Source organism: Muntiacus reevesi, chromosome 8 (assembly GCF_963930625.1).
Source record: "Muntiacus reevesi chromosome 8, mMunRee1.1, whole genome shotgun sequence".
Lineage (NCBI taxonomy): Eukaryota > Metazoa > Chordata > Mammalia > Artiodactyla > Cervidae > Muntiacus > Muntiacus reevesi.
In genome coordinates, this window is record NC_089256.1 from 48,982,821 (window position 1) to 49,049,310 (window position 66,490).

A 66,490-nucleotide genomic window follows, 5' to 3' on the forward strand; every position below is an offset into this window, starting at 1 on the left:
TATACTCTCATCATTTTCCATGCATGGCCCATTTTCATTTGGTCAGCTAATTCTTTTAAATAGCTTATTATAATTAGTTATGGCTTCATAACTAATTAGATATTTTTGAAATTGTGTACCTACAAACCCATCATTCAAAACAAAAGCTAGAACAGACAATAACTCTATGACCTGGCAATTTCACTTCTAGGTATGTACCCAAGAGAAACCCTTACTTGTGTATAAGAGGTGACATATAAAAGAATATTCATAGCAGCACTGTTTACAATAGCAAAAACTTGGAAACTATCCAAATGCCTATCAGTGGAAGAAAACATGAATAAACCAATGCATTCACACAATGAACTATTGTATTGCAGTCAGAATCAATGAACTACAGTGACATGCACTATAAACCTATCTTATCAATGTAATATTAAGCAGAAAAAGCCCTCAAAGAATAAATACAGCTTAATATCATTTTTATAAAGTTAGAACACAAAAATTTTATGGATAGAGTCAAAGAAACTATTTAAAAAGAGAAGCAGTGGAATTATAAACAAGGAGTTCAGAATATGGCTACCTGGGGTGAGGGAAAGCAGAAGGATGGGGTTGGGGAGTGGGCGCATGGCTAAAGGTTGTCATCTTTTTTAACTGACTGCTTTAAAGAACGTAAGTGTAGGGAATTCCCCAGTGGTCCAGTGCTTGGGACTCCCCGCTATCACTTCACAGTGCCCAGGTTCAACCCCTGGTTCCTGCGAGTTGTTCAGTGTGGACCAAAAAAAAAAAAAATGCAAACCCAGTTTTGGACGTATGAGGAAATTCCTGTTTTCTATAACTTTTACCACAATTTTAGCTCTAGAATTTCCTGATAACGCTGACTTTCATGTAAATATATGTTAAAATCATGTGGCATTAATTTGGAATTATACCATATGTCAAGAAATGAAGTTCATACATTGGTAGAAATAGAAGCTTCTGAAACCCCAATGACTAACACTGCCCCTTTCTTAAAAAGTATAACCCTTTATAAGGAAGATATGAGAAAGTTTGAACAAATAGTATTTTTTATATAAATGGAAGTTGGAAATCACATTTTGCATTAAAATTCTCTTCCCCTTTTAATTCACAAAAGTTTTCTCAAGTTTGAAAATTCCTAAAAGTCATGTATTATTTTTAATAGAGTAACTAGTCTTTATGTAGTTAAATTAGATCCCTCCCTAGCAGAGTAGTGGTTGCCTTTCCATGGCTCTAATCCCAGCCTCCTTGCTTGCTACAGCTACTGCCCAAGTTCAGGCCTGGATTTGCAAACTAGTAACACAAAGGGTACATTTATCCTATGGGCTTTTTTTTTTCTTGGCTTGTGCATTATTTACATTGGTTTCCTTGGTGGCATAGAGGTAAAGACTCCACCTGCAACGCTGAAGACCCAGGTTCTATCCCTGGGTTGGAAAGATCACCTGCAGAACAAAATGGCAACCCACTCCGGTATTCTTGCCTGAGAAATCCCATGAACAGAGGGCCCTTGCAGGCTATATAGTCCATGGGGGTCACAAGAATAAGAGAAAGTTTGCAACTAACAAACAACTTTCACACTTTATTTTAAAAATTGGAAATTTTACTTAAAATGCAGATTCCAGTTTTACTAAAAACTTAGAATATTGTCAAACATTCAACTATAGCTAAGATGAGACTTTCCTTCTTGGAGGAGGTATGGACAATCCAGTTCAGAGTTTCAGCCATTCTCCTAAAACTGGCTCATTTCACTTACAGGCATTACCTGCTTGGCCTCTATAGGGACGTCCAACCTCTTCTCATATCCCTTCTTTTGCCCTTCCCGCCAACATAGTACATACCCATTACTTCTTCACATTGTCAAAAAATAACTTTCTAAGCAGGTTTGATCAAATCACTTCTTGATTTGCTCATTGTTCTCAGGATAAAATCGAAACTCAGAATGGCTTCATGATCTTGTCTGCCTGCTCACTCACACCATTCTGTTCCTCACCTCTTCCCAGCTCTGATTACTACTCAGAATCAGCTGTTCCCAAACCAGCTTCCTCATGTCTGTGCTTCCTCTCTTCACCTTCTCTTCCTTTCTCTAGGTTAAGTCATCAGTTCAGTTCAGTCACTCAGTCACGTCCGACTCTTTGCAACCCCACGAACCGCAGCACACCAGGCCTCCCTGTCCATCATCAACTCCCGGAGTTTACTCAAACTCAAGTTCATCAAGTCAGTGATGCCATCCAGCCATCGCATCCTCTGTCGTCCCCTTCTCCTCCTGCCCCCAATCCCTCCCAGCATCAGGGTCTTTTCCAGTGAGTCAACTTTTCGCATGAGGTGGCTAAAGTATTGGAGTTTCAGCTTCAGCATCATTCCTTCCACTGAACATCCAGGACTGATCTCCTTTAGAATGGACTGGTTGGATCTCCTTGCAGTCCAAGGGACTCTCAAGAGTCTTCTCCAACACCACAGTTCAAAAGCATCCATTTTTCAGCGCTCAGCTTTCTTCACAGTCCAACTCTCACATCCATACATGACCACTGGAAAAACCATAGCCTTGACTAGACGGACCTTTGTTGGCAAAGTAACAACTCTGCTTTTTAATATGCTGTCTAGGTTGGTCATAACTTTCCTTCCAAGGAGTAAGCATCTTTTAATTTCATGGCTGCAGTCACCATCTGCAGTGATTTTGGAGCCCAAAAAAATAAAGTCTGACACTGCTTCCACTGTTTCCCCATCTATTTCCCATGAAGTGATGGGACTGGATGTCATGATCTTAGTCTTCTGAATGTTGAGCTTTAAACCAACTTTTTCACTCTCCTCTTTCACTTTCATCAAGAGGCTTTTTAGTTCCTCTTTTTGGCCATAAGGGTGGTGTCATCTGCATATATGAGGTTATTGATATTTCTCCCGGCAATCTTGATTCCAGCTTGTGCTTCTTCCAGCCCAGCATTTCTCATGACGTACTCTGCATATAAGTTAAATAAGCAGGATGACAATATACAGCCTTGACGGACTCCTTTTCCAATTTGGAGCCAGTCTGTTGGTCCATGTTCAGTTCTAACTGTTGCTTCCTGACCTGCATACAGGTTTCTCAAGAGATGGGTCTGATGGTCTGGTATTCCCATCTCTTTCAGAATTTTCCACAGTTTATTGTGATCCACACAGTCAAAGGCTTTGGCGTAGTCAATAAAGCAGAAATATATGTTTTTCTGGAACTCTCTTGTTTTTTCGATGATCCAGCGGATGTTGGCAATTTGATCTCTGGTTCCTCTGCCTTTTCTAAAACCAGCTTGAACATCTGGAAGTTCAGGGTTCACGTGTTGCTGAAGCCTGGCTTGGAGAATTTTAAGCATTACTTTACTAGCGTGGGAGATGAGTGCAATTATGTAATAGTTTGAGCATTCTTTGGGATTGCCTTTTTTTGGGATTGGAATGAAAACTGACCTTTTCCAGTCTTGTGGCCACTGCTGAGTTTTCCAAATTTGCTGGCATATTGAGTGTGGCACTTTCACAGCATCATCTTTCAGGATTTGAAATGGTTCAACTGGAATTCCATCACCTCCACTAGCTTTGTTTCTAGTGATGCTCTCTAAGGCCCACCTGACTTCACATTCCATGATGTCTGGCTCTAGGTGAGTGATCACACCATCGTGATTATCTGGGTCCTGAAGATCTTTTTTGTACAGGTCTTCTGTACATACTCATCCTTAAAAACTGCTCTGACATCAGTCCTCCATGAAATCTTTCCCCAAAGCCTTTCCCTCCTGCTCTTCCTTTGTGACACCAAAGCAACCTGAGCTCTTGAGTTTGTGAGTTCTTTATTAAAATTGTTGAGGACCCCAAACACCACCAACAGATGTTAAACCTGCGTAGGCTGAAGTGGGGTTAACCCTTCGTGGATTAAGTCCAGCGTTATTTTCAAGTCTAGACCTCCGACCGAGTTTGGCCCCAAGGGTTAAGTGTAACAGGCGTATTTAAGAGTCCACTCCAGTAGGAACTCTGGAGACTAATGCAGCTTTACGTTTCAGGCCCCTACTGCCCGTTAGTTGCACTAGGGAAAGCTAGGAGCCAGGGTCTGAAGTCCGCGGCGAGCGCAGCTTCGGATTGGATAGGGCGGTGCATGCCGGTAGCGGCTGGGCCTTCGAAGTGCTTGCTGGGAGTTGTAGTTCACAGAGCCGGAAGTAGTGGGTGGCAGGTCTAGAAACCGCAGCTGAGGCAGCAATCAATGCTGCTGCCGTCACCCGGCCGTAGTGCATCACTCTGAGCCCACCCGCCGTGGGTGCCTCCTTAATTCCCGAGGACCTCTGGGAGCCCTGAGGGGCGAAGCGACCGGGACGCCTCTCTTAAGAGGCGACGTCGCAGCCCCGGATGCGGGCAGAGGGCGCGGGAATGGAGCTTGGCCGCTGCGAGGAGGGCTTGCCGGAGGAGAGCAGGTGGGCTGGGGATGGTCGCGCGCGGACGGATGCGCTGAAGCCGGGAGAGGCTTGGGAAGGCTCAGAGGGCACGAGGAAACAGACAGGAGGACTACTGTTGTGGGCGACCTGTTTGGGAAGAAATTCTGAAAGGAGAGACGGGGAGGTTAGATAGGGCGGACGAGGAAACAGGCTTAGTGAGAGAGAAGGAGGGAGGATAGGGTATGTTGAGGGCGGGGGGCGGTGGAGGGCGTACAGTAGTGGGTGGAATTCAGACCCAAGGCTGCTGCTGGGGAGGAGGTGGACATTGAGAGGTGCTGCGGTGAGATTTCATAGGCCAGAGTCTGTAGATAGCAGTAGGGGACAGGTGGGTGCCCCGACTGAAACTTGCGGTGACAGCAGTTCAGGTCAGTATTAAGAAGGCTGAAGTAAGAATTTCTGGGAGCAAAGGTTAGGCATTTTGAGTGGTCTAGAGAGAAGCTTAGGCAAAATGAGTGCGAGGAAGAAGGCGTGAAGGAGGGCCTGTGGATGAAAGTGGGCGATTGTAAAGGCAGTGGAATGGGAGTGAGGGCTTGCTAATGAGACTAGCAATTGCGTGTGTGCCTTTTGTCAATGCTGGATCCCTGTCAGACAGTGACAGGACCTCCCTGTATTTAAACGCGTCACTCCTTACCCACATGGCAGCTGAGCGATTTCCCGTTTATTTATATGAAACTGCTATCGAGTTCATACCTATAGAAGTTAGAAAAGCTGAATGTTGGCTTGGACTGCAGCCGTACTTCTGTGTAGGTGTTGCTTCATTAATAGCTCTGGTCTTAACTTCTTAAGAATCTGAAATGGACAGGATAGAGCAGGAATGTGGCTTAAAGAAGTCCTTCTTGACTTTTAAAAACATTCAGATGTAGAGTCTCCGGAGCAGCTAGAATCCAAATACCGGAATATTTACCTCTGAAAAAATATCAACAGGGGAAAATTAATGAGATTTCCTACATGGGTGAAGACCTGGCTGTTTTAAAGAGTGACTCCTCTTCTACGTGCACAGTTAGCCTGTGGCCTGCTGTACAAAACATAGGATGACAGAACTTGGGGTTACTGCGAGATCTGTGAATGATGTGTTCAGTGAAACTGAAGAGCCTACTTCCCTTTTCCATGTTTCAGTTTCTGCTTATGTATATTGGGCTCTTTATTCTTCCTCCAGATGTCTGTGAAATGCTTCTTGTAAAAAGTCCTATATACTTTCTAGACAAATTTTAGGATTATTTTTATTTTCCTCTACCAGTTCATGTGGGAGAGGCTAGGTTTGAAATTCAGATTTCCTCCCAGCTGAGTTATTTATTTATTTAATGTATTTAACAAATACTTATTTACTATATGCAAGGCATTGCTTAAGAGCCTTACAAGGGTTATTAAATCCTCATAACAGCTGGGTGAGATAAGTACTATATTATCACCATTTGACAGGTGAGGAAGCTAAGACAGACGGGATAAATAATTTGCCAAGGTCATACAGTAGATCCTTGGTGGAACTGGGATTCAGGCAGGCTCTACTTCTAATATCTATGCTATGCTACCTCTCGCTGTGCTAATATGCTGGGACAAAGAAATGTATAAGGTAATAAATTTTATAGCATTCTTTGCCTGTCGTTAACGTTCCTAAGGCTTCTCCTTTGCAGGTATCTTTTTATATTATTCTTTCCATACTTGCTTCTTTACCAAGGAACTTTAGTCAAAACTTAATTTCAGCAGTGGGATTATCCCCACGAAATCACTCTTAATGTTAACATAGCCTACTCACTGTTGGTGACGAGTTAACTTAGAATAATATATTTAACGGGACTTTGTGGCGCCGATGGCCTCTTTAGTTCTGCGTAGTCAAATGGTAAGTAAAATACATGATTTGTGCCTGAGAATTGAGGCACTGTGGCTGGGTCACTGCAAACCTGACCTTTCTTTGGCCAATAAAACACCCAATTCAGAAGACATCTTCTTGATGAGATGGCATCATTTTTGTTTTAGTATATGAAAGATAAAATAAAATTATATTCTGAAAGCAGTTGATGGAGTGAAATGTGCATAAGCTTTATAGCCAGGTAGAGCTGCATTTGAATTCTAGCTCTACTGCTTAACTTGACTTATCCAGCCTGAATGGGAAGAATGATGCCTTCCTGACTGGTGAGGATTCAGTAAGGTAATGTGCCAAAAGCTCCTCAGAGAGCACTGATATATACTGAATGCAGAAAATGTCTACTTCCTTCCCCTCCCCAGTTTTCTTGAAATAAGATGAGTGTGTGCTCTTCCAGTTGCTGTTTGCAATGATATTATTGCTTGTGCTTACTCCTTCTATGGTTTCTCTATCCAAATTGAACAAACCCGGGACTGGGGTGTTGGCCCAGAATTTTTTTTTTTTAATATTTATTTATTTGACTGCATCCGATCTTAGTTGTGGCATGTGGGATCTTTCCTTGTGATGCACAGGCTCTCTAGTTGTGGCATCTGGACTCAGCAGTTGCAGCGCACAAGCTTAGTTGCTTGGTGGCATGTGGGATCTTAGTTCCCCAACCAGGAACAGAACTCAAGTCCCCTGCATTGCAAGGCAAATTCTTAACCGCTGGACCACCAGGGAAGTCACTTGGCCCAGCTTTTAACTTCATCCTTGGAGTGGAATGTCATAGATTCCCCTATTGCTTTCCATCTAACTAGTAATCACTAGAAAAATGCTTTAGTGCTTAGAGATGACACTTCACTTTTCCTAGACTTTCCTAAATACCAGTTGTTTGGAGGGTGTCTGGTGAAACTACTGAACCGTAATAGGAATGGTTCTTCTATCATTGTTGTGTTACCCTCAGCTGACTTGGACTATACCATCTCCTTCTGATCTTGGAATGCAACTACTTACAACGTTTTCCCAGTTTAGTGATTCAGATAGTCAGAATTCAAGTAGTAAGATACTTTTTAATATCTCCAGACTGAGCTCATTTCATTGACCAAAACCTGTTCCTTCTCTGTCCTCTGTCTCAGTTAATAGGGTTTTCCATTCAGTCAGCCAAGCCAGAAACCTAAGTGAAATTTGATGCTTCCCTCTCCTTCATTTGCCGTATCCAAGTAGTCCCTAGGTTCAGTGAGTTCTGTTTCTGATTTTTCTCCTGAAGCTTTTTTCCCCTCCATTTCCAAATATATTGGCTTATATTGTTTTAGGAATGGCCAAATGTAGGTGCTTAAACAAAAATTTGTCCCTGTCTGTGTGCTTTTTTCTGATGTGTCGGCTTCATTCTCAGCAGTTTTTTCTACAGGATAACCCTTGGCAACCTCAAGTTTAACAGTCCATCCAAAAAGAAGGAAAAGAGCAATGCCAGTAGGTATAGCAAAAGTGAAAATTTTTGGACTGACTTGTGTTACTGTTTTTTTGTTTTTGTTTTTGTTTTAGTGTTACTGTTCTTGTAATCAGGGTATGAAATATATTGCTCCATCAGGCCTAAGTTTTATGCTTAACCTTGGATCCTGGCATAGGGTGATCCTTTTGTGGTACTTCATGGACCGGGTCAAGTGCCAGAGGAATGATTTCCCTGTGAAAAATCAGTATTCTGATACCAAAAGAAAGAGGCATGAATTCTGGGCAGATGTAAACAAAATAAGACCTTTATTATTTCTCATTGTGGATTCTCCCAGTAGCCTCCTGACTAAGCTCCCAATCTGAACCCAGTCCCTCAATTCCGGATGGCCTCCACATTGCTACCAACATAATTTTTCCAGAAGCAAAGTTACTATAGTATTTTGCTCAGAAATGTTAAGTGATTCCTCACTGAAAATAGAAAGTCAAAATTTTTTCTGGTATTCAATATGAAGTTTCCAGTTACAAAACTATGATATTCACTCACTCTTGCATCTCCTTCCTCACCATTCTGATTCCTGCTCCTCTACATCCCTGCATTATCTCCTCCTTTGCCTGGAGAGCTCTTAGTCATCCTTTAAATAATGCTCCTTTACAAGGCATCGTTGACCTGACCTGTTCCATTTCTCTTATTACAGTGCTTCTCACTACATAGCATTTTTTTTTTTTTAATGAGTGCCTCTTTCCCCAATTGCACTCTGAATACCCTGAGAGCTGAGGGCTCTCCTTCTTTAACTATCATAAGCCTGGTGCCTAGCACAGTGCCTGGCATATAATTGGTATTCATTGAATATTTGCACAAGGAATGAAAACAGTAACAATTCGGTCATGCTTCTTATGGTCGGGCAGGTGTTATTGGTATTGTTGCTATTGAAAGGGCCTCTTTTTTTTTCCCCTTCCTCTTTATTCATTTTTCATGTTTTCACGTTAATTTTCATTTTCTATTTCTTCCCTTTCTTTCCATTTTTCCTTTGACCATGCTCTGAAAGTTTATATAGCACTGATGGTAAAGCAAGTGGATCACATGATTTTCGGGCAGTCCACACTGCTAGTCCAATTATTTGTACACACCTCCGCCCCACAGAAACATAACTCTGAAGCTTTGGGGGAAAATTCTATTGTCAGAACCCAGGAGCAGGAGATGTATCAGCTGACATCAGGGACCATAAGCTGAAGCTTTTCTCAGTATCTACTATCCCCACAGCTGTTTCTGCTTTTTATAGCTACTTTATCACTTCTTCCATAAATGGAGTTTTTTTCTGTTTTTTATTTTGTTTTGTAATCTTTCCTTCATATACAACCTACCTTGATGTTTATAGACCAGCTGTGTCCAACATGACAGTCACTGAGGTGATTTATGTCCAAATTAGTTAAAATTAAATAAACATTTAAAATTTTGGTTTTTTAGTCACACTGCACAGACTTCAAGTGCTTAATGGCCACAGTGGCTAGTGGCTGCCATACGGGACAGCGTAGATACAGAACATTTTCAGCAACATAGACAGTTCAGCTGAACAATGCTGCTGTGGATTTAAATCTGCATTTTTTCAGGAATGAACTGCAGCATGCTTACATGTTTTTAGTTCCTCTGGATCAGGATCACTTGTAGTATAACCTACAGTTGATTTGTAGGAGAGAAACTTTTTATCATAAGATCCTTTTGAGAAAAAGCAGTAAGAGTCATAATGCCATCCCTGTTCACCACCTTCACCTCTTCAATCACTTCAAGATTATGATTTTATTTTTGCCTCCTAACCTCCTAGAGAGTCCTTTGAGAGTTTTAAATTTTCCGAGGGTTCCCCTCCCAATTTATTCTACTTTCGTTATTTGTTCAATGTTTTATTATTTTCTAATCAGAGAATATATTTATACTACGTCTTGAGAATCTGTTGACTTTTTGTGTGTGTGCCTTAGTACAAGGCCAGTTTCTGTGACTGTTCTGTATGTCCTTTAAAAAAGTGTTCCTCAGGATGTAGTTTTCCAGATGTAAGAGAACAACTTTATTAATCATAGATTATTCAGCTCTTCTAATCACTTTTTTACTTTTTGTTTTCATGATCTCCCATTGGCATTGTTTTTTCTTTTCTATTTCCATGTTTCTTTTTCTTTTCTGCAGTTTTTGTTTTGTGTGTGTGTTGTTTTGCTTGATATGTTTTGAGGCCATGTTATTAGATACATAAGAACTGATGAGAGCTGTATCTTTGTTATTCCTTCTTTGTCTTTTCAAATATTCTTGCCTTGAATTCAACCTAGATATTAATATAGTTTCCTCCTACTTTTTTGTTTGATTGGCTGTTTTATTTGAAATAGTTGAGTTTATTCCATTGATACTTATTTTTATCTCATCTCGAGTCTTAATTGTCATTTTTCAAAACTGATTTTTATAATGTTCTCCTGCTGTTTTCTTTCCTTAGCAATTTTTGAAATAGTTTAGTTTTAGTTCTCATGCTCATGCTCAGTTGTGTTTACTCTTTGCAACCCCATGAACTTTGGCCCACCAGGCTCCTCTGTCCATGGAATTTTCTTGGTAAGAATACTGGAGTAAAGTGCCATTTCCTACTCCAGGGGATCTTCCTGATCCAGGGGTCAAGACTCTTTCGTCTCTCGCGTTGGCAGGTGGGTTCTTTACCACTAATGCCTCCTTGGAAGCACCAGTTTTAGTTCTAATGATGGTTATCTTTTACTTTAAAACTCCCTAAAACTGAGGTGACTGAGGCAGTATCTTTCCTCCTTTGCTTTTGCTATTGGAGTGCTGGTGTATGCACTGGTGTATCTTACTTGTAAAGTACTCTTCTCCTCAGACAACCTAAGATGTAACTGTAAGGTAATGAGTTTGGCTTTCTTATGTGACTCACAAAATGAACTCTGTTGTCTTTCATTCTATTCAGTAAGCAGATCTGAGTCTCCTGTATACAAGATCATCCAATATTGAGGAAGTCTTTCTGGCTATCTTGCTTCAGTGAGAGCACCATGAACATAAAAAGGGCTTTGGAATCTGTGCTAAGAAGCGATTTGACCCTGGTTTAAATGCAGTTAAGATGTTCTTTGGACATTGAGCACTGTAACTAGTTCTAATTATGTCACAAACTGTCTAATCCCAGAATTTTCTCTGAAGCAGAATGGGTAAGAAAGGTTTATACTAGGTACCCCTTCTGATTTAAAAAATTGGGTTTATTAGATTTATGCTAAGAACGCGTATTGTGGCAAATAGATGGAGGAACAATGGAAACAGTGAGAGGCTTTATTTTGGAGGGCTCCAAAATCACTGCAGATGGTGACTGCAGCCATGAAATTAAAAGATGCTTGCTCCTTGGAAGAAAAACTATGACCAACCTAGACAGCATATTAAAAAGCAGAGACATTACCTTGCCAACAAAGGTCCATCTAGTCAAAGCTATGGTTTTTTCCAGTAGTCACGTATGAATGTGAGAGTTGGACTATAAGGAAAGCTGAGCACCAAAGAATTGATGCTTTTGAACTGTGGTGTTAGAGAAGACTCTTGAGAGTCCCTTGGACTGCGAGGAGATCCAACCAGTCCATCCTAAAGGAAATCAGTCCTGAATATTCATTGGAAGGACTGATGCTGAAGCAGAAACTCCAGTACTTTGGCCACCTGATGTGAAGAACTGACTCATTTGAAAAGACCCTGATGCTGGGAAAGACTGAAGGCAGGAGGAGAATGGGAAGACAGAGGATGAGATGGTTGGATGGCATCACCGACTCAATGGACATGAGTTTGAGCAAAGTCCGGGCGATAGTGAGGGACAGGGAAGCCTGGCATGCTGCAGCCCATGGGGGTCGCAGAAAGTTGGACACCACTTAGCAGCTGAACATTCACATTGGATTTTTATGCAATGGAAGCTCAAAGGAAAAGGAAAGAAATACTACTATTACCTGTTTGACGGTGGCACTCTTTGTAGATTATCCTGTATTAATCAGCTGTTCTATCTGTTTTACAGATAAGGGAACTGAAACTTAAGGAGTTTAGTGACTTGCACAGCTGGTTTGTGCAGAGCTAGGATTCACATTCAGGCTGGCCTGACTATGAAGCTTATTCTCTTTCCACTGAAGACATTTTCTGTCTGCGTATTAAAATAGAAAAGAAATAGAAAAAAACATGGTCCTTTTCCTTAAGGAAATCAACCATATACCTGTAGATAATTTTTTTAAGGATTAATATGAGGAGGAATGATATAGGGACAGCGTGTATTGTGGAGTTTCTAACAAAAAATTTGTAACAGGTCAGATTATTTAGAACTTCTTGGGGAAAGACTGAACTAGAGCTGAACCTTAATCCCTGATTGGGACAAGAAGAGAATCATTCCAAGTGGAAAGGTCTCCATGAATAAAGTCATGGGAGTAGGCATGAGGTTAGCATGTTTGCAATAGAGTGTGGTAGAGACTGTCTTCAAACTGAGAAGTACTGAGCAGGATGGAGAATTTTTGAACTAAGGAGCTTGCATATCATTGGTGGTTAGGTTTCTGACATAAGGGATTTTCCTTCCTTTTGTTAAATCTACTCATTGTTAAAGAAATTTGATGTCATTAAAATGTAGTATGATTAGTAAAGCATTTGTTGAGTAGGTATAAAGTTACACAGCTTGCCTTCTAGACATTAGGATTCCTAGACATTGAAGTTCCCGCCTAGACTTTGAGGTTCTGCTATCAGCCACTAAAAGGATGGGACTACCAGTGGTTAGATTCTTCTAAGTGCCTTAGAGCTGAGAGCTGTATAATAAAGTCAAGTGTGTTTTTTCTATAAGCATATTATTTATTTAAAAAGCATCATATAAATATTTAACTACATACTCTACAAGTTAAATACTATATAATTAAAAACAAAAAATATAGAGCCAGATAAGAAGAAAGTTAAATGCAAATTAAACATTGTAGTTTCTTGCTATGTCAGTGTTATAATACTTATTTCCCTAATTATGTTTTTCTCTGCTTTAAGAATGAATCCATTACTTCTTTCCAGGAAATGCTTTCTGGCATTCATTAAAAGTCCTAGGTGCTTGCCTGACCACTGTCTGTCAGCATAAGATACCTTTGATACTTGAGTATTTAAAAAATCTTTTATGGTACTTTCCAGCTTCTTGTTTGCAAATTTGATATATATTATTGACCTTTCATTAATTGCTAGCCTGATGGAAGGCGGAAATAGCTCCTCTCTTATCTACATTGCCCTTATGTAACCAAAAGTAAACACTCTTAGCATATCACTATTTCTTTTAGTATATGTATGTTAAGATCACAAATATAATTTTACATTCTGCTTTTTATACTTTTACATACTTTCATTAGCTTTGGAAACTCTTCCTAATAATATATTTTACTGGTTTCATGGTGTTCCACACGTGGATGTCACATACCTCTCCTCAAATTTCAGGGATCACATCATTATCTGACTTGGGACAGCCTAACCTTCAACTCTGGTCTCAGGTAGATACCACATTCCAATCCAGATGACTGGCATGCTGTAGATGGGATATGCTAATAAGTTGGAGCTGTTTCTTTTTACCACTAAAAAGAGCACTGAATGTAGAAGATATACCAATATATATTTCTTGCATTGAATCTCATTTTACAGTTGCACAGTACTCACTATTTACTATAGATTTCACTTATTTTTAGTGATTAGTTTTATATTGGTTTTATGGTATAAGACTTCTTAAAAAAATAGCATTTATTTATAATTTACTGTTTTAACCTGAGTGTCACTTTTAATTGTGATTTGGCATGCTTAAGACTAAGTTGGTATTTAGGGAAACTGTTTTTCTCGGGTATCCTTATTTGAGTTGCTTAAGTAATTCCTGTTACTTTTCAAAGAATGTAGTCAAAATCCTCCAAAAAGAAAATAGATAGAACTTTATTCTGCAGTTGGCTTTGGTGTTTGTTGATAAAAATAATTCAAGTAGAGATGGATTATACTGTCCCTTGCCGCTTGGGCCTAGTTCTTCCTTGACATAGGGTGAGATGCTTAGAAAGACTTGCTTTTAATTTATGATTAAAGAAGAACACTCTGTGGGACTTTCCTGGTGGTCCAGTGGTTAAGAATCCCCCTTGCAATGCAGGAGACTCAGGGAACTAAGATCCCTCATGTCTTGGGGCAACTAAGCCCTGCACACTGCAACTAAGACCCGATGCAGCCAAATAAATAAATAAATATTAAAAAAAAAAAAAAAGAGCACTCTGTATACTTGCAGAAGTGGCTCTACAAAGGACTGCTTTGAGGCTCATCTAGTCCTTGCCTGTGCCTAGAGGAGGTTACATGTGAATGTATGATACCATTCAAATAATTATTACCAAACAGGTTTAGCTTAGGAAAGACTGACCTCAGTTGCTAACAATCTGGGTCAACGATGAGGAGGAATATTTTACTTCCCATGGTGATCTGTTGACATCTAAGATTCAAATATGAATGGATTAATCCAGCCACTATGTATGGGCTTCAGTTGAATTTAGTATTTTAACTCTGAAAATGAAAACAATATATTTACGAAAAAGGATGCTAAAAAAGGCAAAGACACTAAAGAGACTGATTATGTAAATAAAAAATTTTTTTAAAGTTTACTTTTTCCTCTACATGAGCATGTACCAAATATAGATGATTTGGTACATCTTAGAGTAAGAGCCACATTCTTCTGTAGCTTTGGTATCTCAGGGACACTTCATGGTGGGGAAGAAAAGTTTTTCAGTTCATCCAGAAGTTGTTAATAAATCTGAATGCTCAAGGTTTCTAGAGTTTCAGTGCTCTTTGTTAAAATTTTGGGATCAAAGCCCTAGGATTTAGGGTACTTAGTGTCTACATGCAGGATTTATGATGATGTTCTTTGATGGTTAAACTAGTAAGATCAATACAGAATGAATCAGAACACAGATATGCAGAGTCACTAGAGGAATCAGACTGGCTCTCAGGCCTGCACAACTTGACTGTAACCTGTTGGAATTGTGTCAGTCAGAACAGGCCAGATTAACCCTGAGGAAGCATAGGAGATGGAGAATCACTGAAGCAAAAGTTGGCAGTCAGTTGGCCTCCGTGATGGCAGTTTCTTACAGTACAACAATAAATGGCCTTTTAATGACTACCTCAGTCCTGTGTGCATCTTGGTTACCTTGAAATATCTTTCAGAACTGGTTTAGAAATAGAACAGGGGAATGGCCAACAGGTACATGAGAAAGTGCTCCACAAGACCAGTCATGAGGGAAATGCAAATCAAAACCAGAGTGTCATCTCACACCTGTTAGAAGGGCTAACATTTAAAAGTCAAGAGACAACAAGTATTGATGAGAATATGGAGCTAAAGGGACCCTAGGGCATTGTTGGTGGGATTATAGACTGGGGCAACCACTCTGAAAAACTGTGTGGAGATCCCTCAGGATATTAAAGATAGAATTGGCATATGATCCAGCAATTCTCCTTCTGAGTATATATATCCCAAGGAAACAAAATCACTATTTCTTAAAGATATCTGCATCCCCATTTTCATTGCAGTATTATTTAAAATGGCCAGGACATGGAAACAACCTACTAACATGTTTCCTAACATGGAAACAAACACTGACAGATGAATTGATAAAGAAAATGCCACACACACACAGACACACACACGGGAATATTATTCAGAAGGAAATCTAGCCATTTTTAACAGCATGAGTGGTGGGCATTATGCTAAGTGAAATAAATCAGACAGAGAATGATAAATAAGTATTATCTCACTTATATGTGAAATCCCCAAAACCCAAAGCTCATAGAAACAGAGAACAGATTGATTACTAGAGGCAGAGGATGAGGGGGTAGGGGAAATGGGTGAAATGGTCCAAAGGTACAAAGTTATAAGTCAGTTTTAGGGGCATAATATACAGCATGGTGACTATAGTTAACAGTTCTGTATTGCGGTAATATATTTGAAAGTTGCTAAAAGAGTAGATCTTAAAAGTTCTCATCACAAGGAACAAAAGTTATAACCATGAGGCGATAGATGTTCACTGAACTTATTGTGGTAATCCTTTCACAGTATATACATATATCAAATCGTTATGTTGTATGCCTTAAACTAATATAATGTTATATGTCAGTTATATCTTAGTAAAACTCAGTGGGGGGAGAAATAGATCAGAGGAGCCTGGTGACTCAAGTGTTTAATGACATAAGGTTAAAAAAACCTGGTGTCTCCCCATTTGAATAAATTCTTGATCTTAAGGGCTCTAGAGTAGAAGATCAGAGTGAGATCCATCTGACTTTTCCTTTTTAGATAATACTTCTGTACCAGACCTAGCTTCATTCATTTTATTTTGTCTGCCATTACTCTATTCATCCATTTTTCAAAAATGGCTTAGGAAGTATACAAAATGTATGAGAAGTTAGTTTTGAGCACTGATCGAGTTAAAACGGATTTCAATTCAGAACCCTCCTACCCTTGTAGCTATTTAAATGATACTAAAATGGTTATGGTAAAAGTCCCTTGAAGAAATTATAACCATCCCCAGGACTGTCCTTGAAGGGGAAAGAGTAGTGTTCTAACAAGATATGAAAAAACTAGGTAAAGTGTATAGTGTATCGGTTGGAGGCCCAAGAGGAGGAGTTTGATACCTCATCTCCTCATGTTTTCCTTATCCATTTGATTCTGTGCATCCAATTCTTTTTATTCAGTTGCAGCTGGTTTTGAATTTTTATTGGGTAAGAAGCTGTATTGAGAAAATGCTGGGAATCTGGGAGGGACCTTGAATACCATCTAGGGCAGCAATTTTTAGACTTTTCCAGTGAAGTACTTCAGATGATCCAGGAGAATAAGCCAATAGTTGATTGACTGGGGGACGAGTCATGGCTTAGTGCGAGCTTAGGACATTCTTGCCTCAATTTTAGCTTAAAAAATCATGGGAGAAAATCATTGGCAATTTTTATTCTTATCTATAATATTTGTGTACAAATATATATACTTAGTACTGGAAATACAGTTAATAAAAAGTTGTTTTTTGACTTTTTTGTTCAGCCAAAGGTTTCTGGTTTTCAGCAAATGCCCTTCATCTCTTTATACAGTGCTCACATAATGTCATTGCCCAACTGAGCCACTGGGGAAGCCCAGAAATGGATCTTAATGGCTCACGAGCCAAGAAACACAGGGTATGGGCTACTTGTGTGAGGATAACATGATAGTAGATGAAGATCACCTAACAGAGCACAATATGCTATGTAAATATGAGGGCTTTTTTTTTTTTTTTTAATTTTAAAATCTTAGTGTTCTTTACAGCTTCAGTCCTCTCAGAATTGGGTCTTACACCCAAGTAAAAAATTAATAGGGGAGAGAATGTTAGGATGTGGGACAGGAGGCTTCTTATCTTAGACTTTCTGTGACATGGTATGATCGAGTACAACAAAGAAACTAACCATTGGTATAATTGATGGCCTTGCAGGAGGGAGCACTGGCAGTTGCTGGGTAATTTGAAGACTACTGTGGAGGGTTTAGTGTCAGCCAACAGCCCCAATGTCTGGTCCAAGTATGGTGGCCTGGAGCGGCTTTGCAGAGACATGCAGAGCATCCTCTATCATGGGCTCATCCATGACCAGGTATGTATACTGCTTCTTTTCTTTTTTTTTTTGCCAGATTGGCCAGATCCCTTGTTGAAAAGAAACATTTGCATTAAGTTGTTGGCAGAGAGAAGATGAAGGCAACTACCTGTGTGAGCCCTCGAGAACAGGACTGTGATATGATGATAATGAGGAGGAGAAGGACAATGTGGTGATAAATCATTAATGTTTTCCTCTTAAGAGTGTCCTAGGATATAGCTGAGAAGTATTTACAGGATATTGTCATTTTTAGACTATCCTTTGAGCATCATTTTGCAGATAACTGGTTGATGCTTATGAAGGATAGTTTTTAGTTATAGCTTATGTTTTTTTCTATATAAACTTTGTTGATGTTGAGCTTCTTTTCCTTATATCCTCAAACACTCCAATAAGCTTTGAGTATTAAAAATGAGTTAAATCTCAGTGGTTTCTGCTTCAGTTCTCAATAGCAGTTACTCCATTTGCAGTTTTTAAATAAGGTTTGGTTCTGGGCAGAACTGTCAAGTGGGTCATTGGATCTGATCCTCCACTTTTTAAAAATCAGGCCTCATGTATATGTGCATAATTTGTGTTCCCAAACACTCATGCTCTTCCCTAGTCAGGGCCTAGTCTTCTTTCCTGAAAGCTTTTTCTGATCCCGGCTTGTCTTTCTTATTTAATCAGAGTTTATTCTCAACTAGCAGTCACACTGGGAAAATGTTGAGTTTTAAGGCAACTTTTTCACTCTCCTCTTTCACTTTCATTAGGAGGCTCTTTAGTTCTTTGCTTTCTGCCCATAAGGGTGGTGTCATCTGCATATCTGAGGTTGTTGATATTTCTCCCAACAATCATGATTCCAGCTTTGCTTCATCCACCCCAGCATTTCTCGAGATGCACTCTGCATAGAAGTTAAATAAGCAGGGTGACAATATACAGCCTTGACGTACTCCTTTCCCGATTTGGAACCAGTCTGTTGTTCCATGTCCAGTTCTAACTGTTGCTTCTTGACCTACATACAGATTTTTTAGGAGGTAGGTCAGGTGGTCTGGTATTCCTATCTCTTTAAGAATTTTCACAGTTTATTGTGATCCACACAGTCAAAGGCTTTGGCGTAGTTAATACAGTGGAAGTAGATGTTTTTGTGGAACTCTCTTGCTTTTTTGATGATCCAGTGGATGTTGGCAATTTGATCTCTGGTTTCTCTGCCTTTTCTAAAACCAGCTTGAATATCTGGAAGTTCACGGTTCACGTACTGTTGAAGCCTGGCTTGGAGAATTTTGAGCGTTACTTTAGTTTTTAATAGAGTCCAGTCCGACGTCCTTATCTCCTCTTGCTTTGTACATTTTTCTGAAACAGTCTCATTCACTTGCATTGTTTTAACTATCACCTGTACACTAACAGTCCCCAGCTCAGACCTCTCTGCTGAATTTTAGATCCACAAGACTACCTATCTGCTGTACATTATCATCTGGCTGGCTGTCCTACAGGCCAAGCACAGCATGACCCAAAACAAACTTATCTTCTCTCATAAGATTGCCCTTCCTCCTGATATTTGAAATACTAGTCGGTGACATTGCCACCTCCTCAGTCTCCCAAAGCCAGAGTTGGGAACTGCACCAACAGGTTTTATAGAAACCCAATACAGATTTCCCAGACTGAGGACCTACCAGATTAGAGGCACCATCATTTAGTCGTTCACATACTTGCATCTTGATAGTAAAAAAGTTCTTTTCTTGGGTCTGTTACTAATTTTGCATCATCATCTGGAGTGATCATTTTACTGTAATCACAAGACAGTTTTACCATCTGTGCCAGAAAGAGAAAATGTGTCATGATGAAATAGTGAAGTGAAATTCCTGAGTGAAAGATGCTTGGTAAATGCAACACAATGTTATTGTTATGAATAAGTAATAAGATCTGTGAAGGCACTTGGTCACCAGAATGAACACTATTATAGTGTATGGTCACCTACAAAATAGCAATAGTGTTAGTCAGTGGAAGCAGGGCAAACCAGACAGCTCTATCATACACATACATTCAGCAACTACAGGCTCAAGTGAGAAGAATTAAATACAAAAGAGCCTTACCACCTTCACCGCTGCATTGTTCTGCCTTGTAAAGATCTAAAAATTAAAGTCTGTGTCAAGGACTTGTTTTTTCCCTCTCATTTCCTCCCTAAAGATTAAGGCTTTCAAAGACTTCTAGCTGCTGTGTCATCAGGAAGCTATTCTGGGTGTTGTGCCCTTGGAGGGGGAAGGGATACAATGATTCACGCTGGGCATATCTCTTTTGGGCTTTCCTAGGGATGTGTTATGGAATGTGAACTGTGTTTTTTTTTAATCACTCAGGGCCTTAGGAAGCTATAACATCATAACCCTATTCTTAAAGGGATCTCATTTTCCTTGACATCTGCATCTGGACTACCTTTTAGTCTTTCCACAAGGCACAGTGTATTTGATAACCCCTTTTCTGCTGCTTGGAAATGTGGTGATGCTTAACCCCCGAGATTTCTGAGCTGACTATAAGTGCAAAGATCCCCCCTTTTCCACCACTAAGAAGAAACCTGTAGTTGGCGATATAGATGTCCCAATTTAAAAATAACAACAATAACAAAAAAGACCTCTTGTGTATGTGTATGTATGTATTTGGCTGTACTCTGCGGCATGTGGGGTCTTAGTTCTCTGACCGGGGATCAAACCTGTGCCCCCTGCTTTGGGATCATGGAGTCTTAACCATTGGAAGAAGTCACTGTTTATTTCTTTTCTGAATATGTAAATAACATATGTGTTTTTATTTGCTGAAAATTTTAAAATTATCGAAGAGTTTAGAAAAAAATAAGTTATTACCCTGTAGATAAGGGCAGTCCTGATTGTAAATCTGACTGTATTTGCGCAGAACAGAGGAGTAATCCTGTCCCTTTCTGTCTTAAATCCTCATGCTTGCTTTTCTTCCTTACCAGTAACTGTCCTCTGTGTCATTTCCTCCCTTCTCCCCAGAATAGGGTACTTTCATCTTCATTAAAAACCTGTGGCAGATATCTTTTCTCCTCAATTCTTTTATTTATTTATTTTTTTCTTTCCTCCTCAATTATTTTCTTAACAGCGTCTATGAATTTGTCTGCTGCCTCTTGGTCAGCAGCAGCTGCTTCTCCGAACCTCTTTCTAAAAATTTTAAACCATCCTTTGTTGGCATAAAATTCTCTAGCTTTAGATCCTCCACCATTTTTGCTTTCAGTTGTCACATGACGACTTTGCTTTTTCTTGAATCATATTAGAGTCTTTAGGTATGTCTTCCCTATAGCAATCCTGTACCATCATAAAAGCTGAGCTTTCAATATGTGATTAAAGTTATTTCTAAAAAGTACAAGATTTTTGTGCCTGCTGGAGTAGCTATAGCAACAGCTTCACAAATTTCCTTTTCTTTTTTTACCATAGTCCTTATACTGGATTCATTTATCTTGAAATCGTGGTTAACTGCACCTGTAGGCCTCAATCTGTGGTGTAGATTCGACTTTTTCTTATAATGCCATGACTTTGCTTCTTGGAAGCACTCCCAACATTGCTAGTGGCACTTTGTCTGGGTCCCAGAGTGTTATTCAGAGTCTTTGCTATTACATTAAACACAATGGAAAATACATGAGAACTGGGAGAGGTCACTTTTTACTGCAGTATATATTTTACTGAAGAGCCGAATAGCACATACAGATATGATTAGTGTCACATGGCATTTTGAGTGAACACTTGCAACATTTGAGCTCACAACAATAACAGGAGGTGGCTGCAAAATTATTATAGTAGTATATAATTGCATAAAATTAACTGTGCAATTATGATTTGATGTTTTTCTATATGTTTGTTTACATTTCTCTTGCCTGCAAACGGCACCATGTATGGCCCGTAAGTGTGTGTATAAGTTTTCATAAACATTAACTTTTCGTAATAGGTATGTATATATTTTATGATAGTAAATTATAAAGTAGGCTAGCATTTACATATGTTTTATGGATTCATGAGATATCTAACTTTCCTTATTTTTTTCAATATTTCCAAGCTATGCAGTTCATCTATGAGTTGTTTTCAAATTGTTACAAACCTTCAAAATTTTTTTCCAATATATTTATTGAAAAAATTCCACATAGAAGAGGACCCACACAGTTCAAACCTGTGTTGTTCAAGGCTCGACTGTATAACCTTCTTTATCATATGCATATATTACCTTCTTAAAAGAACAATTAGAATAGTTTTTAACAATTGACCTTTAAAAGGGTGACTATCTGTATGTGTTCCTTTGATTGCTGTTGAGAACCTTTATTGTGGCAAGGGAAGGTTAGGCTTTTCTTTTTCCTCTCTTTGAATAAGAACTGGATGTGGTCCAAAATGGTAATGATTTGTTTACCTTATGTATTCCTGAAACAGGTGTGTTGCCGCCAGACTGATTACTGGCAGTTTGTGAAAGACATTCGCTGGCTCAGTCCCCACTCAGCCCTTCATGTGGAGAAGGTAAGAAGTAAAGACAACCGCAAGGCTTTGTTGTTTGATGTTCTGTATGCAGAGTCTCCTAGGCTAGAGGGATGGCATATGCCAAGTTTCCTATTAACCAAGGAGAGGAAATTATCCCTGTCGGACTGATTTGGAGAGGAGGATGCTTTAAAAAATAAGCCTTGCACACTCCTTGCTCTCGGCCACTTTCCCTCCTCTAGGGAAGGGGTATAAAGTTTTGTTATTTTCAAAAGATTTGCGAATATGGGACCAGAATGACGCTTTTCAGAATCCAGAGCAAATGGCAAGAAGTTTTCTGAATGGGTAGGGGTAAGTAGGACTGATATGTGGTAACTGTTTAAGAAGAGGAGGATACACCAAATACAAAAAAATGTGAGGTTCCTGGAGACCAGTGTCAAGTGGAACCTAACACATTCCCAACAACTTTAGCTTCTGTTGTAGCCCTCTACTCTCCTGTTCTCTCAGCTCAGTTTAGTAGCCCTGGTTCCCAGCCAGGGACAGAGCTCCGGGAGGTTAGGTAACTTGGCCAGAGTTACAAAACTAGTTCCAGAGCAATCACTGCCAAATATATATGTTTATTTATCTAACCCTTGGTTGTGGAAATTTTCAAGCATAGTCAATATTAGATTAGTGAAATGAACCCAAAGTATCCATCACCCATCTCCAGTACTTACTGATTCATGACCAGTCTTATTTCATGTGTATCACACTTACTGCCTCATTGCTGAGGCGATGTCTGGAAAAGTACCTTATTTTTAAATTATCAGGGAACCAAATTATAGGGTGGTCACTCTGGCCATTTTTTTCTGAGAAAAGACCAGAGCACAGTGATTTTCTTACATGGATTTTTTTTTTTTTTTTTTTTTTTTTGGTTCGTATCACTTTATTTTTCTCACCAAACCCCGCTCTCTAACTTTCTTTTCTTAAATGTGTTTCTATAATCATTTCCTCTTAGAAGCTACCTGAAAGTGCCATTCTTACTTTTTTTTTTTTTTTTTTTTTTGCTCTGATTGTGGGCTATGAAACCTTGCTTTTAGAAATAGCCAATAGGAGTATGTTTCAGATAGAGAATGCTCTGGTGAGAGCCAGAAAGAGGTGCTCAGGTGGCTTCTCTTTGGTAAAGAATCTTTGGGGGCATTTTTCCTAGATTTCTTACCCCAGGTTTTTCTTGCCTTCTTTTCTGGTTGCTGTTGTTCAGTCACTAAGTCGTGTCCAACTCTTTGTGACCGTATGGACTAGAGCACACAGGCTTCCCTGTCCTTCACCATCTCCTGGAGCTTGTCAAACTCATGTCATGTCAGTGATGCCATCCAACCATCTCATCCTCTCTCGTCCCCTTCTCCTCCTGCCTTCAATCTTTCCCAGCATCAGGGTCTTTTCCAATGAGTCAGTTCTTCCTATCAGATGGCCAAAGTATTGGCGCTTCAGCTTCAGCATCAGTCCTTTCAAAGAATATTCAGGACTGATTTCCTTTAGGATTCACTGGTTGGATCTCCTTGCAGTCCAAGAGACTCTCAAGAGTCTTCTCCAACACCACAGTTCAAAAGCATCAATTCTTCGGCACTCAGCTTTCTTTATTGTCCAACTCTCACATCCGTACATGACTACTGGAAAAACTATAGCTTTGACTAGACAGACCTTTGTTGGCAAAGTAATGTCTCTGCTTTTTAATATGACGTCTAGGTTGGTCATAACTTTTCTTCCAAGGAGCAAGCATCTTTTAATTTCATGGCTGCAGTCACCATCTACAGTGATTTTGGAGCCCAAGAAAATAAAGTCTGTTACTGTTTTCATTGTTTCCCCCATCTATTTGCCATTAAGTGATGGGACTGGATGCCATGATATTCATTTTTTGAATGTTGAGTTTTAAGTCAGCTTTCTTCCTCTCCTCTCTCACCTTCATCAAGAGGCTCTTTAGTTCTTCTTCACTTTCTGCCGTAAGGGTGGTGTCATCTGCTTATCTGAGGTTATTGATATTTTTCCCAGCCATCTTGATTCTAGCTTGTGCTTCATCCAGCCTGGCATCATACTCTGCATAGAAGTTAAATAAGCAGGGTGACAGTGTGCAGCCTTAATGTACTCCTTTCCTAATTTGGAACCAGTCCATTGTTCCATGTCCAGTTCTAACTGTTGCTTCTTGACCTGCATACCTGAAATAGAAGACTCTATGAAAGAACCTAGGGTGTCAAGTTCATTTTTCCTCTGAATATCCCAGAATAGATGCCTCTTTGGAGTTAGAACATAAAGAGACAGATGTAGCAGCTTTGTCCTCTCCTGGAGCTGCATATTATGTCTTAACTGCTTAGTCCCTTTCCAGTGGTCCACACCAGCAGCAGGGCCGTTAATCTCTTCCCACCTTCTCATTCCTCTACAACATCTAGATGCTAGCTGGAGGGCAAATACCTCTGATTAACTCCTCTGACCTTGCTCAGTTTAGTTTTCCTGTCATTAGGCCTCAACCTCACTGGATTGATCAGGATGTATGTTTTGACTCATGCTTCTTTGCTCCCAGTTTATCAACTTGCATGAGAACGGCCAGAGCAGCACGGATGGCGTGAGTGAGCGTGCCGTGGCTGAGCTGTGGCTGCAGCACAGCCTGCAGTGCCACTGCCTCTCAGCCCAGCTCCGACCTCTGCTGGGGGACAGACAGTACATCAGAAAATTCTACACAGGTAGGTAGAGGTCACCTCTCCAGGCTTGCTGCATGGACTTCCTCATTCTCCTCCACTTTACTCTTCTTTATAGACCCACTCTTACCCTGGGGTCACATACGTTTACTTGATATCACAGAGATTCTAATCAGAAACATGTATCCAGTCTTCTCTCTAACATCTTGTGTAAAACACAGTCACGCTTTATGCTAAGGTATTTCCCCACTCTTATATGCACAGATCAATAAGAATAACTACTATGGGGGGGTAGGAAGGGAGAATGGGGACTTAGAGTGTCTTAATGTGGACAGAGTTTCAGTTTAGGAAAGTGATGGGGAGAGAGATGATGGTGAGAGTTGCACAACAGTATGAATGTACTTAGTGTCACTGGCCTGTATAGCTAAACATGGTTAAATAGTAAGTTTTATATTATGTGGCTTTTACCACAATAGAGAGTGTTAATAAAAGAATTTATACTATTTACTGAGAGTTTTCTATGTTCTAGTCAGTGTTATCTATATTTTATACATACATACCTAACAGTAACTCTGAGAGTTGGGTATTAATACCCCTATTTTCTAATCAGAAAAGCAGAGCTCAAAGGAGATCAGGTGATTGGCCAGAGTCTCCCAAAGTCAGAGATCACATCTGGGTCTTTCTGATTTTGTAGCCTCTTGTCATAGCCTCCTTGCTATCCTGCACATGACTTAGCCTCTTCTGTACTTTATTTGTCCCTGGTTTCCCTCTATCTGCAGTGATATGATTCTCCTTATCTTTGCCTTTTCCCTCTCTCCTTCCCTGACCTTCTCCCAGGGCCATATAGGGAGGCTGAAGTTCTCCCTAAGGGGCTCCATCACTGCAGTAGTTTTCTCTCCCCAGATACTGCTTTCCTGCTAAGCGACGCCCATGTCACGGCCATGCTTCAGTGCCTGGAAGCAGTGGAACAGAACAATCCTCGCCTGCTGGCTCAGATTGATGCTTCTATGGTAAAGGGGAAAAGGAATTATCTGTGTCTGTTTTCTGGCCTCCTAGACCTCAACATGATGCAACCCTGTGTAGCAAACTACTTCACTTAGGCAGTTATGAGCTGAAAGGCTCTTATTAAGAACAAACAGAAAACTTAGAAAAAGGAGAGGAGGTACCATTAAGTATCTGTTGAAGTAAAAAGCCTATTTGTAAGCAAGCTTAAGTCTATTTGAGGAGGCAGTTGTCTGTTTTCTTTTTTTTTATCCTTAAAAAAATCTTTAGTTTGAGTAAGCACCTCCTGAAGGGCAGGCTTGATAAAATGGCAGAGGGATGATTGTGAATCAAGCTGACTGTAGATAGAGCATCAGATATAGTGTGGCCTAATGTTACATAGGATCATTTCTTCCAAGGAAATTTTGTTATTTTGTGTTGCTTATTTTTCACTCTCCAGGTCACTCATTCCATCACTAATATCAGTGCCTCAGCTAGAATGGAATCACAAGCCCTCTTTCTTTTGTGGAGGGATCCCCTATCTCTCCTGGTTTTAAAATTTTGATTCTTGCTTGCCACCTATTGAATATTCTCTACACACCAGTCATGGTGCTATGCACAATGCATGTATCATCTCATTTAATCCTCACAACTCTGTAAAGTAGATATTAATCTCATTTTATAAAGGAGGCAAAAAAATAAAAAATAAAATAAAGGAGGCCACTGAGGGACAGAGTAGATAAGTCATTTGCCCAGAGTTTGGACCAAATAACTTGTGATAGGGCCTGGCTTTGAGCCCCAGTGTATCTGACTTCTAACTCCTCATGCATAGACTTAAGCCCTTTGCTGTATTGCCTTCACGATAAAGCACTCCTGGTCTAATCACCGAGGATTCCAGCTGCAGAAGCCATGATGTTTGCCAGGACTTTGAGCTTTCAAAGTTGTGTGCTGTGGTAGAGGGTACCTGTGCTGTCTCTACAGGCCCTGGCTGCAGTTCAGTTTCTGCCAGTGTTTCTATAATACTGTGCCCTTCCTCTGAGGGCCACTATCCTTGATTCTGACACTTTTTTTTTTTTTTTATAGTTTGCCAGAAAGCATGAGAGCCCACTCCTGGTGACAAAGAGCCAGAGCCTGACAGCTCTGCCTGGTTCCGCATACACCCCTTCAACCAACAGTGCTCAGCATTCCTACTTCGGGTCCTTCTCCAGTCTCCACCACCTCCCCCCCCACAGCTTAGGTATGGGAGCAGTGAGGGATTGTGAAGACATGTATCTCCAGCCTTGGAAAACAGAGGACATAGTGGTTGCTCACCCACTGGCTATGATAGAGCCTCTGGTCAGTGCAGTTTGTCACACTTCATGTCTCAGTATGGAAGTCTTAAAAGAGGAGTATAGCAACTAGCCTAAGATAATTCAGTAGAATCATTAAAGTAACAGAGGAAAGAGATGTTTTTAGTTTCCCCTGGGTTTCTAATCCACATCACCAAGAAGGCATTTCAATAATAATAGCTCACATTTCCTCAGTGCCTGCCACATGTCAGGCTCTGTTGTCGTCAATTTGTTTATATTATCTCATTTAATCCTCAAAACAGTCCTACGAGGTAGGTGTTATTATTATTACTCATTGAGCATTATTATTGCTCATGGGGAATGCATACTGGTAAGCAAAAAAGCCACTGTCTCAAGAGCTCATGCTTTTGGCCTAGCTGCTTCTCAGTAAATTTTACTTACTTTGAATGACTTAACCTTTTCTGAGGTGACATCATATGTCCTAGGCATCCCCATTTAGGGAGTTCAGTCCTTAGCTTTGGAGTTCATACATACCAGCTCAAAAGCTCCCAGCTCACCTTTCCTTCTCTTTCTTTTCATATCCTAGAAAGAAGATCTACTTCCTTTTCACTCTCTGGCCCACCCCGAAAACCTCAAGAAACCAGAGGGCATGTCTCAGCAGCAGAGGATCAAACTGTCCTAGACCCTCTGCTTCCAATCACTGCATTAGCCAAGGACTCCCCCGCGACCCCCAATGAGATGAGCTCCAGCACTCTGACCAGCCCCTTGGAAGCATCCTGGGTCAGCAGCCAGAATGACTCCCCAAGTGATGCCAGCGAGGGGCCTGAGTACCTGGCCATCGGCAACCAGGACCCCCGGGGCCGGACCGCCAGCTGTCAGAGTCACAGCAGCAATACCGACAGCAGCAGCTCCAATTTGTTCTCCTCCAGCAGCTCCCAGAAGCCAGAGTCTGCTGCTACTTCTCTAGGGGACCAGGAGGGAGGTGGGCAGAGCCATTTGTCCAGTATCCTTCGCAGATCTAGCTTCTCAGAGGGGCAAACGCTCACTGTCACCGGAGGAACAAAGAAGAGCCATACTCGCTCCCATTCAGACACCAACATTGCCTCTAGAGGAGCCCCAGGTAATGATAACCACCAACCGCGTGTCAGTAAGGTGGCCTCTGAAATTTCTAGTGGAAGGGAGATTTCTTCTTAAGGGTCTTCAAGTGGCAGGAAGAGAAGTTATTTTTCTGAAGATTATAAAGAGTATCCTGCTTGTAGTGGAAAAGAGAAGTTTGTAATTTAATGTGGATACCTAAATCCAAAATCTCTCTGAGGATACTTACGTTTGTTCCTTAATACATTGCTAAATAGTAAGTGTTTTCTTGGATTCTTTCATAATTCTTTAGCATCAAAGGATAGTGTGACTAATCACAGTCTAAGTTTTAAATGTGTCTCTCAGACAGAGGGGAAGTACTAATGAGCTTTAAAAATAATCCTGTTAAATTCTTTCCCTGAGAAGTTTGGTCAGAATATAATAACAATAAGAGAGAGGCAAACTGATACTAGGATTCCCTGATTAACACTAGAGATGCAGTGAGTGTCGGGTGACGGGACCTAGTAAACAAGTAGGTGGGCTGACCGCTGCATCAGTAATTCAGACTGAAAGGCAGTCAGGTAAGGAGGCCTTGGCTACTGGGACCACCCTCACACAAACACCAGCTGGTAGCAGAGAGCATCCCAGGCACGGCCAAGGTGGGTGTCGCTGCTTTTGCTGTTTCCCTGCCATCATCTTTCCTAGGTTGTTGGTGTCTGGCAGTCTTTGGTTGGGTTTCATTTGTAAGAACATCTCCATAAATGCAAGTGTAACATGGACCTTTGTGCTCAAATCCAGTTCTGGGTGGAAAAGCTTTGGAAATAAAATATCAAAATAAAGCAGGAAAATTAAGAGCATAAAAGGAAGATATTCTTTACAACTAGAGCTGCTGTTGATTTCTGTTTATAATTTCTAAAAGGTGAGAGCTAAGACCCTCATCTGAAACTTTCTGAATTTTGTCTCTGTTTTCCCCTCAAGAATGTGGGTTGGCTTATTGGAACTGGTTCAGAAACCAAGAAACCTCCAATTCAAAATCCATCTTCCCATGAGCCTTCTTAGATGTGAAGAGTGCACAGGTTAGACCCTTACTTTGCATCTCCTGGAGCAGATGTGGTGTCTGCTGTACTCCAGGTTGCTGACCTTTGAGTAGGTAAAACTCCCCTCTCCCCATTCTTGAATCTATGTGGATTCCAGAAACCACAGTAACCTGCATTGGAAAAGGGAGCCAGAGAAAACCTAAGCTGGAGGGTCTGAGGGAGTTTGGGTCCTGTGCAGCTTCTCATACGTGTCATCCCTCCATCTGTACTAGGGTTCCCTTGCAGGAGTTACACCTCCACATTTGCTGGATAAAAAGACACTCTTTTTCTCACTCTCTGTTCTCGTTTTCTGGACTCTCCTCTGCACCTGTCTGTCTACATACAGGAGGCCCCAGGAATATCACCATTATAGTTGAAGATCCCATTGCAGGTTTGGGAGTCAGTCCTCCTCCTTTCTGTCCACCACCCCCTGCCTCCTTTTGCTCCTCTGTGACCATCTTGCTTAGTGCAGAACTTCCTTTTCCATTCTGGTGTCAATCAAGCCTGGCTAGTCTGGTCCTGTTGTGATGCTTGGACCTGGTTGTAAAATGATACCAATATTTTATGTGATATGTTTTCTGCTTATGACTTCCAAATGCCTCATTCCTTCTCTCAGCAGCTTTTGGGAGGTAGAATTCATACTAGTCAATCCTGTATTGCCTAGAGGTGAAACTGAGGCCTGCTATTTGTTAAGACATCATGATGAATCAATGGCAGAATTTTTCTTATAACTGAGTACTTATTATGATTTACTTTATTTTCCTTGAATTAACACCAGAATATGTTTTCTCCTCTTTCTGTGGTCTTGGATGTGAGTGCATGTTTTTGCCTCGCCTGGACTCCCCTGTTTCCTTTTTCTTTTATTTGTCTTCCTTCTCCTGTAAATTCCACCTCCTCCAGCCCTACCCCTTCATTCCAGCCATCGCAATAGATTTTTCTAGTGACTTAAGTCTGTGTCTTTGGTTTTCACAGTGGTGTTCAAACTGCATGTGTGTTCCATTCTGGGTACATAATGCATGGAGATACTGATGCTGGAATGTGTCTACAAGGCAGAGTGGTGAGGGTGAACTGAAAATGATGAATGGCTGAAGACACTGGGTATGTTAGCATGGCAAAGAGGTTAAAGAGAGACAAGCCTGCAAGACTTTTGTTTAGAAGAGCATTGCCCTTAAGGAGATGAGAAACTGAGATGACAGATTTCAAGTCAGTGTGAGGAAGTTCTGAGAATTAGAGCTGATCAGTTGAATGGCAGCATCAGGAGGTAGTGAGGTCAGTGAGCAAAGCTGGACAGCCTTTTCATATGCATCTTCTCGCACGTGTCATCCTTCCCTCTGACTAGGGTTTTCCTGGTGAGTGAACAGGATGCTGGTATTGGAGTGTGTGTTGTGCCCTGAGTTTGACTCGGGACCTCCGAGGTTGTCTCTGAGTCATGACTTCTCACCATCACATCACAGTGACTGCTGGTGTGTAGTGAGGAGCAGAGCCCACTGCCAAGGCCACCAGGGGACACAGAGTTATTGCTTACTATGTAGGAGCATTTTTTGTGAGAGGAGCAGTTGACAAATTGGCACCATCTGTCAGGGAAATGGGTTGGATGCTGCTCATTCATTCATTCTCCCAGCGCGTCCTGCTCTTTTCCCAGGCACCCACGGGCTTTTCTGCCTGCTAGTCCTTCTGTGGTGCTGGGAAATTTTGTGTTTCCCTTTGGAGAAGATCAGTTTCCATTTCCTGCGAACTGTGCCTGCTGATGTTCCTCCCTTTTCAGTTCTCAACATTCCTTGAAAACTTCTACCCAGACACTTCTACCTTGCAACCTTCTTTTGAAACCCCTCCCTTCCTTCTCCAGGAAGGCTGAGTCCACAGCCCTGGGGCTGAGCCCCTTGGTTATAGGGTCATCAACCTTGGCTTCTCTAGCATTGTTTTGATGCTTCTTCTAAGGGTATTGCTGGGTGTTGTTTTGTTATTCTGCCAGTTCAAAAATAGGTTAAATTTGTAAGTATGACAAATTTATATTTCAGGTTCAAGAGAAGCCATATCCTAGTATTTTTTTAGTGACTTTAATCCTTCTGATATTGTTCTAAAGTCTAGTGTCAAGGATCAGAAAAGCTGCAATGTGTTTGTGAGGACTGTTTTCTAAACTGGTTTATCAAGAGGGCAGAAATTGGCTGATATTCCTGAAACACTTGGTAAGAAGATGGAAGAGGAGAGAACCGATCATGAACCCATGTTGATTTCTTTTTTGCCTTTGTGTTGCTGCCTTTCAGGTCTCGTTTGCTCTCTTTTCTCCTTAGAATACACTGACTTCCCACCTCCCTCCCTCCGTGTGGTCCTGCATTCTTGGATTGTGTCCTGTTGGTGTGCCACCTCTCTCCTGTCCGGGAGGGCGTGGGGAATGGGAGCAGTTAGATATTGAAACTCCAAGGTTGGGAATATATGTGTTGCTCACCTCGTATGTGTGTTTTTACTCCCTGGTGGCCACTGACACTAGAATCCTGCAGTGATAAGTCGAAGTTGAGAGGCCCCTTGTCCTACTCTGGTCAAAGCAGTGAAGTCAGCACACGCAGCTCTCTGTACATGGAGTATGGTAAGTGAGCACTAGGAAGGCCAGGCTGCAGTCATGTCTTTGCTCTGCTCCCCCCGTGCCTGCCACTCTCTGAGCTGTGGCTCATCTTAGCTCTGTGGAGGGCGCACACCATACAGTCTCACCCTCCCCTTCATCATTTTCAACCACCGTGCTAGAAATCACATGGCCCCACCATTTTTTCTTGCTCCTCTCTGCTGTAGGAGTCCCACCGTCTCATGCTGTGGGTGTTACCACCGTGAATGTCTGGTGAGCCAGCTACAGTGGCTCTCTGAGTGGGTGAGACCTTGAAAAGAGGCCTTTGAGTGTCTGAGCCTAATGACCAGAAGATCAACTCCACATTGAAATTATCCATAGGAAGAAGACATTTGTTTCCTTGTCTGACTCGCAGCACAGGTTTTTTTGTATTTTTTTTGTGGGTAGGAGGATCCGTAAGTCATCTTTAAATTTAGGTGGTCAAAAGGTGGTCCAGGCTCTCTCCATTTATTCCACCGTTCTCTAACCTAGGCGCTTAGTGCTTTGGGATTCTGAGATTCAGAGAAACTCGTTTAGAAGGTAGACATCTTTCTAACCTATTATTGGGAAAGACTTGTGAGCATCTTTAGCGTTAAAATCATCAGATCTCTCAAAGAAGCTTGGCTGTAAATAACATTTGCTTTTCAAAGCCAGGGCTTTTGACATCCACATTCCATTTTCCCACAGAGGGCAGTCAGTACCTGTGTTCAGGAGAAGGCATGTTCCGAAGACCATCAGAAGGACAGTCGCTTATCAGCTACCTATCTGAGCAAGACTTTGGCAGCTGTGCAGACCTGGAAAAGGTGAGGACACTAAGGAGCCACTGAAAAGCCCATGAAGGCAATGGCACCCCACTTCAGTACTCTTGCCTGAAAAATCCCATGGGCGGAGGAGCCTGGTGGGCTGCAGTACATGGGGTTGCTAAGAGTCAGACATGACTGAGCGACTTCACTTTCACTTTTCACTTTCCTGCATTGGAGAAGGAAATGGCAACCCACTCCAGTGCTCTTGCCTGGAGAATCCCAGGGACGGGGGAGCCTGGTGGGCCGCCGTCTATGGGGTCGCACAGAGTCAGACACGACTGAAGCAACTTAGCAGAAGCAGCAGGGAGATCCAGCCAGAGGGGTATGGTGCCATTTGTCCTAAACAGGTTTTGAGTGCACAGCTATAACATGTGTGTAGACTACAATACAGAGAAGTCACCATAAAGATAAGCTCAACAACTTCTATCCTTGGATAACTCTTCAGGGAGCTTATGCTCCTCACTGAGTCCAAAAATATTACTGATCTTGCCTTAAAAGCTCCCTTGGGCAGAGAAACATTGAATTTTAGTCACATGACCTTGACCCTGGAACCTTAGATAAAGACTTTCCCTGAAATCGGCTTCTCTATTTTGTTCTAAGGCTCAGATATGTAATAAATAAAATGTCCCTGTAGCATTTTATGGGCTTCCCAGGTGATACTATTGGTAAAGAACCTGCCTGCCAGTTTAGGAAAAACTTACTTCTCTGTCATATTTTTATGTGAAAAGTGGGACAGGAAGGCTGGGCATGGTCAGATACAAGAGCAAAGAGAACCTGGAGCAGATTTTCTGGCCATCAGCTTTCTTTCCAGTGGCAGTGTGCATTTCCCCTGGGTGTTTTGAATGAAAGCAGTGCATATCTTGGAAGTTCTTTCCAAGAGACCAGTCACTGAGGTGTCCCCTTGTTGGCGCTCTCCTTCCCCAGGAGAATGCCCACTTTAGCATATCGGAGTCTTTGATCGCTGCCATCGAGCTGATGAAGTGCAACATGATGAGCCAGTGCCTAGAAGAGGAGGAAGGGGAGGAGGACAGTGACAGGGAGATCCAGGAACTGAAGCAGAAGATCCGTCTTCGTCGCCAGCAGATCCGCACCAAGAACCTGCTCCCCGGGTACCAGGAGATGGAGCATGGAAGTGAGTGAGGCTGTGAATGCCTGTTCCTACCCCTTCAGGGCTTCTGGATAAGACATGGTACCTCGTGGGCTTCCTTTTCTGTCTTTATATGTTCATGTGAGATGTTATACCCAAGCCAAGGGTTCCTCTGCTGTCAGAAAGATTTTCTGTATTGTTCTGATTTTTTTTGTCCTACTAGACCAGAGTCCTGGAGTTCGTCTATGTTCTCCCTCAGACATAGCTTCCAAAAAATAGGTTTCTGATATGAGGAGAACTGAGGCCACTGGTTGCAGATTCCCTTTCCAGAGAGCAGTATTTCCTGCTTATGTGAAACTTTTAAGGAGATCAAACTAGAAAGGGAAACTAGAGCTGGTTTCCATTTCCCCAGCATAACTGCCAGTCAAGCTTCTGTTTACTTTTCTATTGAAGTCCTGCCAGTTTGCTTTTACTGTGACCCTAGAAAGTGTCAGACACCTCTTTCTGTCCTGTTCATTTCTGGTTTGTTTTTTTTTTTTAACGTTAACAGGCTTTCGGCTCACTTCCAGCAGCTCCCAGTTCAGTTCACGTGATTCAGCACAGTTCTCTGACTCTGGCTCTGCTGATGATGAGGTTGATGAATTTGAAATCCAAGGTATGATTTAACACTTTTCATGGGAGCTTTCATTAACTCTTTCAATTTGGAATCATAGATGGAGAAACTTTCCCTAAATAGGGAGTCTTCAGTATGGTTCTTTATGGAATGTTGTCAGCTGTTGTAAGGGATAACTTCTTTTGTTAAAAAAGCAAAACCTATTTAACATTTAAGCAGAAAAGAACACTGAAAGGAAGTGTTCCAGTAGAGTGGGTTGGCTGTCGATGTCACCCTGGAGTTTCTTCCTCAATTGCACCTTTCTCTCAAACTCTTGCTCTAATTCCTCCTCCTAGCAGTCCAAAGCTGGCCCACACCTACATGAAATTAGAATCCTATTCTCTTGTGCCCCATAATACAAATGAAATTGTTTTGAAGTGTTTAAAAGGAGCTTTATTATAATCATAAAAGAAAAGGAAAAAAAGAGTCCCTGGTAGGGAAAAAGCAAACTGGAGGGAAAATGTCAAGTTTTTTTTTTTTTCAAAGTGGAGCTTTATTTTCTGTCCTACCCACGCTAATTTGCATAGCAGAATCACAGATTCTTATGAGCTTCTGCTTAGAGAAGAGGAGGGGCTCTTACCTGGAAAGGCAGTTGTGTTAAATCAGGTTGACCCATGATTAGTAGGTTAATCCATGCCTGAAAATAATAAATTTCTTCATCTTTCTATCAGTGCAACCAAAAATTGAACAAACAGAAAACCAAACAGTTCAGGGACATAAGCTCTCACCCTACGACTGGAACCAAGAGTGATTTTCTTATAGAGCTGAATTGTGTCTGTAGATCTCCATTGTAACATGATGATGAATAGATCTTTTATTGCATGAGGCTCTGACTTCCTGTTTATACCAATTTCGAGAACCCATTCAGCTCCAGGTCTGGTAGCTGGGTTTCTTCCCCATTCAGAAATACAGTTTTTACATATATTTTTCCAGGTCTTTGGGAAGTCTTCCTCCTTTTTTCTCCTTAATACATCTGGTTTCTCTTTATAACAGTAACAGATAGTCACTTAAAACTTTTTTTTTGGTATGTGGTTTTCCAACAATTCTCCAGTTCTCTATATGCCAACTGAATGGCCTACATTTCAGTTCTGACACTAATTCCTGGGGTTAACACAGAGCCCACAGATCTAGGGTTCAGTCCCACGGGACAGCTCCATCTTTAGATGCTAGCTGCCAGTAGGGTCACCAGGCTGCCTGTACTTCTCTGTGACCAGCTGCAAACCCGAGAGTTCCTACAACTCCCCACTCAGTTTTGATAATTCAGTAGAATGACTCATAGAACTCAGAGAAGCACTCTATGATTATAGTTTATTATAAAGGATACAAATGAGTAGTCACGTGAAGGGGAGGTTCATAGGGCAAGGTCCCAAAGTGTCTTCAGCTCAGGAACCTCTGTCTCCATGGAGTCAGGGTGTGCCACTCTCCCAGTACCTCGACCTGTTCACCAACCAGGAAGCTCTCCCAAACCTCATCATTATCAAGGTTCGTTAAGTAAGCATGAATGATTAAATCATTGGCCATTGGTGACTGAGTTCCTGCTGCTGCTAAGTCACTTCAGTCGTGTCTGACTCTGTGAGTTCCTGAGGTGGGACTAAAAGTTCTAATCTTCTAATTACCTTTTTCTTCTGGCAACCAGCCCCTTCCTAAAGCTGTCTAGGTGGCCCCACGAGTCATCTGATTAACTTAAACTCAGATTTAATCGAAAAGGGCTCATTATGAATAATAGACATTCCTATCACTTAGGAAATTTCAAAGTTTCTAAGAGCTCTATGCCAGAAACTGAACAGAGACCAATATCCATATATATAAATATACATATATATATTTAATATATATATTTATAATATATAACAATAATAACTGTATAATATATAACAATTTATATATATATATATAAATCCTAACTGTGGATGTAGATTTCTAAAAACAGTGTCAGCTAGCATTTGGAGCAAAAGTCAAGTCCTGATTCCAGGAACATGTGGTATAGAACTGTCATTCTCATGAATTTACTTCCTGTCTGAATACTAAAGGGCCCCCTTTTATAATCATTATTACACAGATGGTAGTGAAGGATCTAACCTGACTCAAATGTCAAAGAATGGACTCTCAGTGTCAGTGGCCTCGCTGTTTTCAGGTAGCCTGTGTTAGAAGCGTGGGTGTGCTCATACATGCATGTATGTGAATGTTTGCACCAGCTTTTGTACATACCTGTGACTTGTCAGTGTTATGAGAACCAAAAGGTCTAGAGAACTGTCTGGAGAAAACTGAACTTAAGCCAACCAGGAATGATTCACTTCTTTTCATTTTTTAAAAATTTTTATTGGAGTATAGTTGATTTAAAAGCATTGTGTTAGTTTCTACAGTACAGCAGAGTGAATCAGCTATACATATACGTATAGCCACTCTTTTTTAGATTGTTTTCCCACATAGGTTATTACAGAATACTGAGTTCACTGTGCTGCACAATAGGGCCTTGTTAGTTATCTATTTTACATATAGTACTATATATGTGTCAGTCTCAACCTCCCAGGTCATCCCTCTACCCCTTTCCTCCCAGTCACCATAAGTTTGTTTTCTACATACCTGTGACTCTGTTTCTGTTTTATAAATAAGTTCATTTGTACCATTTTTTCAGATACTCCTTTTCTTCTTCCTCATGACTCCAACAAGCCTCCTCTCTGAGATGTCCTTGTTGATCCTTCTCTATAGAGATTCTTTTAGATTAATGGTCATTGTGGCTGATGGAGGTAATGGACAATGTAGAAAGAAGTGGTCAGGTGAAGAAATTATAATTCACACCGAAAGCTAAGTTACTGACACTCATTTAGACAGCAAAAGTCAGATAGAATGGTATAGAAGAAGCTTAGAGTCTTCAGAGTTTTGAATTTGCAGAGCCAACTTTCAGGAAGCTACCTCTTCTGCTACTTTGTTTACAATTAGGACTTATTGCTGCAAATGTTTGGTCTTAGTAACTGCTTTATGATTCAAACAAGTAGACTTGCTGTAGATGGGGTTAACCGAAAACAAATAGTAGTTGTCTGTTCAAAGTGGCTTTAAAACACACAAACAACAAAATTCAGGCTTTTATTAATTAATAGTTAATTATTTTATTAATTTAAAATTTTAATTAGCAGTTTATTGTCAGCCACTTGAGTTTGAAATAACTGTATGTATAAGATTAAATTAAGATTTAGAGAAATAAAAGTAATTAGGTACCTTTTACTTATAAACTGTTATAATTTATTCTAACAGTCTTACTTGAGAAGTAACAATCCTAAGTCACATTTTATTATTTTTTTGGCCACGCCTTGTGGCTTGTGGCATCTTAGTTACCTGACAGGGATGGCACTTAAGCCCCAGCAGTGAAAATTCTGAGTCCTAACCACTGGACTTCCAGGGAATTCCCCTAACTCACTTTTAAACTGATTTCTGGGACTTCCCTGGCGGTCAAGTGGTTAAGATTTCACATGATTTCAATCCCTAGTTGGGGATGGTTGAGGAACTAGGACCCCACATGCTGGGTGACAAAAAGAACCAAAAATCAAACAAAAAAAAGTGATTTCTGATATGTTTACAACCACAGTCCTTTGCATATATATTTACTGTCAGCTACTTCTTAATTAGGGCATATTCAATCTGCTTTAACCATAAAGCATACTTTTATTTGGGCTTCCTAGCATCCTTTCTTCCCCCATTTTGGGTACTTTAAAGTATTTTTTATAAGCCAAGAATATGAAGTATTTTTCAACTAAAATACTACTTTTTCTTGTGACCCACCTTCCCACACATTTTGAGGACTTGGTGGGAAAGCAGGTGTCTCCAAAGTAGTGATTTAACTTTCTAAACACAGATTCCCGATTATGAAAGCATAATTTGCAGTTCATTTTTCTCTGCTCTAGGTTTCCTTATTGCTTTCTGTTCTTTCTGAATTGTTTCTGATCTTTAAGCAAGTTTATCACTAGTACAAAAGTCTTTCTAAAAAGTGTCAGTATAGTTCTCATTAGCAGTCTTTCTGATCATGTCTAGAGGTTTCTTTTTGATCACCTTGGGTAATATATGCTATTGAAGGGTCTCTTTGGATTCTATCAAAGGAAGGTTACTTAAGCATCATACCGTAGACATAATCTATGATAAATACTCTGCATAATTATAATACTTTGATTAAAATGATCACTTTCTTTGATCCTATTTCAGCAAGTAGACCTTATGGAGCCAGAAGTGTTTGTGAAGGAAAGATTTGAAAGTTACTTCTTCCTTGCAGTAAAGTGGATATAAACTTGTAATCATAGAAAGCTTGGTATTCATTAACACCTATTTCATTTTTAAAAAACAGTCTTACTAAGGAATAATTACTTATCAAAATCCATTCACTTTAGGTGTACAACTCACTAAGTTTTAGTAAATGTACCAAGTTGTCAGCCACCACCGTATTCTAGTTTTAGAACATTTCCATCATCCTCAGTAAGATCCCTCTCATGGCCATTTATAGTTAATTTACCATTTATAGTTAATTTACATTTGGGGCCCCAGTCCACCACTAATCTATCTACATAGAGTTGCCTTTTCTGGACATTTTGTATAAATGCAGTCATACAGTATGTGATCTTTTGTGTCTGGCTTCTTTCACTTCATCTGTTTCTTCTGATGTTATTTGCCAAATTGATACAATATCTTTCACAGGCTCCTGATCCCAGTTAATTTTCTCAATTTCTTTGGTTTTTTGGGTTTTGTAGTTCCGTTTTTTCCTTCCTTCTTCCTTTTCCACTGCAACTTCATCAGTTCTTCTTTAATCTTCCTTTTTCTAGAATTTCAGTCTTCCACATAGATGTCCCTAGTCAGGGTCCGTTCAGGAGACAGACACCACACAATTTGAATAGGGAAAATTTAAAGAATCATTAACTCTAGAGGGGGATTGAAGTAATGGGAGACTGGCTCATAAGGAGTAAAGAGAACTCTAAAGAATACAGGAATAGCAGATATAAGCAGTAGTCACCATCTCTAGGGCCGAAGTAGAGGCCACAGGGAGGGAATGTAGAAGAGGGCCATACCCCCGAGTCTGAGGTCCAGGCCTCCTTGCTCACTGGATGGTGGAGAAGTTCTCAGAAGCTGCAGAGCTGCCCTGAGAGTGTCAAGTGATGTTGTTCATGAAAGCTGCCATGCCAACAGCCCTCACCAGGAAACCATTCTCTGGGGTGCTGGGGGAGGCTGCCCCCACGGAGTGTTGTTCCTCAGAACTCAAGGGATGTTGGGGGAAGGGGAAGTGGTTCATGGGAGGTACCAGGCCTGCAGCACCTGCTCTGAAGCTTTCCCAGGAGGTGCAAGGGAAGCCATTTATGAAAAATACCACCGGTGGCACTCTGCTGCACAGCCTCTGAAGCCATGCTTACCCTGGGGAGTCACTGGCACTATAGGAGTCTGCTTAGGGGAGCACACAGAAGCCGCGAGAGTCCCCTTCCTCCTCCAGTGTTTCACCAGCGCCCTCTGCTGGCAAGCCTCAGTGTGCGAGCTGGCAGAAGAGGAGTGTTTTCAAGTCCAACTCCATTGTCACAGAGCAGACAAAGAGAAGGGCAGGTTTGGAGCCGAAAGGCAACGAAGAAGTTCATGAACTATATTTTTGGAAAGTTTAAAAATTATATCCAATTCAAGGTAATCAGTTGCTCCTCCCCACTGTCCCTCTTTTAGTAATTTTTTTTCTCTTTCTAAGACAAGAGTAATTGTGGTTCTCCATTTTAAAGTGTTTCCTCTTGAATCCACAGTTGCAGAAAATTCATTAGAATTGGATTTCTGAATGTTGGGTATCCCTTTATCTGCTGAAAGGAAAACAGGTTGAAACCCACCATCAGATTGGCCAGAAAATTCTGAAGTTGACTGTCTTCTTGTGCCTTGCTTGTTTTATTTAAAAATGTGCAGATTTTGCCAGGGTACAGGATTTTAAGCATTTCTTCCCTGATCATTTCAATGCCCGTGTCTGGACATACAAAGATTCTTCTTATAACATGTCATTATTTTGTTGTTGCTTGCTTTTATATCATTGAACTTACCCAGTCTGCAATAATAGCTTTATCCTATCCAAAGCATCAGAAACTCTTGAAATCATTAAAGAATTGATCAGTTCTCCTTAAGTAATTGATAAAACATTTCATAATTATGTTAACTCCCATTTGGAAGGAGAGCTTCTCAGACTTCTTTCTAAAGTGCTCTCGTTTGGGGTACGTTTAACTCATTCAGTTGAGTAGCTTTCTTTTCTCTCTTTACTCCTTAATTATCTTAGACCCTGATCTACTTTTACCCAGATCTTCAGCTAGTGTTCCAACCACACTAAGCTAATCATCAGCTTGAATTGACTGGAGAGTGAGCAGGATGCAGCAGAGGCCTAGTAACCACAAGGCTTTCATGGCACTGACCAGTGACAGGTGTGATGTCCCTTTGGTATCAGGCACTGCCTCTCTCTCTCCACTCTTGGGATAAGATCCTCACTTGCAAACTTGTGTAACCTTCTTCACTCTTGGAAATATTCATGATTAGCTAGGATATTACTGTACCTCTAGTAAAAATGAAGAAACAGGATTAAGTATGACTTCATTTTATTTTCCAAAGAAGAAAGACTTTTTTTCTCTCAAAGAATGTGAGGATAAATACCTACTAAATAGCTTTTATGAAGACAGTGGTTTTCAGCAACCATGAATTATCCACCACCTCTTCTCTCTGGCATGCCATGTTTTCTTTAGTAGCCTGGCCCTCAGTAATCACTGTTAGCTCTTTACTCAAGGATATCTAAGATTTTCTCTTCTTTTTCCTTTTCTATCCTAAACAGGCTGAAATTTGCTTTTTGCTTTGAGCCAATTATTTAGGAAATATTTTTTGAAAACCTATCATGTACAAAGCTCTTTGAGGGTTTTAAGGACAAGGCAAGACTTATGTACAATCCAAGGCAGTTTAGTGTTACTCAGATCAGCGTTGCAAACCTAGTGATCTATCAAGGTCTGCTATTACCTAGAATTTTTTTCCCCCCAATAGCACTATTTAGAGGGCATCCTTGATAGCTCAATTGGTAAAGAATCTGCCTGCAATGCAGGAGACCCTGGTCTGATTCCTGGGTCGGGAAGATCTGCTGGAGAAGGGATAGGCTACCCACTCCAGTATTCTTGGGCTTTATTTAGAATGAAATACAGCACTAGTTAGAATGGAATACAGACTAGCAGTATCTTGGGAACTGGATTTGACTGGTGCAAATTCAGAGTATATGATATACATGAACTTGTTAAAATAGGATTTATTGTTTACTAGTCAAAGATTTTGTTGCTGTCTTAAGTTTTTCTATGCTTAAAGAGCATATGAAAGCTGAGAGCTTTCAGTTTTCCTCTCTTGTACTTATAGCTTTGAAGCCTGGCCCTCAAGGCCAGGAATATTATTTGAGTATATGCTTGTATACAGAGCACTGTATTAAGTATTTGGGGGCTAAACAGAAGCATTAGACATGATCTCATTTCCTCACAAGGAGATATTATAGTCTAGTGATCCATACAAATATATATGTGTACAGAGGAAACATGAAGAACAATTGAGCAACTCAAGTGCAGAGTGATGTCATTTAAGCCTGGTGTTTTCTATTTAGGGGCTTAAATGCAGTAGATTGGTCATTGTGTAGGTTTAATTAGGAAAAAGTCTTTTCATGAGGCATCAAAGGAAGTGAGGGATGAGACATCAGAACAGTCCTATTTCCATGACTTGAACAGGCTCTGTCTGCCTTTCTTGAACATGAATGCTATATTTCCTTCTCTCTATTAAAATTATTTGGGTAGATGAGATCTCTAGAGATTCAATCATATCATTATTAGAAACCCTCTTCAAAATTCTTTATTGTAAATAGGCTTTGGAAAGTCTGCCATAGTTTCCCATGACTGTGTTTGCAAATTCTATAGTAAAGATCATGTTGAATAGCTCCATGAAAATATGTTGTTTACCAGGCATCTCCAGGGAGTTGCCAAGCCATAGGGAAGTTCTTTTCTTCCCTGTGCCACCAGACAGGAAGGGAGTCTTTCCATGAAACTTTGTTAAGGACATGGAAGACTTCTCATATTCAGGGATGATACCAATAGCAGTCAGATGTTAGAAGCAAAGTTTCGATTCCATGTACATTTAATGAGTAAGCTCTATGATCTAAATTCTGTGTTGGGTACTGATTCTGACATTAAAAAAGAGCTCGATAGAGTTCGTACTTCTGAGAGTTTATCATTTAAGAGGGCTTGAGGTTTAGACGATTAGAGAGAAATTGGAGTAATTTGTCGCTGCTTGTACAGAGTATGTCCCTGCTTGCCTTAGGATGCTTCATTTTTTCCTTCACTGCTTTGCACCAAATCAGAGTGTGTGTTTCCACCCGGATTTGTAGCCACTTTGACCTTCTCAGTGCTGTGTGTAATGTCACTAATTCAGCCTGGTGTGACTTGAACAGAGCCAAACTATAAATTGTATGTAGAGCTTCACCTGGACTCTGCTCCTTATCCTGCATAGAATGTGGCACCTTGCTGCCGCCCTGAGTGCTTAGCTGCCAGTAGCTTGGACTGGTGTCCGTTATTACCCTTACCTCCTCCCTTTCCATTTCCTGTCCCCCTTTCCATTTTCTCTCCCCCTTAACTGTTGTTTCCATTTAGATGCTGACATCAGAAGGAGCACGCCCTCCCACAGCAAATCCTTCATTTCCTCTCAGTCCTTGTAAGTAGTTTTTTCTTTCTTTTTTTTAAAATAAAACTTTGGGATATGTGGAGAGACAAACCCAGTTCTTGGCATATGGATGGGGTGGCGCCATCTGAATCCACAAAGAGGCAAGGTTAATGTGACCAGCCTGCCTGGTAGTGGTGAGCCAGGGAAAGAGAAGATTATGGGTTCAAACAGGGTAGGGTCTGGTGGAAGCAAAGCTTTCAATGTGGATTATTCCTTCTCTGATAAGTCTGATTATATCAGAGACCCCGAGAAGATGAGGTCTCGAAAGAGAGAACAGTGATCATGATATCTGACTCTGAAATCAAATTGAACAGGTTCCCCATAGTAGACTCAGCTAGAGGAGATAGAAGCTGACATGGGAGCAACAATAGTCTTTAGAGTCCACAGAGCAGTTTGACTCTCTCAACTTTGTAAACAGGTGTTGTCATTCCCATTTTGCTGTTAAAGAAATTTAAGTTTAGGGCTTCCCTGGAGGTCCAGTGGTTAAGACTCCACGCTTCCAATGCAGAGGGCATGGGTTCGATCCCTGGTCAGGAAACTTAAGATCCCACATGCTGTGTGGTGTGGCCTCCAAAAAAGAAAAGTTTAGAGAAAGGATTTGACATAGAATTCTTAACCAGCATTGTCATGAATGCTAGTAAATGGTACCTGAACCTGTCTTAGAACTCTGTGTGGACCATTGTGTTTTCCACTGTACATACAAGTCTGAAAATGATGAGAAAGAAAGCTCTGTGGCCTGGGGTGGCTGTGAGTGTTCTCTTAGCCCGGACATCACTGTGTAAAGTGTCAGGTCCTATGGGGGGGCTCCCGTCCTCCTGTCTTCTTTGCTCAGTCTTCCTTGACTCTCTCCACTTCAGCTCCCACTGCCTCCTGCACTCCACGTCTGCTGAGGCCGTGGCCATGGGGCTCCTGAAGCAGTTTGAGGGGATGCAGCTCCCCGCCGCCTCAGAGCTGGAGTGGCTTGTTCCAGAGCATGATGCCCCTCAGAAGGTCGGTTCTTCAACTCTTCTTCTCTACCTACCGCCCAGCCCCAGGAGGCTGTGAGCCTTCCTGATATTGTTCTCCTTTGTCATCTGTCCACTGTTTAGCATGAATGTATGTGTTTCCTTCCTGACTCGTAGAAGCCCTTCACTGCAAATGTGTCGAATGAATAAATGAAGGCATGTGTGCATGCTTGTCTTGGGCTTCCCAGGGTTGCACTAGTGGTAAAGAACCCACCTGCCAATACAGAAGACATAAGAGACACAGGTTCGATCCCTGGGTCAGGAAGATCCCCTGGAGGAGGGCATGGCAACCCACTCCAGTATTCTTACTTGGAGAATCCCATGGACAGAGGAGCCTGGTGGGCTGTAATCCATAGGGTCTTAAAGAGTCAAGACATGACTGAAGCGACTTAACTCATGTGCATGCCTACGTGCCTGTGCATGTAGATGGCAGCTCCTTCACTGTCGTTACCCCACATGACTGCTCACTAGACCTGGGGGCAACACACCTGAGCTGTGACCACCTGGAGACACTGGAAGAGTGTCTTAAAGAACTGAAAAACAGTTCTTCTTTGCTCTACAGTTGAATAAGGCATGAAGCACCCTGGCATACCAAGAGGCCCAGGATGAGTTCAGGGACAGCATTAGCGAGAGGTGCCACCAACTGGGATGCTGTTTCTATTCCTTCTGATTCTTGAAACACAAGGCCCTCACTTGTAATAGCCTGGTCCCTTATTTATTTTGAGGCCAAGGTTCCATGAAGCCCTTGCTTAGGTGTTTCTGAAAAGTCATTAATTGTGTTTCTGTCGTGGCCAGAAGGGCCAGTGTGTGTGTTCCCCAGACTGTCCATGGAAGACCACTCTGTGCTTTTCTCCTGCAGCTCCTGCCCATCCCTGACTCACTGCCCATCTCCCCAGATGACGGGCAGCACGCTGACATCTACAAGCTGCGTATCCGCGTGCGCGGCAACCTGGAGTGGGCGCCACCCCGGCCGCAGATAATTTTTAATGTTCATCCAGCCCCAACGTGAGTAGTCAGGGGCTGTGCCCTTTGGAAAACAGATACTTTCCCTGTGGATTGTCAGAACTGTCTCCTTACCCTCTTTTCTCGACCTGCAGCTGTACCTCCTACACAGTTCTAAAAGACCAAAGGAGATGATTATCCTTCTTGTCTGCAAGTTTTACTCTTGCAGTTTTACTCAAGTTTTACTCAGAGCTAACTGGAAAAGAGGTCGTTTATCACTGGTCTTCCAACCTGTTGCCTCCCTCCCAATAGTTTTATGAACTGTTTTTTTCCCCCTTCTCTTAAGATGGATGGATACTTTTCTTTCCTTTTCTCTCCTCTTTATTTGTCATCTCTTACATTTGTACAGAAAGTGTGGTTCATTATTGGGGAGAGTCACTGCCTAGGCCTAAATTCTAACCTTGCCATCCTTGCTTTGAACTGGCTCTCCCAATAGGCTTGTTTTGTTCAACTCTTAAAAAAAAATAGGTGAATTTCCCTCCCTTCCCAGCTTCCGGGAGCCCTGTGTTTGTGTCCACACCCTGTACATCTCAGAGCCCTCATACAGCTGGTATCTGCCAACCCCTCTCCTTCCCCTTCCTTCAGGAGGAAAATCGCCGTGGCCAAGCAGAATTACCGCTGCGCAGGCTGCGGCATCCGCACTGATCCTGGTGAGTGTCTTCTCTGACCCTCATGCTGCCTTCAAGGACTTCACCCTCTCACACACGTGGGCAAGGGAGCTGGTCAGAGAGGCAGTTAGAGGAGGTAACAGCACAGAACTGGGGAAAGGAAAAGAAGGAGCCTGGCAGAGGGAAGGGGTAGTACCAGGCAAGAACACAGGTAATCAGAGGAAAATGGTTTCTAGAAGCCCATTACCAGAGAAAATTGTGTACAGTAAGTCCCCTACGTAGAAGCCCTCGAGTTGTGAACTTTCAAAGGTGTAAACACATGTTCACATGTCCAAGCACGGAAGTTCGTGTGTCTGGTGTACATTGTCACATGCGTGCATGCTCTGCAAGTGGTGTGCTTCCGTGTGCTTTACTGTTCAGTACTGTATGGAGTGAGTTTCCCTGGTGACTCAGCAGTAAAGACTCCGACTGCCAATGCAGGAGATGCAGACTCCATCCTTGGGTTGGGAAGATCCCCTGGAGAAGGGAATGGTAATTCGCTCCAGTATTCTTGCCTGGAAAATCCCATGGACAGAGGAGCCTGGTGGGCTAAGTGAGTGGGGTCACAAAGAGTTGGATGTGACTGAGCGACTAAACAGCAACAGCTGTATAGAGTACAGTAGTACAGTGTCTTTACTTTAAGCCCAGGATGTCCAGAAGCAAGCGTAAAAGCAGCAGTATGTAGCTGATTGTGTTAGTTGGATACCTTGGCTAACTTTGTTGAGCTTATGAATATACTCTCAGAATGGAACTCATTTGTATGTAGGGGACTTACTGTACTCTCAGCCAGGTTCTTAGAGACTGGATCTTCCCAATTTGGCAGCGTTTGTTTCCTCAGTGGCCTCCAGTCTGGGACACAGAAACCACAGGGCTCACTGTATGGGTTTCTGCTAGCTTTGGGAACTCAGACAGAGGTGGTTGGAGTCCACTGACCAGCCCTCCCTCCTTCTAATTCAAAAGAAACAGCAAGGCCACCTCACCAGCTTATAGCTGGGAAAGCCGCCTCTAGCCTTTTGACCTTCTGTTTTTTTTCAGATTACATCAAGCGGCTGCGGTACTGTGAGTACGTGGGCAAGTACTTCTGTCAGTGCTGCCACGAGAATGCGCAGATGGTTATCCCCAGCCGCATTCTGCGCAAGTGGGATTTCAGCAAGTACTACGTCAGCAATTTCTCCAAGGACCTGCTCCTTAAGATCTGGAACGACCCTCTCTTCAATGTGCAGGACATCAACAGTGCCCTCTATAGGAAGGTCAAGCTGCTCAATCACGTCCGGGTAAGGCCCTCGGAAAGGTCACAACACAGATTACCGTCTGTTCTTAGAGGTTTCCCAAGATCACCACAATCCTCTCTGTTGCCATGCAGAGCTGTAACCATCTTATCATTCTCGCTCTCTCTATGCACTTTCTCTTGCCATTTCCAAAGCGTCTAGTTAGTCTCAAACCTGGCAAGGCAGCTCTAGAGTTATAGATAGCACTTGATGGCAAAAGCAGGATTTCTCCCCTTCACTGAAAATATCAAGTGAACAGAGAAGAGGGTATCAGGCCAAAAAGTTTGGATTCTGGATTTTTCAGCGGCTCCCAACTATGTATGTGATTTGGGCAGACCTAGCAGAGGGCCTTCCCTGATTGGGGGTCACTTTGAGCATATTGTTGAGCGTATAGAGAAAGTCCCGGCTCTGGTTACTGCATGCAAGCCTTCTAGACCTGCAGGGTTTAAAGGCACTTTCTTTCTAATGGTTGTTTCCGTCTCTTTCATACCCCCTCCAACTCCCCCACCCACCCCCACAACGCCCTTCTCTTCAGTTGCTGCGGATCCAGCTCTATCACATGAAGAACATGTTCAAGACCTGCCGACTGGCCAAAGAGTAAGTCTTGATGGAGGCCACAGACCTCTGGGTCAGTCAGTGTCTCTGGAAGAAACGTGTCCCAGCAGTTGGCCCTTGTTATGTGAAGCAGGATACTAGGGGGATCATGCAGAAAATTCTAGAAATAGTAAACTAAGAAGCCTAGAGCAGTAACTATGTATCCTTCGCTCTGGAAGGGGAACTCTGGTTATTCCATCCAGGGTCAGCCCACCACTCTTGGCAAACTGACCCGAGTCACTCTGCAGAAGGGTGTAGAAGTCACTTCACCCTCCAGATGCCTGGTTGTGGGGAGGGTTGGGGTAGCCTGGGTGGGCTGGGTGTTACCCACCCTCATTATCTCTAGGACCCTTCTCATCCCTAACCAGCTTTTGCTTCTTCTCTGATGGGCCACACAAAGCATTCATTCTTTGCTTCTGCCCACTTCCCCTCATTTCCTGCAGCCTTCTGGATGCCTTTGACACCGTTCCAGGCCACCTGACGGAGGATCTCCACCTGTACTCGTTGAATGACCTGACTGCCACCAGGAAGGGGGAGCTGGGGCCCCGGCTTGCTGAGCTCACCAGGGCGGGGGCTGCCCATGTAGAGCGATGTGTGGTAAGAAACTCTTGCTCTAGTGCGCTGCAGGGCCCTTGCTTACGGATGTGAAGAGGAGCATGGGTCCAGGGTTCATGCTGTTGAGTTCCAGGAATTGAGTTGGCCTGTTAACACTGTGAGAGAAACTGCACAGGCTTGCTCTCCCCTGGGTTGATGAACAGCTAAATCATCCAGACCTAAGGAATCTAGAATTAGAAGAGGATGTGGTGTTGGCATTTCTCCTGGGAAACGGGCAGGACTAAGTGGGTCTTCACTAAAGAGCTGCCATGATGTGGGAGGAGGACCCTGGATTAGACTCGGAGAAGGACAGGGTCTTGGCTGAGCATTTTCAGTCACTATGACCACAGAAAATACCATGGGAAGATCCCCTGGAGAAGGGAATGGCAATTCACTCCAGTATTCTTGCCTGGAGAATGCCATGAGCAGAGGAGCCTGGTGAGCCACAGTCCATGGGGTGGCAAGAATCGGACACAACTTAGCGACTAAGCCACCACCACCACTGTGTAAACTTAAATATTCTGTAGATGCAAGTTATTATTGTTCCTGATCTATCCAACATACCAGAAATTCCTTTTTAGAATTCCCTGTCTTAGACTATGTCCAGGCTGTGTTTCTGTGTCCCAGAATTAGAGCTTAAAACGGGGCACATGTAGAGCTCCTGTGTAGCAGGGGAAATTGGAAAGACTTCACTATAACCTGGCCCGAGGCTAGATATTATTTTGGAAAACTGTCCTCGCCTTTACAGTTCATCTTAATTGGTTGTGGTTCCCATTTCAAAATAATTTTTACTTTAAGAAGCCCTTTGTGGCCCCATTCCTTCCTTCTTGTCATCTCTTTTGAGAACCACTCTTGTGACTGGAGTTTCTCAAACTCGTGCCTCTCTTGTCTCCATCTTAAAACTTGGTCCGATACTGCCCAGCCTGGGCCCAGTTTGGCTGTCACGCTAAGTCCAGCTCCAGTCTCTTTCCTGAAGGTGGGAGAACACTTGGGAGCCCCTCGCACGTGTGTGCTCAGTTGCTCCAGTCATATTCAACTCTTTGAGACCCCATGGGATTTTCCCAGCAAGAATACTAGAGTGGATTGCCGTGCCCTCCTCCAGGGGACCTTCCCGACCCGGGCATTGCACCCGTTTCTCCTGTGTCTCCTGCACTGCAGGTGGATTCTTTACCACTGAGCCACCAGGGAAGCCCTTGGAGCCCCTCATGTCTTTATATTTTGCTCCTCACCCCGCTTATATTCACCCTCTTGGCCAGTTCCTGGTGAATTTTGCCTCCTTTTGCTGCCTGTCTGTTTCCTCCCTAGCTCTGCCAAGCCAAGGGCTTCATCTGTGAGTTCTGCCAGAATGAGGATGACATCATCTTCCCCTTTGAGCTCCACAAATGCCGGATCTGTGAAGGTGAGAGCTGGTGCCCAGCATGGGGTCGGCCATCAAGATAGAGCACAGGGCTTATTCATTTCCCATCAGCTGCCCCTGCTAACAGAAGCTGGTTTTGGTTCAGCAGCGCCCTGTATCTCACCACAGGTACACTAAGCCATGGTGGTGAGAAGGGTCCTGGCAGTGACTTGCTTCCAGCCTGAGATGACACAGATTGTTCTCTTCTCTCTCCCCTTCCCAACCTGAACAGAGTGTAAAGCGTGCTACCATAAAACTTGCTTCAAGTCTGGGAGCTGTCCCCGCTGTGAGCGGCTGCAGGCCCGGAGGGAGCTGTTGGCCAAGCAGAGCCTGGAGTCCTACATGTCAGACTACGAGGAGGAACCCACCGAGGCCTTGGCCCTGGAGGCCACCGACCTGGAGACCACCTGAGAAAGCACCGAACGCACTCTTTCTAGGGGCGAGGGTCACATAGTGCGGAACTGAGCCACCCTCCTAAGGACTTTCCCCATTTGGTTTTTTTTTTTTTTTTTTTAACTATTATCATCATTATTAATTTTTATGACCTGTCTAGTGTCCATATATTCAACCTTACATAGGTTGGTGGGGTCCAGTCTATTGTGACAATTTGCAGGTACCAAGCATTTCCATCAGAACTGACACATGGGTCCCTAAGTGAAGCTTCCAGTGCCTCTGTTAGGGGAGTGGACAGTGAGACCCAGTTCTTCTGATACCCATGGCCTTCTCCACTTGGACCAGATCTGGTTTCACTGCATCTCAAGAATCATTTCCAGTTTTATTTTGTTTTAATTTTGGAGCTTCTGAGCCAGGCCTTTCTCAGCAAACTCACTTCTCCTTTGCTGCTGAAACAGAAGGGTGGAGTTTTCTCTCTCCCAGTCCTGGAACAGGGTCAGACCCTGAGGAGAAGCATCAGAGAATGGGACTGCGTCGTGGGCATTCTTATGTAGGTGCTTCTTAGGCCATAAAAACAGTGTTACTGCTACCTTGGACTCTTCAGACACCTCAAAGAGGCAGTCATAACTTTCTTGTATTGTAGGCATAGATGATGTCACAGGCTGACTTTCTTTATCTACCCTGGGGGACTTGACACCAAGACCAGAATTGATGCTTAGACCAGGACTATTTCAAGCAAAAGTGAGGTCATAACTCTTGTTTAAGGAGCATTTGTTCAGTCAGAGGAGCTGTTGGCTTCCTCTTGGGTGATAGGGTCCCTTTTAGCCAACATAGCTCTGGTGCAGGTTTGATCTTTCAAGCTCAGACAAGTCCCTGGTGCCATCTTAAATTGAGGACAGAAGCCCCATCCAGCATCTCATTCGTGGGTCTCTTGCCACTGTGTCCTCTGTTAGGAGGTCACTGCAGTTCTGAGCAGAAGCCTGGCCTAACTCCGTGCTCTTCCTTCCCTCCTGCAGTGGGGCTGGGACCCTCCCCAGTGGCCGAGCTCCTGGCTTAGTTTCTTATGTCAAAGTTGAGGTGAAAGCTTCCTGCTATTAGAGGTGTTAAAAGACTTGATAGTTTGTGGCTGTGAGCATGAATGTTCCTGTGTTCTTACAATAACAAGAACCTTTATGCCAATTATGCACTTAACTCTTTAGCCTGGTGACGGTAGTATATGCAGTCATCCTTATTACTAATTTTAACACACAACCACACCCTTTTTTAATGTGTGTTTTGATGGGAAAAGCTTTTGAAGGGACCGTATATATGTTTGTGGTATTCTTTAAGTTGCTGTAGCTCCTGACCTGTATGTAAGGCAATGGTCAGGGTCATAGCTCCAAGGGTCGGCAGCTCTGTGAACTAAAGCCCACAGCATTTTAGTTCTGGGACTGACTTCTTTCTGGGTACCTGTCTTTCCACAGTTGGTTGCTAGTAGGGAAAAAACCTGCTGTGGGCGCTGCCCCAGGAAGCTGAACAGAAAGTTGCACATGGTTGGTGGAAGCTGCTGAGTGTCTTGAGTCGGAGGCAACCAGGAATGTCACTGGAAGTAGTGGGGGCAGTAAAGTAAGAGAGCTGGGGCTCCACCAGGACAGGAGGGAGCGGGAAGAAGCTGATGTCTGGCGTTCGTCCCTCTGCCTCGGACTTGGGATCTGAAGGCCACGTCAGGCTGGAAGACCCCGAGGCTGTTCTCCCTTCAGTTCATGGCAGGGGCAAAGGGGCTGTGAAAGCCAAGGCCTCCAGCCCAGCCCAGTGTTGAGGGGCAGACTAGAAATTCCCTGGTCCATCAAGGAGCTTCGGAGTGACCTTGTGAAACTCTAGTCTCACTGAGAATTAGGCCTCAGATTCAGACTAAGGTGTTTGTGAAAATGGTGACCTCTACTTCCAGTTCTGATTTAAATCGAAAATCCAGCTCCTTACTCCAAGTCACTACACTGGAGGAGAGATGTCCTCTCGTTACTGTCGTGTGTGTTTCATGTAGCATAGGATGAAAGGATGGAAGACGCTGACACTTTCTAAAGCTGAGCTCAGCAATCTTACGTGCTCCTGGGTTTTCACTTTTTTTTTCTCCAGCTCCCCAACCCCATCCCTCTAAGTTGCATATCTGTTTTAGTGACCCTGACGTTGCTCTCCTCACTGTCCAGATACCCATTTATTTATTTATTTGAGAGTAGGGGGAGAGAGGAAAGAGGATGGGGTGTTTTGAAAGCACTTTGCAACTTATCAGTATCTGAAAATCCCCGCTGTTGTGGGGAGAAGCTTTGAATGCACTGCAGAGAGTTCCTTCTGAGAGAAATAGGAGGGAAGACGTGTTCTTTTCTATAAATAAAGGGAAAAAAAGTTTGCTTGCAAGGTGGAGACAAGATTCAAGGCATAGCAGAAGAGTGGAAGGCAGATATTTTCCACTTAAATGAGGCTGTTATTAATTCTCTCTACCAAGGCTTTAGCGCTTGTGTTGAATTCACGTAAAAGGAGCAAGAGTCTAAATAGAGATGTGCTCGTGTGTGTACAACTCGTGTTCCAAACTGAGTTTCTACTTGCTGTAATTCATACACAGCCTAACATTTCATTGTCATCTTTAATAAACTAAGGAAATGAAATTCTGCTTTTTGTTTGCCTATCTTGACTATCAGGAAATGGTATTGAGTGTCCACTGTAAAGTGGACATGTCGAAAAATTCAGGAAATTTCTGTTATGATGCAAAGAAAACTGGACCTTACAAGTCAGGAAAAGTGGGTTGGAATGCTTTGTCACTGATTAGCCATGTAACCTTGAGCAGAACAATTCACCATACTAGATGCCTATGTCTTTGTGTATAAAGTAGCTTGTAGCACTTTACAATGCATGGGGTGTGCCCGCTACTGGTCCCCTTGGTATAACGGCCCCTTGAGGTGAGGTAAATCTTCCTCTCCACAGTCTGAGTTGTCTTAGGTGCTTCAGTCCCCACCTCTGTGAACAACCCTCTCTGAGTTTCTCTTTCATGCTCCTGGCTTGCTGGAGCTCCAGTTACACCCTGCAGCTTTGTGAACATTTCCCCTTCCATGTCCTTTGGTCAGCTCTACCCGGTATGTCTAAAGCCAATGTAAATATCATATTTCCTCAAACCTAACCGTTAGTCACCCTGGTTTGAAAATTAATTTCCTCCTCTCTGAGTCAGGTGGCATTTCTGACTAGGAAAGCAGTGTCTCCTCACCACCTGTTGTCACATTGTGGTGACTTTTCTCTTTAAAGTAAATCTCATTCCTTTTCTACCACTAGCACAGAAATTCAGGTTCTTATCTTAAATCTCAACCCTTCTCCAGCCATGCCAGTCTCTCCCTATTTAATCATCCATCAAATATTTGGGTACCTACTGCTTCCTGGTTTCTGTACTGGGTTCAGGGGTTATCACAGGGACTGAAACAGACGTAGGCCCTCCCACTTCAGGCACTTCAAGTCTTGTGGGGGAGACAGACATTGCCCAGAGTTCCCAAAATGAATGTGTAATTATGAGCTGTAATAAATAAGAGCTGTGAAGGAAAAGGGTAGATGCTGTTAAAAAAAAAAAAATAACAAGGGAACCTCATTTAGATTGGAAAGAACTAAGGCCCCTGAGAAGGTGATGCTTTAACCAAGACCCCCAAAATGAGACTCAGAGTAGGGAGAAAAGGGCTCCAGACTGGGACTAGCATATATGATGGTCCTAAGATAGAAGGAGTTTGGGCAAGAAACTTCAAAAAGGACCTATTAAGAATTTCAGGTTTTATTGTATTGGGCACCAAAGATTTTAAATTTTATTCTGAGAACATTGGAAAGTTACTGAAGAGTTTCAATCAGAGGCGTGACTGATCTGGTTAAAAATATCAGTGTCCACTTTTGCAGAAAATAGAGCAAAACAAGAGCAGAAGCTGTGGATATCCCAGGGAGATGGGAGAGAAAGAAATAATGTTCGTCTAGACTAGAATATGACATAACATTGTCACTGTCATCTCACCAAACCCTCTAAAAAACAAGATAAATTCTAAATGCTTTATTCTCACTCTGACATTTTGAAATAGGGAGTAAAAATTGGGGGTGGGTGATGTGGGTAGGGCAAGATATTAGAAAAATATTGGTACACATTACAGAATCCAAGGAAAATTAGCAATCAAGACTAGAAAGGGCAGAGACCGGAGCAGCTCTGGAACCTCAAATGCAGGATTTGCAGACCCCTTGAGCCTGTGTTGGGGACTCCCTATTGAGGATTGGGGGTGCACCACAAAGGGGAACTGTGAGCCAGGCAGTCATCCTTTGTGGCACTATGTTATGTATCATTTTCTGTGGCCCCAAATGTGTGTAGGTTTACTTTACCCTCTAATGGTATAAAGAAAGGGCTTAATTTTTATAGCACCCTGGTTAAAGCGAGACCCAGCCCAACTTCCTTTTTCCTTGGAACGTTTGACTTAGAGGATGGGAGCAAGGGATCATCATGCCCACCATATCCTGCTGGCTCTTCTGCCAGAGTCCTCTCCCACTTCTAATCTCCAGGGTATCAAGTTGCTTATAAAACTTTACTGAAGCAGCTGCCAGGTGGCCCAGGCATTCCAATTGTGAGCTTGATGTTCCTGGGATCAAAGATGAATGTGATTAAAAAGGAAAGAGAATCTACTTAGAGTTACTATTCGAGGAGTGTGGAGAACACAAGGGTGTGCTTGGCATTTACCCTTGCCTTCCTCGGCTCTGTGAACTGCTTCTAGGGGAGGAACAGAAAGCAGAGAGCTGTGCTCTGGTTTTGGAGGTAAACTTAACACCAGACCAGCGAGATGAGAGTTCCTGGGTTAAAAGAAGCCTTGTGTGGTTGGGAGTTTCTTAGGACTTTGGTGGGAGTACTAGTGACCATCCCCTGCCAAGAGAGCGGCTACAGCAGACCTGTGAGACTCAAGTCTGAAGCAGTGCACGCAGCACAGGGGACCTGTAATCATTAGGCAACAAACCCAAGGGAAGTCCTGTCCTTTTCGCAGTCTCTGCAATTTCTCACCTGTTTTCTTTTCAAGCAGTGATGCCTGTGGTTCCTGAATGGCTTTATTTCCCCATTTCCCCTGGCCCACTGCAGGAACAGCCAGACTCCTGGCCTCTCCAGCAAACTCCGCACAAAACTGCTTCAGCACTAGCAGCAGTGAGGGGAAGAGAGGAAAGTAAAAGGTACCTTTCTCTTCTCTCCCCCTCACCTCCCCGCCTTTCTCTACTTAGGATCGGAAGAAAGAAATTCAGCCCAGATGCCAACAATAGATCTCTCTACACCAAGGTCTGAAAGAAAAGTTGTGTATGTTTCCCTTAACCACTGGAAGCCCTTAGCCACTGAGCTCACTGAAAGAAAGTTCTGACAACGCGAAAGCAGAAATGAAGCCTGCAGAGGGGAAAGAGAATGATAGAGGCCCCCACCCCTGCCTTTCTTTCCCTCCCTCGGTCTCTCTTTCCTGGTTACTTAATAATATTTAAATGTACTTTTCTAATACATTCACATGATTAAAATTCACAGAAAAGAATATAGTGAAGTCTCTCCCATTTCTGTAGCTATGTGTCCAGTTTCTGCCTCATCCCCATTGATAGTCACTTGTGACTTTTCTTTTTATCCATACAGAGTTTCTTTATGCAAACACAAGCAAATTATATATATATATATTTATATATGTAATTATATATATATATATAATTCTTCACACTTCTTTTAAAACTAGCATACTGTATACACATTTCTGTGCCTTGCTTTTTTCTCCCCCTAACAATGTATCTTAGAGAATTTCCTACATCACTACAATAAAAGTTTCTTTATTCTTTTGTTAGACTCCATAGGGGTCACGACTGATCAACTTTCACTCACTCACTCATACATTTTCCATTGTATGGGTGGAGTATAATTGATTCAACTATTTATCTATTGAGAGACATTTAAGTTGTTTCCAATCTTTTGTTAATTACAAATGATGCTGCCATGAAAATCTGGTCCTGTGTCATTCACATGGGTGCAGGCATATCTGTCAGGTAAATTCTCCAAAGAGGAATGACTGGCACAAAAGATTTGTGCGTTTGTAATTTTGATAAATATTGCCAATTGCCCTCCATGGTGGGAATAAGGAGATTGGAGCGGTGGGAAGGAAGCAAGCATTGCTGTGGGGTCCTATTCCCCTACCTAAAACTCACCAACAGTTCTCTCCCCACAAGGTAAAGTTTGGTTTCTTCTGCTGGCACATAAAGGACCTTTAATCCATGACCACACTTCAGCTTCGTAGCCTGAGCTCCTGCCATTCCCTGAACTATTAGCTGTTTCCAAGATACACTTTCATCTGTCCTCTATTGAGAGCTCACTCAGCCACATCACAGTGTCCCCTGCCTGCATCCAACTCTATCCACACACTGTGAGCCCTTGGCACTTTCTCTCAACCTCTTGTTAGAGCACTTGTCACACAGTGTTGTTATTTAGTATTTTCCCAAATAGAACAAATAAACAAGTAACTGAATGGAATGAATGAATGTAAGGAATTGCCTGTTCTTTGTTGAGGCAAGCAGACATGAAGTGCCGCTTCAAGGATCTTTGCTGACAAGGATCACCTTTGCCGCAGCAATGGTCTTTCCTGGCCTTTTTAATCACCCTGAGCTCAGCAGCATTTCCTCTGCAAAATCCCAGTGCTATCCCCCAAAACGCCACACATGGCCTTCCAAATTAAGCCAGAAGAACCTACACTGAGGTTTTACATGGAGGAGACCCTAACAGGGTCAGCCCACATTTGGGTCCTATAGTTAGACGAATGTGATCAGTTTTCCCCTTTGCCACATGAATCTCTGTAATGACTGTTCTCTGTCTACCTCTTTACTACCAGCAGGAGCAGGTCTGATGTCTTCCAACCAAAGAGCCTGAACTCGCCCAAATCTGAGATGACTATAAAACCAGCTGACCCTGGGGCTCTCTAGTCTCTCTGCACTACTTGTCTTTAAGGTATCCCCAGATCAGGGATCCCCGGGGGACTCTACTACAGACAAGTTCTGTGGGTGCCCACCCCTCAGAGTCTATGTGGGTTCAACTACTCCTAATAGTTGGGTTCACACAAATAGACGTAACTTTTCCTGGAGAGTGAGATAACCACTGGGGAAAGAGTCTGTCTTTGAATGTTTTCCTTCTCTGCCTGTCAGTGGGAACAAGAACCAACAAGAACCAACAAGAAGGACATTGTAAGACAGGGGATGGGATTGTTCTGACCTTGTGTCTGATTACCTCCCCTCTTAGCTCTCTTATCTCTTCTAGTGCCGGCAAATATCTGCAATGATTGCTTTCCCAAATCTTGAAGTGATGAAAATGTCTTCATCTCCCTTCTCCTCTCTCAACTTTGTCTGCAACTGTTTCTGTTTTGTTTTGTTCAACAGTCATTATCAGAGTGGATAACATTCCAAATGTCCTTCACTCACTTTATTATTAAACTGCCAGCTTTTTCTTGCCAGGAGATACGATGATATTTATATGCCCTAAAAATACACTAGGTATTTAAAAATTGTTATGTCTATAAGGTAAGCTGAGAGAAGAATGCTGAAGACATGCAAAAGACTGCTGAAGTTGATAGAATATCCAAATGTTTTCCAACCAGAGATAGAAAAATAGCTACAGTACGAAATTTTTACTTGTTCTGAGGTTCTTTGTTTATTGTTACAAACTAGATGTGATTCACAGGAAGCCAAAACTTGATTTTCAGGAAGTTCTCAAGCTTCTCTTTATGTGCTTAGTCACTCAATCATGTCCAACTCTCTGTGACCCTATGGACTGTAGCTCTCCAAGTTCCTTTGTCCATGGAATTCTCCAGGCAAGAATACTGGAGCGGGTTGCCATGCCCTCCTCCAGGGGATATTCCTGACCCAAGGATCAAACCCACATCTCCTGCAATGGCAGGATTTTACCACTGAGCCACCTGAGAAGCCCTAAGCTTCTCTTCCCAATATTTAACTTAGACTTGAGATCTTCACAGGCCAAGAGTGAGAAGACTATTCAGCAGGGGAGGGGAAAGGGGCCACTGCAGCACAGCAATCATTCATTTATGTATTCATTCATCTATCCATCCATTCCCTTGCTTTCTCCATGACTCAATGAATGCTGGTACTTTGATCTCTGATTTCTCAACCTTTTCTAAACCCAGCTTGTATATCCGGAAATTCTCAGTTCACATACTGCTGAAGACTAGCTTAAAGGATTTTGGAGTCACCTTACTTGTCACATTTTCCTATAGTAGATAGTCTCCTCAAATCTCTATGTCTCAATCTCCTCCTATTCTGTCAGCGTTCCTGTGGTGTAGACAACTTATACCAGCTAGGGGGTAATAAAGCTGCCCTGCTAATTTTCCAGGCTGATGGGCCCTCCCAGGGGCATTTCTGAATTCCTCTACTACATTTGGTTTAAAGACCACTGGAGTGAACCAGGAGACCAAGCTCTACACCTAGCTCTATAATAACTGAGCTGTGTGAACTCGGGTTACCTCTTGTCTTCTCTGGGCCTTATAAGATAAGATAGAACCTTATCTATATAAAATGGGCTGATCAGACCAGATGATCTCCATAGTCCCTGACAACAATCACTCTGGTTTCTCTGATTCTGCTCTTCCCAAAGCCTGGAAACACCAGGAGATAGGAAATTGCTTTTTGCCACATTACCTCTGCTTGGGCAAGCTATTCCAAGCAATTGGTACACCCATGCCCCTGTCTTGGTGCCACACCCCTGCCCTCTGCCAGCGACGGCCCAGGTGTCAGTGGGCTCCTCCTGGTGGGGATGCCAAATGACCTGATTGGCCTTGCTCCCTGAAACACTCTCTCTGCTTGATGCCTGCAGCCATGGGGCTGGTTCTCCTCCTCCTACTATGGCTGAGCCCTGTGGCCCCAGGGAGACAGATGAGGAGCCAGGCTAGCAGGTCAAAGGGACCTGGCATCTAGTCTCTTTTTTATTTGTTCATTCATTTACTCAACCATTTTTGTCCCTGGCATGATCCTTCTATATTTGCCAGTTTATTAATGAAATAATTCATTTATTCAGACATTTACTAAGCATCTACCAGTGCTTAAAGTGGCTTCTCTATGTACCACATCCATATCTATAAGATGTCTGTCTTTGGGTGATTCGCTTGGGAAGGTCTATTTTGGTTGGAGAGGCCAGAGGAATGTCTAGAAGAGGTTCCTATGAGTGGAGGCAGCACAAACCTCTAGAATGTGCCCTGTCGGAGGGCTAGGAGTAAAGGTGGTGTGACAAGCCCGGACCTGGATTCATAGGCAGACTCACTGGGTACCAACCCATTTGGTTTGCTAAAATATTCCTGGAAATGCAGTGGGATGGAGAAAGCTATATCTGCCAGAATATCTTTTGGGAGAAAACTGGGTATCACTGGTAGGAATACTTTTTGCAAGGATGGGCGCCTTAAGGTGTGCTTAAGTAACAAAAGACGTGTTAATACGCTGCTTGTAAAAACTGTAAAGGGGGGAGGAGGCTGCCTCACGCCCCCTTTCCACACCTTTCCCTGGCTGTGCTTACCCTCTGCTCTATAAAACTGCCAAACATATTTAAAGAATATTATTCTGAAGGGCTGCAAACGCTTAGCACTGGGTTCTTCACCCGCCTTGCTTGAGGCTCTTCCTGGCCCCTCAGCTTGTCACTTCTACAAGCTCCTTCGTCTGAAGCCAATGGGATGGTCACAGAGGAGTCCCTGAGCTGTTGCCTCCCCCCAGAAAGCTGTTCCTGATGGGTGCACTGCCTCTCTGCCAACCCCGCAGCCCTCTCCTCTTACCTATGGTGCGGCACTTACTGCGCAGTGTGATGATGTTCTGGTTACCTGTAGTGTGATGCCTCTCCTTCCCTAGACTGAGCTCCTGGAAGGTGTTTCTCTGGACTGTTCGGTGGGCAGGGCAGTGGGATGTACCTTCATGATCCACCATGGTACCCGGCTCCGAGAGTCACTCAACAGAATAAAAGGAATAAATGAGTGAATGAACGAGTGCTTGGTCACCGAGGGGTAGACTTCCTTTCCCTTACTGTGCTGTCATTTTTCTGATGGGACTGGTCAGCACTGTTAGGAACTGTAAATCCGTGCTGACATTTGGATGCCCCTGGGAGCTCAAGTGTGAGCCCAAGCTCAACTCAGATCTTTTAAACTAAATATAAATTACTTGATAATGAAACTACAGAGATGCATTTTCTGCCTTTGATGAGCTGGTAGGACGACAGATACACACTTACAGAAAAAAGATGGTAACAATGATTGAGACAAGGATTAATGCTATGTTAATGTTAACATAATGAAATCAATAGGTTTTAAGGGTAGAAGGAAATACTTAAACCCTACATCCCAGCTATGGGATGTAGGAAGTCCTCTCAGGATAGATCAAATTTATTTTTAAAAATTTTTATGAAAATTTGTTCATTAAATTTGTTAGTTTAACAAACCCAGTGGACCTATTGGCTAGCTTGAAAAATATCAACACTTTGCCCAAATTCTTATCTACCATATTAAAATAATATAACCACAATACCTTATCAGAGCTGAAATACTGAAAATAACTACTACCACTTAATACCTATCAGTGTGCATATTTCTCCAACTATCAAAAAGGCCTTTTTGCAATTGACTTATTTGAATCAGGATCTTAACAAGGTCTATACATTACATTTAGTTGTTATATTCTTAAGTCTTTTTAAATCTATACCAGCCCTTTTTCTTTTTTATGTTGTTTATTTGTTGAAGAAACCACACCATTTGTCTTGTAGATAGCCCTGCATTCTGGATTTGTCTGATCAGATCCTCCTCTGTCCCTTGCATTACCTGAAATCCGGTAGTTAAGGTTCATATCTTTTGGTAAGAATGTTCTGTAGGTGAGGCTGTGTGCTTCCTCCTGTATCGTGAAGGAGACAGGCAATGTCTGTTCGTCTCACTTTTACTGGTGCTTAAACTTCATCAGCCAGGTGCATTCATACGTAGGTCTGTTAAAAAAAGGTCTCCCTCGATTTTTCTCTAATGATTCTAACTTCCAGTGATGATTGTCACCTAGCTCCATTTTTTCATTAGTGAAAGGGGCTTGGGAATTGACAAATGGTGGTTTTCTTCTGTCATTCCTTCTGCATTTGTTAGCTGGAGTTCTTCCATAAAGAAAACCTTCCCCTCTTCAAACTATTTGGTTTGTGTGGAAAAACTAGATAAATGAGTCTTCATTTATCACTTTTGAAATAATGAGCTAGTTCCTTAGCAACCCTGGGAAGACTGAATTTAACCATGACCTTGAAGGATAAGAATGTTTTCTTTTAGTTGTTGTGAGGGAAGGGCCTTCCAAGCAGAGGAAGCAGCTTGAACAAAGGCTCAGAAGCAAGAGTACGCAGTGTGTTTAGAGAGTGGCAGAGGGCAGTGGCCAGTGCAACAGGAAGATTTTTGAAGGAGAACCTTGTGCCTGGAGAGAGAGAACCTTCCCCACCTTGTTGTGGGGAAAACAGGGAAAAAGTCAGGATTGCTAGTTCCTCTCCCAGTTCTATCACCCACTCAAGCAAGACCCTAATAACATGGCTTTTCCATTTTTAGATCAGTGTCTTTCAAACTTCTCTGGCCATAATCCACGTTAAGAAATATATTTCACCCTGTGATCCAGTACTTAAATACATGTATATAAAAGAAAAATTTTCAAAAAGAACCCCAAGAAACTTACACTTACATATATAACATATGTGGATGTTTCCTATTCTATTCTATTCCACTCCACTCCATTCCATTCCATCCCATCCCAAACTGTTAAAATAAATGTTGATATCACCAGACCACTGACTTGATCTCTGACTCTCACATGGGCTATGATCCTCATTTGTATGGTCCCTGGGACTGTTCCTGTCTTTTAAATGAGTGATTTCAGTATCACCAGACCACTGACTTGATCTCTGACTCGCACATGGGCTATGATCCTCATTTGTATGGTCCCTGGGACTGTTCCTGTCTTTTAAATGAGTGATTTCAGTATCACCAGACCACTGACTTGATCTCTGACTCGCACATGGGCTATGATCCTCATTTGAATGGTCCCTGGGACTGCTCCTATCTTTGAAATGGGTGATTTTTTTTTTTTTAATTTGTTTTGGCTGCTCTGGGTCTTCATTGCAGCACATGGGCTTCTCTAGTTGTCGTGCATGAACCCTATAGTGCGTGGGCTCAGTTGTTAAGGCACTTGGGCTTGGTTGTAGCATGTGAGATCTTAGTTCCCCAACCAGGGATCGAACCTGGGCCCCCTGCATTGGGAACACGGAGTTTTATCCACTGGACCACCAGGGAAGTCCCTCCTGGTCCAATCTTTTGATTGATTCCTGGTCTTGGTGACAACCTGACCCTGAACCAGGCACTCAGGAAGGGGGCTGGTATAAGAAAGGAAATTGATCATTAGCAGGAGGCTCCTGACCAGAACATGAGGCAGAAGCCAGACCAAACTCAGAGGTCACCACTCCAGCCCCTCCCACCATCACCTTGAGAGTGTGTTGGTCTTTAGCTCCCTTTTCACCAGACACCTACCTGCTGGCCTCTGTTTCCACAACAGGGTGGGTTAGCCACACCTGGCCCCACATCCTCTCTGTGGCTTGCTCCCTGTTGATCTTGTCAGCTCTGGAATGTCCTCCAGCTTATCCCTAAACAAAGCCCCAGGCAAGTGCGAACCTAACAGGAGGCAAATGAGAAGGTCAAGGGAAAGGGAAAACAACGTTGAGAGTTCTGGGCACGAGAGCACCTGGGGCACCTTTCGACCTGAGCCAGCTCACCAGGTTACTTGGGCCATGGTCCCCACCTGCCAGCGCCTTGTCTTCCTTGTGTCTTACAGAAGATAACCCCCCTCATCTTGTAGTGGATAAGCATGTGTTCATGTGCTCTGTCGCTCAGTCATGTCTGTCTCTGAGATCCCATGGACTGGAGCCCACCAGGCTCCTCTGTCCATGCAATTTTTCAGGCTAGAATACTGGAGTGAGTTGCCATTTCCTTCTCCAGTAGATCTTCCCATCCCAGGGATTGAACCGGCATCTCCTGTGTCAGCGGGTGAATTCTTTACCACTGTGATAATAATTGCATTGAATACCTTGGGGAATTAGTAGGAACTGGGGTTGGTGAAACTGTTTTGTGAACAGGGACCTTGGAGACCTTCTTCTAACTGTGTGGGTTTTTTCTCTGTCCCTCTTGTCACTACTCTTCTGTTGTTTTCTCTATTGCCTCTCTTTTTTCCTTGCTGTCACTCTTGTCACTCTTGTTTTATCACTCTTCTCTCTTAGTCTCTTTTTAGTAACAACTTTTATTGAGATATAATTCACATTATGTGAAAGACATCCTTCTAAAATATACAATTCAATGGTTTTTAGTGTATTCACAGAGTGGTGAAACCAACACTGTTACCTAAGTTTAGGACATTTCATCATGTTCCAAAGAAGTGCTGTATCATTGACAATCACCCATCTATTACCTACACCTCCCACCCCTGGCTACCATTAATCTACTTTCTGTCTCTATGGATTTGCCTATTCCAGACATTTCACATAAACAGACTCATACAACCTGTGACATTCCGTGGCTGACTTCTTTCATTTAGTATCATATTTTCAAGGTACCTCTATGCTGTAGCATGTATCAGCATTTCATTCATTTTTATGCCTGAATAGTATTCCGTTGTGTAGAAATACCGTGTTTTGTTTATCTGTTCACCAGTTGAACATTTGAATTATTTCCACTTTTTGGCCATTATGAATAATTCTTCTCTGAACATTTTTGGACAGATTTTTATGTGAACATATATTTTCAGTTCTTTTCAGTGTATACCCAGAAGTGGATTTGCTGGGTCATTTGGTAACTCTATATTTAACATTCTGAGAAACTGCCAAACAGTTTTGCAAAGTAGCTGCACCATTTTACATTTCCATAGCAATGTAAGGGGTTCCAATTTTTCCACATCCTTACCAATACTTGTTTTCTGTCTTTTTCATTTTAACCTAATGGTGGTGAAGTGGTAACTCATAGTGACTCAAATTTTCATTTTCCTGATAATTATGTGCTTATGGGCCATTTATGTATCCTCTTTGGATTTATCTTTTGTTCATTAAAAAAAATTTTATTTATTTTTAATTGAAGTTCAGTTCAATCACTCAATTGTGTCCAACTCTTTGAGACCCCATGGACTGGAGCACACCAGGCTACCCTGTCCATCTCCAACTCCAGGAGCTTGCTCAAACTCATGTCCATCTAGTTGGTGATGCCATCTAACCATCTCTTCCTCTGTCATCCCCTTCTCCTCCTGCCTTCACTCCTTCCAAGCATCGGGTTCTTTTCCAGTGAGTTGGTTCTTCCCATCAGGTGGCTAAAGTATTGGAGCTTCAGCATCAGTCCATCCAATGAATATTCAGGACTGATTTCCTTTAGGATTGACTGATTTGATCTCCTTGGAGTCCAAGGAATTCTCAAGAGTCTTTAACACCACAGCTCAAAAGCATCAATTCTTTGGCACTCAGCTTTCTTTATGGTCCAACTCTCATATCCATACATGACTACTGGAAAAACTATAGCTTTGACTAGACAAGCCTTTGTTGGTAAAGTAATGTCTCTGCTTTTTAATATGCTGTCAAGGTTTGTCATAGCTTTTCTTCCAAGGAGAAAGCATCTTTTAATTTCATAGCTCCAGTCACCATCTGCAGTGATTTTGGAGCCCAAGAAAATAAAGCATGTCATTGTTCTGATTGTTTCCCCATCTATTTGCCATGAAGTGATGGGACCAGATGCCATGATTTTTGTTTTTTGAATGTTGAGCTTTAAGCCAGCTTTTTTCATTCTCCTCTTTCAGCTTCATCAAGAGGCTCTTTAGTTCGTTTTCACTTTCTGCCATCATGGTGGTGTATTCTGCATATCTGAGGTTATTGATAGTTCTCCTGGGAATCTCGATTCCAGCTTATGCATCATCAAGCCAGGCATTTCTCATGATGTAATCTGCTTGTAAGTTAAATAAGCAGGATGACAATATACAGCCTTGACATACTCCTTTCCCAATTTGGAACCAGTCTGTTGTTCCATGTCTGGTTTTAACTGTTGCTTCCAGACCTACATACAGATTTCTCAGGAGGCAGGTAAGGTGGTCTGATATTACCATCTCTAAGAATTTTCCACATTTTGTTGTCATCTACACAGTCAAAGGCTTTAGCATAGTCAATGGAGTAGAAGCAGATGTTTTTCTGCAATTCTCTTGCTTTTTCTATGATCCAATGGAATTTGGCAATTTGATCTCTATTCCTCTTCCTTTTCCAAATCCAGCTTGGACATCTGGACGTTCTTGGCTCACATACTGTTGAAGCATAATTCAAGTACATAATTCATGTACAGTTGAAGGATAATTGCTTTACAATATTGTGTTGGTTTCTGCCATACATCAATATGAATCAGCCATAGGTATACATGCGTCACCTCCCTCTTGAGCCTCTATCCTTTGTTCATTTTTAAATTGGGTTATCTGTCTTTGTTGTTATAGAGTTTGTGAGAATTCTTACATACTCTGAATAAAATTCTATTATCACCTGTATTATTTGCAGATGTTTTCTCATCCTATGTGTTGTCTTTTCACTTTTTTGATAGTATCATTAGAAGCACAAAGCTTCTAAATTTTGATCAAGTCTACTTTATTCTTTCTTTTGTCACTGTGGTTTTGATGGAATTCTCCAGGCAAGAATACTGGAGTGGATTGCCATTGCTTTATCCAGGGGATCTTCCTGATCTAGGGTCAAACCTGACTGGGTCTCTTGCGTTGCAGGTGGATTCTTTACCATCAGAGCCACCAGGAAAGTCCACATCTGAGAAACTACTGCTTAATCCAAGGTCATGACAATATGCAGAGTTTTATAGTTTTAACTCTTACATTTAGGTCTGTGATTCATGTTGAGTTAACATTTGTATATGGTTCGAGGTAGAGGTCCAAATTCATTCTTTTGCAGATGAATATCCAGTGTCCCAGCACTATTTGTTAAATCTATTTCTTTAAAAAAATTTTTTTATTGATTGATTTTTGGCTGGGCTGCGTCTTCATTGCTACACTGGCTTTCCTCTCACTGTGGTGAGTGGTGGCTGCTCTCTAGCTGTGGTGCCCAGGCTTCTCATTGTGGTGGCTCCTCTTGCTGTGGAGCACCGGGCCTAGGGTGCACGGGCTGCCGTGGCTGTGACTCCCCAGCTCCAGAGCACAGGCTCAGTAGTTGTGGCACATGGGCTTAGTTGTTCCACTGCATGTGGGATCTTGCCAGACCAGGGATTGAACTTGTGTCTCCTGCACCGGCAGGTGGATTCTTTACCACTGAGCCATCAGGGAAGCCCAATCTGTCTCTTTATTAACAGCCCCTTTTTTTCAGGCAGCTGCTTCCAATCCCAGTCCCTCTGCTGCCTTGGAATGGATCACCACTGTAGGACAGGAAGCTGCTACTGTGATGAATTCTGCCATGTGGTACCAGACTGCTGCCCAGACCACCATGCCCTCTGCAAGCCCAGGCACACACATGCAGGCTCCTTTCCATCCCCAGGAGAGCTAGAGGCTGTGACTGATAAGGCAAGCCCCTTGTCTGTATTTCAGCCCAAGGCCAGGGTGTGGACTGGGTGATTCCTAAGGTCCCTGACATTCCCAAGATCCTGACATTTTGTCCATTTCATATCAAAAGAGCCTACACATTCCTCTCAGCTTTCTTTGCCCACTGTTCCTTGCTACCTGCTACTCTTCCCTGAGCCACTTTTCTGGGTCCCACAAGGAGAGGTTCAGCTGTTGGTGGTTGGGGAACAGGGTGGGGAAATAAGGGTGGCTGGGCTCC

The 66,490-nt window shown here is 42.4% G+C and overlaps 1 protein-coding gene across 3 annotated transcripts; it reads left to right on the forward strand.

Annotated features, from left to right (window-relative positions):
- The first annotated feature begins 4,175 nt into the window (after window positions 1-4,175).
- RUBCN (rubicon autophagy regulator) lies at window positions 4,176-52,277 on the forward strand. 3 transcript variants are annotated; one of them, XM_065942774.1, is made up of 21 exons: window positions 4,176-4,418; window positions 17,200-17,353; window positions 21,748-21,831; window positions 24,344-24,503; window positions 25,362-25,468; window positions 26,523-26,676; window positions 27,315-27,848; window positions 31,367-31,462; window positions 32,162-32,277; window positions 33,202-33,409; window positions 33,915-34,019; window positions 36,076-36,150; window positions 42,668-42,728; window positions 43,595-43,727; window positions 44,601-44,746; window positions 45,329-45,393; window positions 46,426-46,664; window positions 47,194-47,255; window positions 47,696-47,849; window positions 49,152-49,245; window positions 49,475-52,277. In XM_065942774.1, the coding sequence occupies exons 1-21, from the start codon at window positions 4,354-4,356 to the stop codon at window positions 49,651-49,653; spliced, it is 2,991 nt and encodes a 996-aa protein (XP_065798846.1). In that variant the 5' UTR covers window positions 4,176-4,353; the 3' UTR covers window positions 49,654-52,277. The 3 variants fall into 3 exon arrangements, with proteins under 3 accessions (XP_065798846.1, XP_065798844.1, XP_065798845.1); XM_065942772.1 differs by lacking the exon at window positions 36,076-36,150; XM_065942773.1 differs by lacking the exons at window positions 31,367-31,462; window positions 36,076-36,150.
- The last annotated feature ends 14,213 nt before the right edge of the window (window positions 52,278-66,490 follow it).

Excerpts from the sequence above, each read along its gene's own strand:
- RUBCN (XM_065942774.1), top strand. The coding sequence starts at position 4,354 with ATGCGGGCAGAGGGCGCGGGAATGGAGCTTGGCCGCTGCGAGGAGGGC. Across the intron at positions 26,677-27,314 it reads CCTCCCCCCCCACAGCTTAG|AAAGAAGATCTACTTCCTTT; the intron begins GTATGGGAGCAG and ends TTCATATCCTAG. Across the intron at positions 47,256-47,695 it reads ACCTGCCGACTGGCCAAAGA|CCTTCTGGATGCCTTTGACA; the intron begins GTAAGTCTTGAT and ends CATTTCCTGCAG.